General features: G+C 46.4%; 1 long non-coding RNA gene across 1 annotated transcript; it reads right to left on the bottom strand.

The window, feature by feature from the left end:
- Nucleotides 1–26593: 26593 nt before the first annotated feature.
- LOC309621901 lies at nt 26594–60708 on the bottom strand. Its single transcript, XR_014240324.1, has 4 exons — nt 60578–60708; nt 47897–48034; nt 35216–35353; nt 26594–26759 (listed from the first exon to the last, which is right to left on the bottom strand). It is a non-coding gene; the product is annotated as an uncharacterized lncRNA (long non-coding RNA).
- Between the last annotated feature and the right edge of the window lie 3664 nt (nt 60709–64372).

A 64372-nucleotide genomic window follows, 5' to 3' on the forward strand; every position in this document is an offset into this window, starting at 1 on the left:
TGGAAGTTGACAGGAAGTAACGTCCAATGCAAGATCAAGGCTTGTCCTCGAAGCAATGCCCATAATGGAAGAAAAAAAAAAAGAGGAAGCGGAAGAGAAACGTTAAGTCGCAAGTCCAACCTGGCCCCCAGCCTAGCCCAGCCCAAGGAAGGTAGGAGTCAAGGAGAAGAAACTAAAAGAGAAGAGCCTTGGACCACAACATTCTCCACAAGGTACACTCAACAAACTTCACCCTACTCTTGAACCAAGTTACAAAGAGAGCTTCTTAATCCCTACTTTGGCTCCTTAAAAGCTGCTATCAGTTCACTCATTAGACACATCTGATTTCAGAACAACTGTAATAGTTCAAACTAGATGGCTCTTTCCTTCCTAAGGATTATTAATTAAATAAGATCTATATAGCTCTAAGTATATGATACATAAAATAGAATACTCTGTAGAATATAAGTAACTCTTAGTTCAGTGTATTAATGAACGTCTGTAAGAAATGTGGCAATGATTTCCCTAATGGAAGAGCCTGGGGGAGGTAAATCTGTCTTCTAGGATTTCCTCCCCAGAGCTCAGAAACTCAGGTGTTGTTTTAGCTCTCCTACACTCTCTTCACCCAAGCCCGCCTTCCTGTTGGGGATCGGACCTCCCTATTGGCTCTCTCATACCTTTCAACTGCCTGCTTTGTGACATCACTCTCCTACCAAACCTACTACCACTTGGTAGAGCCTTGGGGTTTCCGTGGAGCTGTTTGGACCAGTAACCAGTGACCTCTGTACTGGACACGTGCGCCGTTCAGCTGCAGCCACTCAGACATCCTCTAGTGTTGTCTCCTCATCCCTTGTACCTGCAGTGGATGCTTCCTCTTCTCTGACCATGTCAGGTAAGAAAAGAAACTTTGGAAAGTTTTGCGTTCGATTTCTTTTGCCCCTAAATTGAGTAGGAGATTCAAAATAGCATGGAATAATGAGGGAAAGTATTGAACTACAAGTCTGGAGACCTAATTTCACTTTTGACTTTGACGTTTACTATCTGTGTGACTTTGGACAAATCACTGGCTGTCTCACAAAGCCTGTTGCTTTCCTTAACTGTTACGTTAGGATACCACGTTGGGTTGATCACTCTGATCCCCTTCTTTTCCAGTATTGAGCCTTAAAGGGTACCCATGTAGAAAACGAAATCAGACACTTCTCAAGAGTGTTTCAACAGAAACATAGAAAAGCCAGGGGACATAGAAAACTAGCAATATATACCAAGATGTTTCATCTCTAATGGTCTCCCTCCACTAGGATTTCGACTAGTTGAAAAGAGAGAATAGGGAGAGAGGATGGAGAGTACTGGGCTCTACAGGGAGGCACAGAGTCGAGCGTAAGGAAGTTTAGGATGGTTTTCATTAGCACAGGCCAACAGGCACCAAGAGATGGGAGAAAATGTAAGAATGAAGAGGGAAAGCATAGAGGAGCTCTCAAGAAAAACGGAGTTTGCAATGGAATGCTGATGGGAACCAAAGATTTTCAATTAAAGCAGAAACAGCACAGAGGGAAACCTGCTCAGAGCAGGGCAAAACCAAGTTGATGGTAGCAAACCCTTACATTAACAGACTAAGAAGGAAAGTAAGGCCAGAACAGGGGATCACCGGGAAAGGCAGCTTATCAGAAAAGTCATACTCCGTTTTCTTTCTTTTATTGCCTCTCTGAATACAGTTGGCCACTTGACAGTTTTGAATATAAACATTTTAGAAATACGTTTTAGAAATGATGCCTCCTATAAACAAGCAACCACAGTGGTTATCTAGGGGGCTGCTTTTCAGTGTTTTATTCTTTCTAATTTTTAAACTAGGTAGACATTTCACCAATTCAACATTTTAAGTGATATCTTCTAAATTGAATCAGAAGGACTATTTTCCTTGGTGTGATATGTAGGTTCTAAGGCAAGGCTGCTTTTCATTTTTACAGTTATTTCCTTCCTAACACAGAGAGCACATTGATCAACAGCCATCGTTCGCTTGCAGATCTTAGCTACCGAAGAAGAAGAAGAAGAAGAAAAAGTCAAGCCCCACATCTCTAATTCCCCCCACTTAGGGAATTCCCTGGCGGTCCAGTGCTTAGGACTCGGTGCTTTCACGGCCAGGGCCACGCGGCGCGGCCAAAGAAACAAAACAAACAAACATCCACGTTTATCGAAAACCATATTGTGGAGTCCTGTGGATTTTCTTACATTCGAAAATCTTTTTTAATTGGATTCTAGGCATGATGGTTTTTTGAGGTTTTGGGATGCCATCTTCTTGGATGCTGAAGATGATTCTAATCTAAGTTCTAGGATAAATCCAAAAACCTTCCTGATACATTTTAAGCTTCCTTTCTGCTTATTATATAAGCTATATTCATTGAAATATATATTTCTCCTAGGCTTAATACCTCTTACTTGCTGGGTAAAAATATGAAGGAGCACAATAATGAAACTCTTTTACACTTATTATTTTGCTGTCTGCTTCGTACCGGTTTTCATTGAAATACTTGTCTATATGTGTTGTGGCTACCTATACATGCACATTTATTGCATTCTGTTGCTTGTTATGCATTTTTTACTGACATACCTTCTCTGTCTGTATGCATTGGCTAGGAATTCATTCACCTCTATCACCTCCATCGTGTTTTCTGGTTAATAGTATTCACTAAACTAGAGTGGGCAAAATTCACTTTCATAATATTGCATGGATGGTACAGAATGCCATTTGTTAGTAAATTCATTAGGCTTCGATACTTGCCACATACCCCAGTTTTCATTAATATCTATGGATTTCTTTTTCGTTAACGTAATATGCTTGTCATGATTTTTCTTTGTCTTTCTAGAACTTATTGTATCTTCCTCCATATAAATCATACGCAACAGATCAGCTTATTCATCTATTAATTATTACTGCTATTATTATTGGTGGTGGTGTTATAACCACTTTATAGGTGAGTAATCTGAAGTAATCAGATAACTTTTCCCTTTCCAAAAGCACTTAAGAAATCCACTTTCGGGTAATCATTTTGAGGTAGGATGAGAAACCAGGCTTGAAGAGGGCAAAAATGACTCTTTCAATTCACCAGTTGGACTGAGCTGTACGTCACCTCTAGGTAATAGCGTGGGAACTGCACAAGCAAAGGGAGACACTGAAGACGACAATGGTAATAGCCGTACTGTTTTCTAATGGACAAAAAAAATGCCTATATTATAAGTTCTATTTCTCCTGCTTTCTGGCAGTATCATGCTCAGAGTGGAGTCCTGGCAAGGAAGTCAGGATACTTAGGTTCTGAAACCTGGTAATGATACTAACATAATGAGAGAACTTGAACAAGTCAACCCGACCTCTCTGAGCCTCAGTTTCCTTACTCACGAAATGAGACTGAGAACATCGAAGTTCTCTAAGGGCCTCCTAGTTCTAAAATGCTTCCAGTCTAGGAAATAGCATAGAAGTCAATACGAGTGCAGGCCGAAGGGAAAGACAGGGCAGGGAGAAGGTTGCTTCCAGCCTAGAGAACAATCTCTGAACCACACCACTTGGCTCTTCTGCCCGTCTGTGCCCAAGATGGGAGCACAGGCAGTTAATAGAGAAGAGTGGAAAACTGCTCAGTCCTTACAGCCATCATCAACTGTCTGATTTTGGGCTTCTCAGGAAGTAGTGATAGTAGAGGTGTCCTGATAGCAAGAACCTTCAGATGATGCCGTTCCTCAAACGTAGTGAGAATTTCTCAACCTCCCTGAGTTTTTCATGACCCTCTTGTTCTTACAGAAAATTTCCAACATCCATCTCTACTTGGAACTCTAAATTCTCTGCAGCATTCTCCTCCTGTGGTGAGCAATGCAACTTCCCTAACACGAAGTGTCTGCAACTTCTCCAGAGTCTCTGCCCCTGCCGTCAGTTCGGCATCGGCTACTGGTACCCCTTTCCAGACACTCATGGGTAGTGCCTACCTTTACCAACATTCTAGCACGACTATGTTATCTGGAGTTACTGACCACAGCCAGATCTCCACTTCAGCTGCTTCCTATCCAGGTGTTCTTGAGTGGGACATCACAGCAAGCACTGAAAAGAATTCTTCTTCACTCGGAGACTTTACTCTGGCACTCACTGACCGCCACACAGCTGCCTCCTCCATGTTTCTGGCAGCCCAGGATGATAAAACTTCAGACGCCAAGAACATGGTCCCTCTACATCCATCGCTTTCTGCCAGCCTTGCTCAGGGAACACCATCTCAGATTCCAAATCAGGGGCAGAGCCGCCTGTCACTTCCCTGCCAGGAAGGGAGCCAGGTATATTCCTATAACCAAGGCACACTGGGGTCTTTACTGTATGGAGAACTTGGCTCCTGCCCGCAATCCTACGGCTCGGCGTCATACACAGGAAGTCGGGCCTCTGGGCAACCAGAAATGGGAATGGGACTGAAGGAGATTCAGCCCACAAATATCCGACCACCAGCTTCCACCTCTGCAGTCTGCCACCCTGTGTCTGCTCAACGCATCACAGAAACAAGTTTTCAAGGTGAGTATAACAAACGCCAGAGAAAGTTGAAGAATGAGGTCGGCATTCAAAAATGGGGTCAAATCGACAGCTGGGAAGGGGTGTAGAGGCAGGTAGAATTTAGATCCTGAGCCTTTAATAACCACTACCTTCGCTCAGTGCCCTCTGTTTTTAGACTCTCTATGAGAACACCTAGGGCTTCCCTGGTGGCGCCGTGGTTAAGAATCCGCCTGCCAATGCAATGCGGGGGACACGGGTTCGAGCCCTGGTCTGCGAAGATCCCACATGCCGTGCAGCAACTAAGCGCATGTGCCACAACGACGGAGCCTGCATTCTAGAGCCCGTGAGCCTCAACTACCGAAGCCCACGTGCCTACAGCCCATGCTCCGCAACAAGAGAAGCCACCGCGATGAGAAGCCCGCACACCGCAACCAAGAGTAGCCCCCGCTAGCCGCCAACTAGAGAAAGCCCGTGCACAGCAATGAGAGACCCAGTGCAGCCAAAAAAATAAATACGTAGAATAAATAAGTTCAAACAGTAAATAAATACATAAACATAAATTACAAAAAAAAAGAACACCTAATGCAGGTGGGACGGTGGGAGGGCCACTGTAGAGGTCATCTATGCTACATGTACAAGAACCCCGAGAGCACACCAATCGGTACCACACTTTTCACTGCTGTAGCCGATCGTTCCCCCTGTACTGCCACACTGTAGCACTCCCTTCCCTCATCTACTGCTATAGTCTCTTCGGAAGGTGTTTCAGAACTCTTGTTATGAGAGTGCCAGTTGAACTGTCCTCACTTCCTTCATTTATACCAGGATTGAAGACCTTGTGGTCCGAGATCCTGTCCAGAGAGCAAGCAGGCTAAGACTCTGTCTTTGTTGATGTATTTCATCAGCAAGGGCTCTACCCCCTCTCCTAGTTCATGGTGTGACGTGTTCTTGGCCTCTCGGGAAAGTGGGGAGAATGGAAAGGACCCTATATGAGAATGCTAGGCTTTGTAAAACATTTCAGGTTTTTAAAAATAAGACTCATTTTGTATTGGACTTATAACAGTCCTATGAAATACAAAGCGAGCCGAGAATCAGCGACAGGAAAGGCTCACCAGTAAGAATTACAACAGTCACCGCTTACCTCGTAGCATAGGGCACCGTCCGTGATCCTTAAGAAGAGTTAGTAGAAATGCCTTGCCCATCTTGCCCCTGAACCCCTTGAAAGGTACACGACTGCTGTGTTGGTGTTTAGGGGGAGCATCTCACTTACCAGGGACTGACTTCTCCCTTGATCCCTTTGTAGGGATGGAGACCTCCCCCCTGGTGATGAAAAATTCCCTGGGATTGCAACCTCCAAGCCAGACGTTTTGTGTGACACAAAGTCAAGAACTCCCCAAGTCCTGCAGTAGCAGAAACAGCCACATACTTGAGAGTAACCCACCATCTGAACTTGGGGACATTTCAGTGACAGCTCCAGTCCAGAGTGCCAGGCGTCTCCTGGCCCTGCCTCCAGCTCCAAGCCAGGGACAAATAGAGAGTAAGCACGTGGATGATATCAAAACCAAGCTTTCAAAGCCTCTGGATGCCTACCAGATCCCAACAGAGAACCAAGATCCTCCACTACTCCCTTTAGGAATCCCTGATATTCACCAGCCGCTGGCCTGCACCGATCCCCTCAGCCAAGAGGAGCAGCCTGGTTCTGAAAATGCTGATCTGGGAGAGAACAGCCGGAGTCGTCAGGACCTAGGGACACTTGAAAATGGGATTGAACCTAGCAGTGGTCTTGCAGACATTACTACACTGGCGGAGGATATTCACCTTCCCCAGCTCTTTAATCCTTTGAAAGATCTTGATCAATCCCAAGGTCCCAACGTGATCAAAGCTAAAGACACCAGAGCCATTAAGGTGAATCCGGTGCAGGAAAAGCCAAGTGTCATAAAGGTTCCCTCTGATCAACCCAGGAAGAACAAACAGAAAGCCTCTGAGCCTATCAGTGGCGCTCCCAAGGCCAAAATCCAGCCAAAGAATCCAGAGTGCCTGTTAGGGGGAGAAGTGGTTATATGCCACGCTGCAGTCAGTGACAGGGCTCCTGTGAACACGGCCAAGCACTCTCAAGGCAAACCTCAGAAAGCTGCATCCAGAAAGATCAGCAAAACTAAGAGCCACGGGCAGGAAAAGACCAAAAGGACCAGAGGGAGAAACAAGGCTGAGGAGAACAAGCAGTCAGGGAACAAAGTCAAGGCAGAAGAGAAGCCAGCAATCCCCCACACGAAGCGAAAGGAACACCAAACTGAGCTTCTCCAACAGAGCTTTCAAAAGCCTCGAACCTCCCTTGGCGTGCGCATGCTGGAGTCTGTGAAGGTTCTTCATGCGCTGGGGAAGAAGAATGAGACGAAAACTGGGCTCTCTTCCTGTCGGCTCTTGGGAAAGTCAAGCAACCCCAAAGACCCCCAGCCACCCCCAGCTATCCAGCCATGGCGGCATACCCCACGTGAGGGGAAGGGTCCTGAGAAAACGCAAGTCCAAGCCCAGAAACCAGACAGCAGTGCTGAAACAGAGTGTCCGTCTCCAGCCCAGTATGAGCGGCCTCCTCCTGGGAAGGTCAAGTTGATACCTCTGCCTTTTTCTGCCTGGGACAAGCCTCAAGCTCGACCCGCTCCTCGGAGGCCACAGTCTCTGGCCTCACATCGGCCTGCTGGGGCTTACCGTGCCCAGCCTGGTTCTACTGACTCAGCTCAACCTGCTGCAGCCAATTCATCCCACCAGCCAGCTCCTGCCTCTTTGCCAGGCCCCGCCAAACCAGCTCAGCCAACTGTGACCAACCCAACCCAACCGGCTTGGACCAACCATACCCAGCCTCGTGTCCCTCAGTCTGCTGCTCCTAGGCCTGCACCCTCCAAAACTTCATCTGGCGCTCCTCTCCAGCGGGAGCCTGTTCCCCCTGCTGTGAATAAGCGCCAGTCCCCACCCAAGCTCCAAACCCAATTTCTACTCCAAGACTTCAGCAAGCAACGAGTTCCATGGAGGGAACCCAACGTGCCTGAGCCAGTCATGTCAAAGCCCATCGAACAAGAGCAGAGGCCAGAGCGAGAGGCCATGAAGAGGCGGGCTCAACAACAACGGGAGAATGCTGCCAGATACACCTCTTCGGGCAAGCTGCAATTTTTCACCGAGAGGGAAAACGAAATGGAAATTGCCGACTACTACGGATACGTCAAGTGAGAGCTGCTAGGATTCTTGGTGCCACCTTGGCTACCAGCTGTTCTTCCATACACAGGTAAGACAGGTATAGAACTGAATAAGTAAATGGAATACAATTAATAGACGAGTAACAAACCTTTCGAATTTTCAGATGCTGCTAACTGGGGCGTGAGAAAGGAAGGACTGAAAGTTGGATGGGAGAATGAAGGAAAGGGGTAAAAACTGAGCAAAGAGGAAGGAACTTGGCCCAGGGCTAGGAAGGCCAAAAGAGACGTATGGATTTAGGAAAGGAAGCAGGAGCGAGGATGAAACGGCAGAAGTAAAAAGCAGGGTCAGAGGTCTGGGTTGAAAGAACACAATTGGAGTAGAGTTGAAGGTGACAGAAGATGAGTCTAGGTTTACTAGGAGAAATAGAAAAAGTCTCTCGGGGACGCTGGCCTTAAGTCTCACAACCACCAGATAGGTATTTCAGAAAACAAGAGGTTCAGGACACATCTCTGAAAGGTCTGAGTTGCCTTATTCAGGTGTGACTGTAGTGGGGGAATAGGGAAATCTACCAGAGAAGTGGCTAGGGCTCAGAGTTATCCTAGGGGCAGCTGACGACAGGGGCAGAGCCAAGGGAACTGCTGGATCAGGAGGCCCACGAACAAATCAGGGGCATAGCCGCCTGCCACTTCCCTGCCAGGAAGGAAGCCAGGTATATTACTATAACCAAGGCACACTGGGGTCTTTACTGTATGGAGAACTTGGCTCCTGCCCGCAATCCTACGGCTCGGCGTCACACACAGGAAGTCGGGCCTCTGGGCAACCAGAAATGGGAATGGGACTGAAGGAGATTCAGCCCACAAATATCCGACCACCAGCTTCCACCTCTGCAATCTGCCACCCTGTGTCTGCTCAACGCATCACAGAAACAAGTTTTCAAGGTGAGTATACAGACGGCAGAGAAAAGTTGAACAATGAGGTCAGCATTCAAAAATGGGGTCAAATCGACAGCTGGGAAGGGGTGTAGAGACAGGTAGAATTTAGATCCTGAGCCTTTAATAACCACTACCTTCTCTCAGTGCTCTCTGTTTTTAGACTCTATATGAGAACACCTAGGGCTTCCCTGGTGGCGCCTGCCAATGCAGGGGACACGGGTTCGAGCCCTGGTCTGCGAAGATCCCACATGCCGTGCAGCAACTAAGCGCATGTGCCACAACGACGGAGCCTGCATTCTAGAGCCCGTAGGCCTCAACTACCGAAGCCCACGTGCCTACAGCCCATGCTCCGCAACAAGAGAAGCCACCGCGATGAGATGCCCGCACACCGCAACCGAGAGTAGCCCCCGCTAGCCGCCAACTAGAGAAAGCCCGTGCACAGCAATGAGAGACCCAGTGCGGCCAAAAAAATAAATACGTAGAATAAATAAGTACAAACAGTAAATAAATACATAAACATAAATTACAAAAAAAAAGAACACCTAATGCAGGTGGGAAGGTGGGAGGGCCACCGTAGAGGTCATCTATGCTACATGTACAAGAACCCCGAGAGCACACCAATCGGTACCACACTTTTCACTGCTGTAGCCGATCGTTCCCCCTGTACTGCCACACTGTAGCACTCCCTTCCCTCATCTACTGCTATAGTCTCTTTGGAAGGTGTTTCAGAACTCTTGTTATGAGAGTGCCAGTTGAACTGTCCTCACTTCCTTCATTTATACCAGGATTGAAGACCTTGTGGTCCGAGATCCTGTCCAGAGAGCAAGCAGGCTAAGGCTCTGTCTTTGTTGATGTATTTCATCAGAAAGGGCTCTACCCCCTCTCCTAGTTCATGGTGTGAAGTGTTCTTGGCCTCTCGGGAAAGTGGGGAGAATGGAAAGGACCCTATATGAGAATGCTAGGCTCTGTAAAACATTTCAGGTTTTTAAAAATAAGACTCATTTTGTATTGGACTGACAACAGTCCTATGAAATACAAAGAAAGCCGAGAATCAGTGACAGGAAAGGATCACCAGTAAGAACTACAGCAGTCACCGCTTACCTCGTAGCATAGGGCACTGTCCGTGATCCTTAAGAAGAGTTAGTAGAAATGCCTTGCCCATCTTGCCCCTGAACCCCTTGAAAGGTACACGACTGCTGTGTTGGTGTTTAGGGGGAGCATCTCACTTACCAGGGACTGACTTCTCCCTTGATTCCTCTGTAGTGATGGAGACTTCCCCGCTGATGAAAAATTCCCTGGGATTGCAACCTCCAAGCCAGACAGCTTTCCTATGGAATGACAGAGAACTTGTCAAGGTGAAACACCAGTCTGCGGGAGAAAGGGAGGAAGAGAATGATGGAAATCGTTTCTGGGAAACTATTCTTACATTATGTGTTGTTTGTTCCCGGTAAATAAACTGAAATCTTCTTAACAGTAAAACAAAATCTAAACCACTAAAGCCAACAATACAGGAGTATAACGTTCGAAAAAAATTTCTTTGGCTGCGCAGCATGTGGGATCTTAGCTCCCCAACCAGGGATTGAACCCACGCCTGCTGCATTGGAAGCGCAGAGTCTTCACCACGGGACCACCGGGGAAGTCCCAGGACTATCACTTTTAAAGGAGAAGGTACAAACCCCTCGGTTCTATGAACTGGAGATTTTTAGTAAGAAGTCAATATATTTGTTGTTAGGCACATTTTATGTTAGGCTGTCTCCCTGCACAGGATGCAGGCGCCTTGAGAATGGAAGTCATATCCCTCTATAGTACGTCCCTCTTCTTTCTGCTTTGCAGTTTGCTGCTCCACTTGTTCAACCCCACCTAGTAATAACCTATACTTCCCTTGTTCCTGTTTTCCCATCTGGAAAACAGACAAAAGGCAACCAAACAACGCAAAGGTCTCAACAAATAAGGGATATCCAAAACCAGAGATGGCCAGAACTTCTGTACCCCTGATGAAATAGTCCTCATACAAAACCTGATAATCAAATTCCTTAATGCTAGGAATCACAGTGAAAAATAGTATCTGAACTGACTTCTGTCAGATGAGTGAGAACTAAGGTTAATTCAGTGTATCTGAAGCATAGAAAGTGAGGGCAAAAGTGGCACAAGATGGGGCTAGAGAAGCAGAGAGGATTCTAGACCACGCAGAGTCTTAAAGGCCAACAGTGTGTTTTCTATTCTCAAAACAATGCTTGTGAGCGATGTTTATGAGCAACGTTCCAACTTGCTTTGAAGGTTTCTTGTGTGAAGAGTGGATTGGAAGGAAACAAGATATATGGACACTAGTTAGGACCTAATCGCAACAGACAGGCAAGTTCAGTATTAGGAAGTTGAGGAAGAGCTGGCTGACAGATTCCAAAGAAATTCAGGAGATGAACTGAAGCGGGCTTAATGGGGTAGGAGATGGAGGAAAGGAAGGTCTTAGGGAATTCAAGGGTTTACTGCACACATGAGCAAAGTCTCAAAATTAATCATTTGAACGTACAGAGGCGGATCTCCCAAATGACACCGGTTAGGAAGCAACGGTACGCCCTTTAGAATTCCTAGAGACAACACAAATCAACTGTTTCGATGGAAAATTCGGCGGGACCCTTGATTTCCATGGGAATACAGAGAAAAGAGACACTGATCTGGCTTGCAGGTATATTTAGGAAGTTGTTAGCCGGACATCACCTACTAGTATCATGTAAGTAGGCCGTCCGAAGTAGGAAGCTTAGGGGAAAAACCTGGAGGAAAACTTAAAAGCTTAAGCCACACCTCTACACTACACCACCTTTCACAATTTCTTCTCAGATAAGCATCATCCCCATCAGTGAAGAAACTCGTACCTCATAATAGGAAAAACAGGCCTAAAGATTCAATGTGTGTCTTGGGAGGTCCCATCTATGCGATATCTTCCTGGGACCAGAAAAGGCCCCAGGAAGATCAATCTCTGCACCCCTGAAAGCTTACCACCAAGGAAAATGACTAGGTCCATAGATTTCCTCCCTCAAACCAGCTTACCTCACACATAGATCATTAGCAACTCCGCCCTTACTCACATTATCACAGTCACAAGAGTGGTTAGGGAGAAAAGCACTAACCAGGGGAACTAAAACAGAGGCAATCCAGGCCAAGCTGGGCTGGTGGCAGATATCTTGCTCCTTACGCTCGGGTGCATAATGCGACTCACCACAGTGCCTTTTTCACAGACCCTTTTGAACGTTTCTCCACAGAATCCAACAGCTCAAGTCAGTTCATGACGCTTCAAGGTCAACAATCGTCAAGAGAAAAACATGCAATATGTCTTACAATGTTGGATTCCTTACAAACAGGACAAGGAGATAACCATGTAGACAAAACCAGAGCATTTGAAAACATCTGTATTCTACAAACACACCAGTGAATGCTATAAATAAGGTACTATGACATAAAACAAAATGAAAACTAGATGTGAGACTGTTCTCTTCAGTGTACAGACTTCATGGCAGTTGCTGCACACTATCTAGCTACTTAGATCTTTAACTCTCTGTTCTGTTAATACCAAATGAGGCCCAAGTGTGTCAACCTGTTTCCCACAGAAACCAAAAAGTCTACATGCATCTCTTTTCTCCTGTGCCCTTTCACCTTACCTGCTCCCAATTCTCCACCAACGTCCTCCTCTTTCTCTAATTATTCTCCTCTTCATTTTGCTTGGCCTTGCCCCCAAGCATGCAAGACAGAGAGTCCTAGAGGTCCAAGATTCTAGAGTGGCTGTTTGCAAGGCGGAGGAGATTACAGTAACTGCCACACTGTATATACTTCTGTGCAAAGAAAAAGGGACAGTGTTCAGAATGTCTCTCACATATAACAAGAGCTGGAGATGGCAGGATACCTGTGTGGCCCAAGGAACTAGAGCTAGCAAATTATGGGCCAAACAATTGCAACCAAAGGCTGGAAGAGGAAAGGTCTGCAACCAGCTCTGTCTCCTAGCTCTCTGGTATTTGCTGCCAACGGGCAGAGTCTATTTCGTGAAGCATCAAGCACTGAAAAGAAGACTCCTGCTGCTGGAAGTTGACAGGAAGTAACGTCCAATGCAAGATCAAGGCTTGTCCTCGAAGCAATGCCCATAATGGAAGAAAAAAAAAAAGAGGAAGCGGAAGAGAAACGTTAAGTCGCAAGTCCAACCTGGCCCCCAGCCTAGCCCAGCCCAAGGAAGGTAGGAGTCAAGGAGAAGAAACTAAAAGAGAAGAGCCTTGGACCACAACATTCTCCACAAGGTACACTCAACAAACTTCACCCTACTCTTGAACCAAGTTACAAAGAGAGCTTCTTAATCCCTACTTTGGCTCCTTAAAAGCTGCTATCAGTTCACTCATTAGACACATCTGATTTCAGAACAACTGTAATAGTTCAAACTAGATGGCTCTTTCCTTCCTAAGGATTATTAATTAAATAAGATCTATATAGCTCTAAGTATATGATACATAAAATAGAATACTCTGTAGAATATAAGTAACTCTTAGTTCAGTGTATTAATGAACGTCTGTAAGAAATGTGGCAATGATTTCCCTAATGGAAGAGCCTGGGGGAGGTAAATCTGTCTTCTAGGATTTCCTCCCCAGAGCTCAGAAACTCAGGTGTTGTTTTAGCTCTCCTACACTCTCTTCACCCAAGCCCGCCTTCCTGTTGGGGATCGGACCTCCCTATTGGCTCTCTCATACCTTTCAACTGCCTGCTTTGTGACATCACTCTCCTACCAAACCTACTACCACTTGGTAGAGCCTTGGGGTTTCCGTGGAGCTGTTTGGACCAGTAACCAGTGACCTCTGTACTGGACACGTGCGCCGTTCAGCTGCAGCCACTCAGACATCCTCTAGTGTTGTCTCCTCATCCCTTGTACCTGCAGTGGATGCTTCCTCTTCTCTGACCATGTCAGGTAAGAAAAGAAACTTTGGAAAGTTTTGCGTTCGATTTCTTTTGCCCCTAAATTGAGTAGGAGATTCAAAATAGCATGGAATAATGAGGGAAAGTATTGAACTACAAGTCTGGAGACCTAATTTCACTTTTGACTTTGACGTTTACTATCTGTGTGACTTTGGACAAATCACTGGCTGTCTCACAAAGCCTGTTGCTTTCCTTAACTGTTACGTTAGGATACCACGTTGGGTTGATCACTCTGATCCCCTTCTTTTCCAGTATTGAGCCTTAAAGGGTACCCATGTAGAAAACGAAATCAGACACTTCTCAAGAGTGTTTCAACAGAAACATAGAAAAGCCAGGGGACATAGAAAACTAGCAATATATACCAAGATGTTTCATCTCTAATGGTCTCCCTCCACTAGGATTTCGACTAGTTGAAAAGAGAGAATAGGGAGAGAGGATGGAGAGTACTGGGCTCTACAGGGAGGCACAGAGTCGAGCGTAAGGAAGTTTAGGATGGTTTTCATTAGCACAGGCCAACAGGCACCAAGAGATGGGAGAAAATGTAAGAATGAAGAGGGAAAGCATAGAGGAGCTCTCAAGAAAAACGGAGTTTGCAATGGAATGCTGATGGGAACCAAAGATTTTCAATTAAAGCAGAAACAGCACAGAGGGAAACCTGCTCAGAGCAGGGCAAAACCAAGTTGATGGTAGCAAACCCTTACATTAACAGACTAAGAAGGAAAGTAAGGCCAGAACAGGGGATCACCGGGAAAGGCAGCTTATCAGAAAAGTCATACTCCGTTTTCTTTCTTTTATTGCCTCTCTGAATACAGTTGGCCACTTGACAGTTTTGAATATAAACATTTTAGAAATACGTTTTAGAAATGATGCCTCCTATAAACAAGCAACCACAGTGGTTATCTAGGGGGCTGCTTTTCAGTGTTTTATTCTTTCTAATTTTTAAACTAGGTAGACATTTCACCAATTCAACATTTTAAGTGATATCTTCTAAATTGAATCAGAAGGACTATTTTCCTTGGTGTGATATGTAGGTTCTAAGGCAAGGCTGCTTTTCATTTTTACAGTTATTTCCTTCCTAACACAGAGAGCACATTGATCAACAGCCATCGTTCGCTTGTAGATCTTAGCTACCGAAGAAGAAGAAGAAAAAGTCAAGCCCCACATCTCTAATTCCCCCCACTTAGGGAATTCCCTGGCGGTCCAGTGCTTAGGACTCGGTGCTTTCACGGCCAGGGCCACGCGGCGCGGCCAAAGAAACAAAACAAACAAACATCCACGTTTATCGAAAACCATATTGTGGAGTCCTGTGGATTTTCTTACATTTGAAAATCTTTTTTAATTGGATTCTAGGCATGATGGTTTTTTGAGGTTTTGGGATGCCATCTTCCTGGATGCTGAAGATGATTCTAATCTAAGTTCTAGGATAAATCCAAAAACCTTCCTGATACATTTTAAGCTTCCTTTCTGCTTATTATATAAGCTATATTCATTGAAATATATATTTCTCCTAGGCTTAATACCTCTTACTTGCTGGGTAAAAATATGAAGGAGCACAATAATGAAACTCTTTTACACTTATTATTTTGCTGTCTGCTTCGTACCGGTTTTCATTGAAATACTTGTCTATATGTGTTGTGGCTACCTATACATGCACATTTATTGCATTCTGTTGCTTGTTATGCATTTTTTACTGACATACCTTCTCTGTCTGTATGCATTGGCTAGGAATTCATTCACCTCTATCACCTCCATCGTGTTTTCTGGTTAATAGTATTCACTAAAATAGAGTGGGCAAAATTCACTTTCATAATATTGCATGGATGGTACAGAATGCCATTTGTCAGTAAATTCATTAGGCTTCGATACTTGCCACATACCCCAGTTTTCATTAATATCTATGGATTTCTTTTTCGTTAACGTAATATGCTTGTCATGATTTTTCTTTGTCTTTCTAGAACTTATTGTATCTTCCTCCATATAAATCATACGCAACAGATCAGCTTATTCATCTATTAATTATTACTGCTATTATTATTGGTGGTGGTGTTATAACCACTTTATAGGTGAGTAATCTGAAGTAATCAGATAACTTTTCCCTTTCCAAAAGCACTTAAGAAATCCACTTTCGGGTAATCATTTTGAGGTAGGATGAGAAACCAGGCTTGAAGAGGGCAAAAATGACTCTTTCAATTCACCAGTTGGACTGAGCTGTACGTCACCTCTAGGTAATAGCGTGGGAACTGCACAAGCAAAGGGAGACACTGAAGACGACAATGGTAATAGCCGTACTGTTTTCTAATGGACAAAAAAAATGCCTATATTATAAGTTCTATTTCTCCTGCTTTCTGGCAGTATCATGCTCAGAGTGGAGTCCTGGCAAGGAAGTCAGGATACTTAGGTTCTGAAACCTGGTAATGATACTAACATAATGAGAGAACTTGAACAAGTCAACCCGACCTCTCTGAGCCTCAGTTTCCTTACTCACGAAATGAGACTGAGAACATCGAAGTTCTCTAAGGGCCTCCTAGTTCTAAAATGCTTCCAGTCTAGGAAATAGCATAGAAGTCAATACGAGTGCAGGCCGAAGGGAAAGACAGGGCAGGGAGAAGGTTGCTTCCAGCCTAGAGAACAATCTCTGAACCACACCACTTGGCTCTTCTGCCCGTCTGTGCCCAAGATGGGAGCACAGGCAGTTAATAGAGAAGAGTGGAAAACTGCTCAGTCCTTACAGCCATCATCAACTGTCTGATTTTGGGCTTCTCAGGAAGTAGTGATAGTAGAGGTGTCCTGATAGCAAGAACCTTCAGATGATGCCGTTCCTCAAACGTAGTGAGAATTTCTCAACCTCCCTGAGTTTTTCATGACCCTCTTGTTCTTACAGAAAATTTCCAACATCCATCTCTACTTGGAACTCTAAATTCTCTGCAGCATTCTCCTCCTGTGGTGAGCAATGCAACTTCCCTAACACGAAGTGTCTGCAACTTCTCCAGAGTCTCTGCCCCTGCCGTCAGTTCGGCATCGGCTACTGGTACCCCTTTCCAGACACTCATGGGTAGTGCCTACCTTTACCAACATTCTAGCACGACTATGTTATCTGGAGTTACTGACCACAGCCAGATCTCCACTTCAGCTGCTTCCTATCCAGGTGTTCTTGAGTGGGACATCACAGCAAGCACTGAAAAGAATTCTTCTTCACTCGGAGACTTTACTCTGGCACTCACTGACCGCCACACAGCTGCCTCCTCCATGTTTCTGGCAGCCCAGGATGATAAAACTTCAGACGCCAAGAACATGGTCCCTCTACATCCATCGCTTTCTGCCAGCCTTGCTCAGGGAACACCATCTCAGATTCCAAATCAGGGGCAGAGCCGCCTGCCACTTCCCTGCCAGGAAGGGAGCCAGGTATATTACTATAACCAAGGCACACTGGGGTCTTTACTGTATGGAGAACTTGGCTCCTGCCCGCAATCCTACGGCTCGGCGTCATACACAGGAAGTCGGGCCTCTGGGCAACCAGAAATGGGAATGGGACTGAAGGAGATTCAGCCCACAAATATCCGACCACCAGCTTCCACCTCTGCAGTCTGCCACCCTGTGTCTGCTCAACGCATCACAGAAACAAGTTTTCAAGGTGAGTATAACAAACGCCAGAGAAAGTTGAAGAATGAGGTCGGCATTCAAAAATGGGGTCAAATCGACAGCTGGGAAGGGGTGTAGAGGCAGGTAGAATTTAGATCCTGAGCCTTTAATAACCACTACCTTCGCTCAGTGCCCTCTGTTTTTAGACTCTCTATGAGAACACCTAGGGCTTCCCTGGTGGCGCCGTGGTTAAGAATCCGCCTGCCAATGCAATGCGGGGGACACGGGTTCGAGCCCTGGTCTGCGAAGATCCCACATGCCGTGCAGCAACTAAGCGCATGTGCCACAACGACGGAGCCTGCATTCTAGAGCCCGTGAGCCTCAACTACCGAAGCCCACGTGCCTACAGCCCATGCTCCGCAACAAGAGAAGCCACCGCGATGAGAAGCCCGCACACCGCAACCAAGAGTAGCCCCCGCTAGCCGCCAACTAGAGAAAGCCCGTGCACAGCAATGAGAGACCCAGTGCAGCCAAAAAAATAAATACGTAGAATAAATAAGTTCAAACAGTAAATAAATACATAAACATAAATTACAAAAAAAAAGAACACCTAATGCAGGTGGGACGGTGGGAGGGCCACTGTAGAGGTCATCTATGCTACATGTACAAGAACCCCGAGAGCACACCAATCGGTACCACACTTTTCACTGCTGTAGCCGATCGTTCCCCCTGTACTGCCACACTGTAGCACTCCCTTCCCTCATCTACTGCTATAGTCTCTTCGGAAGGTGTTTCAGAACTCTTGTTATGAGAGTGCCAGTTGAACTGTCCTCACTTCCTTCATTTATACCAGGATTGAAGACCTTGTGGTCCGAGATCCTGTCCAGAGAGCAAGCAGGCTAAGACTCTGTCTTTGTTGATGTATTTCATCAGCAAGGGCTCTACCCCCTCTCCTAGTTCATGGTGTGACGTGTTCTTGGCCTCTCGGGAAAGTGGGGAGAATGGAAAGGACCCTATATGAGAATGCTAGGCTTTGTAAAACATTTCAGGTTTTTAAAAATAAGACTCATTTTGTATTGGACTTATAACAGTCCTATGAAATACAAAGCGAGCCGAGAATCAGCGACAGGAAAGGCTCACCAGTAAGAATTACAACAGTCACCGCTTACCTCGTAGCATAGGGCACCGTCCGTGATCCTTAAGAAGAGTTAGTAGAAATGCCTTGCCCATCTTGCCCCTGAACCCCTTGAAAGGTACACGACTGCTGTGTTGGTGTTTAGGGGGAGCATCTCACTTACCAGGGACTGACTTCTCCCTTGATCCCTTTGTAGGGATGGAGACCTCCCCCCTGGTGATGAAAAATTCCCTGGGATTGCAACCTCCAAGCCAGACGTTTTGTGTGACACAAAGTCAAGAACTCCCCAAGTCCTGCAGTAGCAGAAACAGCCACATACTTGAGAGTAACCCACCATCTGAACTTGGGGACATTTCAGTGACAGCTCCAGTCCAGAGTGCCAGGCGTCTCCTGGCCCTGCCTCCAGCTCCAAGCCAGGGACAAATAGAGAGTAAGCACGTGGATGATATCAAAACCAAGCTTTCAAAGCCTCTGGATGCCTACCAGATCCCAACAGAGAACCAAGATCCTCCACTACTCCCTTTAGGAATCCCTGATATTCACCAGCCGCTGGCCTGCACCGATCCCCTCAGCCAAGAGGAGCAGCCTGGTTCTGAAAATGCTGATCTGGGAGAGAACAGCCGGAGTCGTCAGGACCTAGGGACACTTGAAAATGGGATTGAACCTAGCAGTGGTCTTGCAGACATTACTACACTGGCGGAGGATATTCACCTTCCCCAGCTCTTTAATCCTTTGAAAGATCTTGATCAATCCCAAGGTCCCAACGTGATCAAAGCTAAAGACACCAGAGCCATTAAGGTGAATCCGGTGCAGGAAAAGCCAAGTGTCATAAAGGTTCCCTCTGATCAACCCAGGAAGAACAAACAGAAAGCCTCTGAGCCTATCAGTGGCGCTCCCAAGGCCAAAATCCAGCCAAAGAATCCAGAGTGCCTGTTAGGGGGAGAAGTGGTTATATGCCACGCTGCAGTCAGTGACAGGGCTCCTGTGAACACGGCCAAGCACTCTCAAGGCAAACCTCAGAAAGCTGCATCCAGAAAGATCAGCAAAACTAAGAGCCACGGGCAGGAAAAGACCAAAAGGACCAGAGGGAGAAACAAGGCTGAGGAGAACAAGCAGTCAGGGAACAAAGTCAAGGCAGAAGAGAAGCCAGCAATCCCCCACACGAAGCGAAAGGAACACCAAACTGAGCTTCTCCAACAGAGCTTTCAAAAGCCTCGAACCTCCCTTGGCGTGCGCATGCTGGAGTCTGTGAAGGTTCTTCATGCGCTGGGGAAGAAGAATGAGACGAAAACTGGGCTCTCTTCCTGTCGGCTCTTGGGAAAGTCAAGCAACCCCAAAGACCCCCAGCCACCCCCAGCTATCCAGCCATGGCGGCATACCCCACGTGAGGGGAAGGGTCCTGAGAAAACGCAAGTCCAAGCCCAGAAACCAGACAGCAGTGCTGAAACAGAGTGTCCGTCTCCAGCCCAGTATGAGCGGCCTCCTCCTGGGAAGGTCAAGTTGATACCTCTGCCTTTTTCTGCCTGGGACAAGCCTCAAGCTCGACCCGCTCCTCGGAGGCCACAGTCTCTGGCCTCACATCGGCCTGCTGGGGCTTACCGTGCCCAGCCTGGTTCTACTGACTCAGCTCAACCTGCTGCAGCCAATTCATCCCACCAGCCAGCTCCTGCCTCTTTGCCAGGCCCCGCCAAACCAGCTCAGCCAACTGTGACCAACCCAACCCAACCGGCTTGGACCAACCATACCCAGCCTCGTGTCCCTCAGTCTGCTGCTCCTAGGCCTGCACCCTCCAAAACTTCATCTGGCGCTCCTCTCCAGCGGGAGCCTGTTCCCCCTGCTGTGAATAAGCGCCAGTCCCCACCCAAGCTCCAAACCCAATTTCTACTCCAAGACTTCAGCAAGCAACGAGTTCCATGGAGGGAACCCAACGTGCCTGAGCCAGTCATGTCAAAGCCCATCGAACAAGAGCAGAGGCCAGAGCGAGAGGCCATGAAGAGGCGGGCTCAACAACAACGGGAGAATGCTGCCAGATACACCTCTTCGGGCAAGCTGCAATTTTTCACCGAGAGGGAAAACGAAATGGAAATTGCCGACTACTACGGATACGTCAAGTGAGAGCTGCTAGGATTCTTGGTGCCACCTTGGCTACCAGCTGTTCTTCCATACACAGGTAAGACAGGTATAGAACTGAATAAGTAAATGGAATACAATTAATAGACGAGTAACAAACCTTTCGAATTTTCAGATGCTGCTAACTGGGGCGTGAGAAAGGAAGGACTGAAAGTTGGATGGGAGAATGAAGGAAAGGGGTAAAAACTGAGCAAAGAGGAAGGAACTTGGCCCAGGGCTAGGAAGGCCAAAAGAGACGTATGGATTTAGGAAAGGAAGCAGGAGCGAGGATGAAACGGCAGAAGTAAAAAGCAGGGTCAGAGGTCTGGGTTGAAAGAACACAATTGGAGTAGAGTTGAAGGTGACAGAAGATGAGTCTAGGTTTACTAGGAGAAATAGAAAAAGTCTCTCGGGGACGCTGGCCTTAAGTCTCACAACCACCAGATAGGTATTTCAGAAAACAAGAGGTTCAGGACACATCTCTGAAAGGTCTGAGTTGCCTTATTCAGGTGTGACTGTAGTGGGGGAATAGGGAAATCTACCAGAGAAGTGGCTAGGGCTCAGAGTTATCCTAGGGGCAGCTGACGACAGGGGCAGAGCCAAGGGAACTGCTGGATCAGGAGGCCCACGAACAAATCAGGGGCATAGCCGCCTGCCACTTCCCTGCCAGGAAGGAAGCCAGGTATATTACTATAACCAAGGCACACTGGGGTCTTTACTGTATGGAGAACTTGGCTCCTGCCCGCAATCCTACGGCTCGGCGTCATACACAGGAAGTCGGGCCTCTGGGCAACCAGAAATGGGAATGGGACTGAAGGAGATTCAGCCCACAAATATCCGACCACCAGCTTCCACCTCTGCAGTCTGCCACCCTGTGTCTGCTCAACGCATCACAGAAACAAGTTTTCAAGGTGAGTATAACAAACGCCAGAGAAAGTTGAAGAATGAGGTCGGCATTCAAAAATGGGGTCAAATCGACAGCTGGGAAGGGGTGTAGAGGCAGGTAGAATTTAGATCCTGAGCCTTTAATAACCACTACCTTCGCTCAGTGCCCTCTGTTTTTAGACTCTCTATGAGAACACCTAGGGCTTCCCTGGTGGCGCCGTGGTTAAGAATCCGCCTGCCAATGCAATGCGGGGGACACGGGTTCGAGCCCTGGTCTGCGAAGATCCCACATGCCGTGCAGCAACTAAGCGCATGTGCCACAACGACGGAGCCTGCATTCTAGAGCCCGTGAGCCTCAACTACCGAAGCCCACGTGCCTACAGCCCATGCTCCGCAACAAGAGAAGCCACCGCGATGAGAAGCCCGCACACCGCAACCAAGAGTAGCCCCCGCTAGCCGCCAACTAGAGAAAGCCCGTGCACAGCAATGAGAGACCCAGTGCAGCCAAAAAAATAAATACGTAGAATAAATAAGTTCAAACAGTAAATAAATACATAAACATAAATTACAAAAAAAAAGAACACCTAATGCAGGTGGGACGGTGGGAGGGCCACTGTAGAGGTCATCTATGCTACATGTACAAGAACCCCGAGAGCACACCAATCGGTACCACACTTTTCACTGCTGTAGCCGATCGTTCCCCCTGTACTGCCACACTGTAGCACTCCCTTCCCTCATCTACTGCTATAGTCTCTTCGGAAGGTGTTTCAGAACTCTTGTTATGAGAGTGCCAGTTGAACTGTCCTCACTTCCTTCATTTATACCAGGATTGAAGACCTTGTGGTCCGAGATCCTGTCCAGAGAGCAAGCAGGCTAAGACTCTGTCTTTGTTGATGTATTTCATCAGCAAGGGCTCTACCCCCTCTCCTAGTTCATGGTGTGACGTGTTCTTGGCCTCTCGGGAAAGTGGGGAGAATGGAAAGGACCCTATATGAGAATGCTAGGCTTTGTAAAACATTTCAGGTTTTTAAAAATAAGACTCATTTTGTATTGGACTTATAACAGTCCTATGAAATACAAAGCGAGCCGAGAATCAGCGACAGGAAAGGCTCACCAGTAAGAATTACAACAGTCACCGCTTACCTCGTAGCATAGGGCACCGTCCGTGATCCTTAAGAAGAGTTAGTAGAAATGCCTTGCCCATCTTGCCCCTGAACCCCTTGAAAGGTACACGACTGCTGTGTTGGTGTTTAGGGGGAGCATCTCACTTACCAGGGACTGACTTCTCCCTTGATCCCTTTGTAGGGATGGAGACCTCCCCCCTGGTGATGAAAAATTCCCTGGGATTGCAACCTCCAAGCCAGACGTTTTGTGTGACACAAAGTCAAGAACTCCCCAAGTCCTGCAGTAGCAGAAACAGCCACATACTTGAGAGTAACCCACCATCTGAACTTGGGGACATTTCAGTGACAGCTCCAGTCCAGAGTGCCAGGCGTCTCCTGGCCCTGCCTCCAGCTCCAAGCCAGGGACAAATAGAGAGTAAGCACGTGGATGATATCAAAACCAAGCTTTCAAAGCCTCTGGATGCCTACCAGATCCCAACAGAGAACCAAGATCCTCCACTACTCCCTTTAGGAATCCCTGATATTCACCAGCCGCTGGCCTGCACCGATCCCCTCAGCCAAGAGGAGCAGCCTGGTTCTGAAAATGCTGATCTGGGAGAGAACAGCCGGAGTCGTCAGGACCTAGGGACACTTGAAAATGGGATTGAACCTAGCAGTGGTCTTGCAGACATTACTACACTGGCGGAGGATATTCACCTTCCCCAGCTCTTTAATCCTTTGAAAGATCTTGATCAATCCCAAGGTCCCAACGTGATCAAAGCTAAAGACACCAGAGCCATTAAGGTGAATCCGGTGCAGGAAAAGCCAAGTGTCATAAAGGTTCCCTCTGATCAACCCAGGAAGAACAAACAGAAAGCCTCTGAGCCTATCAGTGGCGCTCCCAAGGCCAAAATCCAGCCAAAGAATCCAGAGTGCCTGTTAGGGGGAGAAGTGGTTATATGCCACGCTGCAGTCAGTGACAGGGCTCCTGTGAACACGGCCAAGCACTCTCAAGGCAAACCTCAGAAAGCTGCATCCAGAAAGATCAGCAAAACTAAGAGCCACGGGCAGGAAAAGACCAAAAGGACCAGAGGGAGAAACAAGGCTGAGGAGAACAAGCAGTCAGGGAACAAAGTCAAGGCAGAAGAGAAGCCAGCAATCCCCCACACGAAGCGAAAGGAACACCAAACTGAGCTTCTCCAACAGAGCTTTCAAAAGCCTCGAACCTCCCTTGGCGTGCGCATGCTGGAGTCTGTGAAGGTTCTTCATGCGCTGGGGAAGAAGAATGAGACGAAAACTGGGCTCTCTTCCTGTCGGCTCTTGGGAAAGTCAAGCAACCCCAAAGACCCCCAGCCACCCCCAGCTATCCAGCCATGGCGGCATACCCCACGTGAGGGGAAGGGTCCTGAGAAAACGCAAGTCCAAGCCCAGAAACCAGACAGCAGTGCTGAAACAGAGTGTCCGTCTCCAGCCCAGTATGAGCGGCCTCCTCCTGGGAAGGTCAAGTTGATACCTCTGCCTTTTTCTGCCTGGGACAAGCCTCAAGCTCGACCCGCTCCTCGGAGGCCACAGTCTCTGGCCTCACATCGGCCTGCTGGGGCTTACCGTGCCCAGCCTGGTTCTACTGACTCAGCTCAACCTGCTGCAGCCAATTCATCCCACCAGCCAGCTCCTGCCTCTTTGCCAGGCCCCGCCAAACCAGCTCAGCCAACTGTGACCAACCCAACCCAACCGGCTTGGACCAACCATACCCAGCCTCGTGTCCCTCAGTCTGCTGCTCCTAGGCCTGCACCCTCCAAAACTTCATCTGGCGCTCCTCTCCAGCGGGAGCCTGTTCCCCCTGCTGTGAATAAGCGCCAGTCCCCACCCAAGCTCCAAACCCAATTTCTACTCCAAGACTTCAGCAAGCAACGAGTTCCATGGAGGGAACCCAACGTGCCTGAGCCAGTCATGTCAAAGCCCATCGAACAAGAGCAGAGGCCAGAGCGAGAGGCCATGAAGAGGCGGGCTCAACAACAACGGGAGAATGCTGCCAGATACACCTCTTCGGGCAAGCTGCAATTTTTCACCGAGAGGGAAAACGAAATGGAAATTGCCGACTACTACGGATACGTCAAGTGAGAGCTGCTAGGATTCTTGGTGCCACCTTGGCTACCAGCTGTTCTTCCATACACAGGTAAGACAGGTATAGAACTGAATAAGTAAATGGAATACAATTAATAGACGAGTAACAAACCTTTCGAATTTTCAGATGCTGCTAACTGGGGCGTGAGAAAGGAAGGACTGAAAGTTGGATGGGAGAATGAAGGAAAGGGGTAAAAACTGAGCAAAGAGGAAGGAACTTGGCCCAGGGCTAGGAAGGCCAAAAGAGACGTATGGATTTAGGAAAGGAAGCAGGAGCGAGGATGAAACGGCAGAAGTAAAAAGCAGGGTCAGAGGTCTGGGTTGAAAGAACACAATTGGAGTAGAGTTGAAGGTGACAGAAGATGAGTCTAGGTTTACTAGGAGAAATAGAAAAAGTCTCTCGGGGACGCTGGCCTTAAGTCTCACAACCACCAGATAGGTATTTCAGAAAACAAGAGGTTCAGGACACATCTCTGAAAGGTCTGAGTTGCCTTATTCAGGTGTGACTGTAGTGGGGGAATAGGGAAATCTACCAGAGAAGTGGCTAGGGCTCAGAGTTATCCTAGGGGCAGCTGACGACAGGGGCAGAGCCAAGGGAACTGCTGGATCAGGAGGCCCACGAACAAATCAGGGGCATAGCCGCCTGTCACTTCCCTGCCAGGAAGGAAGCCAGGTATATTACTATAACCAAGGCACACTGGGGTCTTTACTGTATGGAGAACTTGGCTCCTGCCCGCAATCCTACGGCTCTGCGTCACACACAGGAAGTAGGGCCTCTGGGCAACCAGAAATGGGAATGGGACTGAAGGAGATTCAGCCCACAAATATCCGACCACCAGCTTCCACCTCTGCAATCTGCCACCCTGTGTCTGCTCAACGCATCACAGAAACAAGTTTTCAAGGTGAGTATACAGACGGCAGAGAAAAGTTGAACAATGAGGTCAGCATTCAAAAATGGGGTCAAATCGACAGCTGGGAAGGGGTGTAGAGACAGGTAGAATTTAGATCCTGAGCCTTTAATAACCACTACCTTCTCTCAGTGCTCTCTGTTTTTAGACTCTATATGAGAACACCTAGGGCTTCCCTGGTGGCGCCTGCCAATGCAGGGGACACGGGTTCGAGCCCTGGTCTGCGAAGATCCCACATGCCGTGCAGCAACTAAGCGCATGTGCCACAACGACGGAGCCTGCATTCTAGAGCCCGTAGGCCTCAACTACCGAAGCCCACGTGCCTACAGCCCATGCTCCGCAACAAGAGAAGCCACCGCGATGAGATGCCTGCACACCGCAACCGAGAGTAGCCCCCGCTAGCCGCCAACTAGAGAAAGCCCGTGCACAGCAATGAGAGACCCAGTGCGGCCAAAAAAATAAATACGTAGAATAAATAAGTACAAACAGTAAATAAATACATAAACATAAATTACAAAAAAAAAGAACACCTAATGCAGGTGGGAAGGTGGGAGGGCCACCGTAGAGGTCATCTATGCTACATGTACAAGAACCCCGAGAGCACACCAATCGGTACCACACTTTTCACTGCTGTAGCCGATCGTTCCCCCTGTACTGCCACACTGTAGCACTCCCTTCCCTCATCTACTGCTATAGTCTCTTTGGAAGGTGTTTCAGAACTCTTGTTATGAGAGTGCCAGTTGAACTGTCCTCACTTCCTTCATTTATACCAGGATTGAAGACCTTGTGGTCCGAGATCCTGTCCAGAGAGCAAGCAGGCTAAGGCTCTGTCTTTGTTGATGTATTTCATCAGAAAGGGCTCTACCCCCTCTCCTAGTTCATGGTGTGAAGTGTTCTTGGCCTCTCGGGAAAGTGGGGAGAATGGAAAGGACCCTATATGAGAATGCTAGGCTCTGTAAAACATTTCAGGTTTTTAAAAATAAGACTCATTTTGTATTGGACTGACAACAGTCCTATGAAATACAAAGAAAGCCGAGAATCAGTGACAGGAAAGGATCACCAGTAAGAACTACAGCAGTCACCGCTTACCTCGTAGCATAGGGCACTGTCCGTGATCCTTAAGAAGAGTTAGTAGAAATGCCTTGCCCATCTTGCCCCTGAACCCCTTGAAAGGTACACGACTGCTGTGTTGGTGTTTAGGGGGAGCATCTCACTTACCAGGGACTGACTTCTCCCTTGATTCCTCTGTAGTGATGGAGACTTCCCCGCTGATGAAAAATTCCCTGGGATTGCAACCTCCAAGCCAGACAGCTTTCCTATGGAATGACAGAGAACTTGTCAAGGTGAAACACCAGTCTGCGGGAGAAAGGGAGGAAGAGAATGATGGAAATCGTTTCTGGGAAACTATTCTTACATTATGTGTTGTTTGTTCCCGGTAAATAAACTGAAATCTTCTTAACAGTAAAACAAAATCTAAACCACTAAAGCCAACAATACAGGAGTATAACGTTCGAAAAAAATTTCTTTGGCTGCGCAGCATGTGGGATCTTAGCTCCCCAACCAGGGATTGAACCCACGCCTGCTGCATTGGAAGCGCAGAGTCTTCACCACGGGACCACCGGGGAAGTCCCAGGACTATCACTTTTAAAGGAGAAGGTACAAACCCCTCGGTTCTATGAACTGGAGATTTTTAGTAAGAAGTCAATATATTTGTTGTTAGGCACATTTTATGTTAGGCTGTCTCCCTGCACAGGATGCAGGCGCCTTGAGAATGGAAGTCATATCCCTCTATAGTACGTCCCTCTTCTTTCTGCTTTGCAGTTTGCTGCTCCACTTGTTCAACCCCACCTAGTAATAACCTATACTTCCCTTGTTCCTGTTTTCCCATCTGGAAAACAGACAAAAGGCAACCAAACAACGCAAAGGTCTCAACAAATAAGGGATATCCAAAACCAGAGATGGCCAGAACTTCTGTACCCCTGATGAAATAGTCCTCATACAAAACCTGATAATCAAATTCCTTAATGCTAGGAATCACAGTGAAAAATAGTATCTGAACTGACTTCTGTCAGATGAGTGAGAACTAAGGTTAATTCAGTGTATCTGAAGCATAGAAAGTGAGGGCAAAAGTGGCACAAGATGGGGCTAGAGAAGCAGAGAGGATTCTAGACCACGCAGAGTCTTAAAGGCCAACAGTGTGTTTTCTATTCTCAAAACAATGCTTGTGAGCGATGTTTATGAGCAACGTTCCAACTTGCTTTGAAGGTTTCTTGTGTGAAGAGTGGATTGGAAGGAAACAAGATATATGGACACTAGTTAGGACCTAATCGCAACAGACAGGCAAGTTCAGTATTAGGAAGTTGAGGAAGAGCTGGCTGACAGATTCCAAAGAAATTCAGGAGATGAACTGAAGCGGGCTTAATGGGGTAGGAGATGGAGGAAAGGAAGGTCTTAGGGAATTCAAGGGTTTACTGCACACATGAGCAAAGTCTCAAAATTAATCATTTGAACGTACAGAGGCGGATCTCCCAAATGACACCGGTTAGGAAGCAACGGTACGCCCTTTAGAATTCCTAGAGACAACACAAATCAACTGTTTCGATGGAAAATTCGGCGGGACCCTTGATTTCCATGGGAATACAGAGAAAAGAGACACTGATCTGGCTTGCAGGTATATTTAGGAAGTTGTTAGCCGGACATCACCTACTAGTATCATGTAAGTAGGCCGTCCGAAGTAGGAAGCTTAGGGGAAAAACCTGGAGGAAAACTTAAAAGCTTAAGCCACACCTCTACACTACACCACCTTTCACAATTTCTTCTCAGATAAGCATCATCCCCATCAGTGAAGAAACTCGTACCTCATAATAGGAAAAACAGGCCTAAAGATTCAATGTGTGTCTTGGGAGGTCCCATCTATGCGATATCTTCCTGGGACCAGAAAAGGCCCCAGGAAGATCAATCTCTGCACCCCTGAAAGCTTACCACCAAGGAAAATGACTAGGTCCATAGATTTCCTCCCTCAAACCAGCTTACCTCACACATAGATCATTAGCAACTCCGCCCTTACTCACATTATCACAGTCACAAGAGTGGTTAGGGAGAAAAGCACTAACCAGGGGAACTAAAACAGAGGCAATCCAGGCCAAGCTGGGCTGGTGGCAGATATCTTGCTCCTTACGCTCGGGTGCATAATGCGACTCACCACAGTGCCTTTTTCACAGACCCTTTTGAACGTTTCTCCACAGAATCCAACAGCTCAAGTCAGTTCATGACGCTTCAAGGTCAACAATCGTCAAGAGAAAAACATGCAATATGTCTTACAATGTTGGATTCCTTACAAACAGGACAAGGAGATAACCATGTAGACAAAACCAGAGCATTTGAAAACATCTGTATTCTACAAACACACCAGTGAATGCTATAAATAAGGTACTATGACATAAAACAAAATGAAAACTAGATGTGAGACTGTTCTCTTCAGTGTACAGACTTCATGGCAGTTGCTGCACACTATCTAGCTACTTAGATCTTTAACTCTCTGTTCTGTTAATACCAAATGAGGCCCAAGTGTGTCAACCTGTTTCCCACAGAAACCAAAAAGTCTACATGCATCTCTTTTCTCCTGTGCCCTTTCACCTTACCTGCTCCCAATTCTCCACCAACGTCCTCCTCTTTCTCTAATTATTCTCCTCTTCATTTTGCTTGGCCTTGCCCCCAAGCATGCAAGACAGAGAGTCCTAGAGGTCCAAGATTCTAGAGTGGCTGTTTGCAAGGCGGAGGAGATTACAGTAACTGCCACACTGTATATACTTCTGTGCAAAGAAAAAGGGACAGTGTTCAGAATGTCTCTCACATATAACAAGAGCTGGAGATGGCAGGATACCTGTGTGGCCCAAGGAACTAGAGCTAGCAAATTATGGGCCAAACAATTGCAACCAAAGGCTGGAAGAGGAAAGGTCTGCAACCAGCTCTGTCTCCTAGCTCTCTGGTATTTGCTGCCAACGGGCAGAGTCTATTTCGTGAAGCATCAAGCACTGAAAAGAAGACTCCTGCTGCTGGAAGTTGACAGGAAGTAACGTCCAATGCAAGATCAAGGCTTGTCCTCGAAGCAATGCCCATAATGGAAGAAAAAAAAAAAGAGGAAGCGGAAGAGAAACGTTAAGTCGCAAGTCCAACCTGGCCCCCAGCCTAGCCCAGCCCAAGGAAGGTAGGAGTCAAGGAGAAGAAACTAAAAGAGAAGAGCCTTGGACCACAACATTCTCCACAAGGTACACTCAACAAACTTCACCCTACTCTTGAACCAAGTTACAAAGAGAGCTTCTTAATCCCTACTTTGGCTCCTTAAAAGCTGCTATCAGTTCACTCATTAGACACATCTGATTTCAGAACAACTGTAATAGTTCAAACTAGATGGCTCTTTCCTTCCTAAGGATTATTAATTAAATAAGATCTATATAGCTCTAAGTATATGATACATAAAATAGAATACTCTGTAGAATATAAGTAACTCTTAGTTCAGTGTATTAATGAACGTCTGTAAGAAATGTGGCAATGATTTCCCTAATGGAAGAGCCTGGGGGAGGTAAATCTGTCTTCTAGGATTTCCTCCCCAGAGCTCAGAAACTCAGGTGTTGTTTTAGCTCTCCTACACTCTCTTCACCCAAGCCCGCCTTCCTGTTGGGGATCGGACCTCCCTATTGGCTCTCTCATACCTTTCAACTGCCTGCTTTGTGACATCACTCTCCTACCAAACCTACTACCACTTGGTAGAGCCTTGGGGTTTCCGTGGAGCTGTTTGGACCAGTAACCAGTGACCTCTGTACTGGACACGTGCGCCGTTCAGCTGCAGCCACTCAGACATCCTCTAGTGTTGTCTCCTCATCCCTTGTACCTGCAGTGGATGCTTCCTCTTCTCTGACCATGTCAGGTAAGAAAAGAAACTTTGGAAAGTTTTGCGTTCGATTTCTTTTGCCCCTAAATTGAGTAGGAGATTCAAAATAGCATGGAATAATGAGGGAAAGTATTGAACTACAAGTCTGGAGACCTAATTTCACTTTTGACTTTGACGTTTACTATCTGTGTGACTTTGGACAAATCACTGGCTGTCTCACAAAGCCTGTTGCTTTCCTTAACTGTTACGTTAGGATACCACATTGGGTTGATCACTCTGATCCCCTTCTTTTCCAGTATTGAGCCTTAAAGGGTACCCATGTAGAAAACGAAATCAGACACTTCTCAAGAGTGTTTCAACAGAAACATAGAAAAGCCAGGGGACATAGAAAACTAGCAATATATACCAAGATGTTTCATCTCTAATGGTCTCCCTCCACTAGGATTTCGACTAGTTGAAAAGAGAGAATAGGGAGAGAGGATGGAGAGTACTGGGCTCTACAGGGAGGCACAGAGTCGAGCGTAAGGAAGTTTAGGATGGTTTTCATTAGCACAGGCCAACAGGCACCAAGAGATGGGAGAAAATGTAAGAATGAAGAGGGAAAGCATAGAGGAGCTCTCAAGAAAAACGGAGTTTGCAATGGAATGCTGATGGGAACCAAAGATTTTCAATTAAAGCAGAAACAGCACAGAGGGAAACCTGCTCAGAGCAGGGCAAAACCAAGTTGATGGTAGCAAACCCTTACATTAACAGACTAAGAAGGAAAGTAAGGCCAGAACAGGGGATCACCGGGAAAGGCAGCTTATCAGAAAAGTCATACTCCGTTTTCTTTCTTTTATTGCCTCTCTGAATACAGTTGGCCACTTGACAGTTTTGAATATAAACATTTTAGAAATACGTTTTAGAAATGATGCCTCCTATAAACAAGCAACCACAGTGGTTATCTAGGGGGCTGCTTTTCAGTGTTTTATTCTTTCTAATTTTTAAACTAGGTAGACATTTCACCAATTCAACATTTTAAGTGATATCTTCTAAATTGAATCAGAAGGACTATTTTCCTTGGTGTGATATGTAGGTTCTAAGGCAAGGCTGCTTTTCATTTTTACAGTTATTTCCTTCCTAACACAGAGAGCACATTGATCAACAGCCATCGTTCGCTTGTAGATCTTAGCTACCGAAGAAGAAGAAGAAAAAGTCAAGCCCCACATCTCTAATTCCCCCCACTTAGGGAATTCCCTGGCGGTCCAGTGCTTAGGACTCGGTGCTTTCACGGCCAGGGCCACGCGGCGCGGCCAAAGAAACAAAACAAACAAACATCCACGTTTATCGAAAACCATATTGTGGAGTCCTGTGGATTTTCTTACATTTGAAAATCTTTTTTAATTGGATTCTAGGCATGATGGTTTTTTGAGGTTTTGGGATGCCATCTTCCTGGATGCTGAAGATGATTCTAATCTAAGTTCTAGGATAAATCCAAAAACCTTCCTGATACATTTTAAGCTTCCTTTCTGCTTATTATATAAGCTATATTCATTGAAATATATATTTCTCCTAGGCTTAATACCTCTTACTTGCTGGGTAAAAATATGAAGGAGCACAATAATGAAACTCTTTTACACTTATTATTTTGCTGTCTGCTTCGTACCGGTTTTCATTGAAATACTTGTCTATATGTGTTGTGGCTACCTATACATGCACATTTATTGCATTCTGTTGCTTGTTATGCATTTTTTACTGACATACCTTCTCTGTCTGTATGCATTGGCTAGGAATTCATTCACCTCTATCACCTCCATCGTGTTTTCTGGTTAATAGTATTCACTAAAATAGAGTGGGCAAAATTCACTTTCATAATATTGCATGGATGGTACAGAATGCCATTTGTCAGTAAATTCATTAGGCTTCGATACTTGCCACATACCCCAGTTTTCATTAATATCTATGGATTTCTTTTTCGTTAACGTAATATGCTTGTCATGATTTTTCTTTGTCTTTCTAGAACTTATTGTATCTTCCTCCATATAAATCATACGCAACAGATCAGCTTATTCATCTATTAATTATTACTGCTATTATTATTGGTGGTGGTGTTATAACCACTTTATAGGTGAGTAATCTGAAGTAATCAGATAACTTTTCCCTTTCCAAAAGCACTTAAGAAATCCACTTTCGGGTAATCATTTTGAGGTAGGATGAGAAACCAGGCTTGAAGAGGGCAAAAATGACTCTTTCAATTCACCAGTTGGACTGAGCTGTACGTCACCTCTAGGTAATAGCGTGGGAACTGCACAAGCAAAGGGAGACACTGAAGACGACAATGGTAATAGCCGTACTGTTTTCTAATGGACAAAAAAAATGCCTATATTATAAGTTCTATTTCTCCTGCTTTCTGGCAGTATCATGCTCAGAGTGGAGTCCTGGCAAGGAAGTCAGGATACTTAGGTTCTGAAACCTGGTAATGATACTAACATAATGAGAGAACTTGAACAAGTCAACCCGACCTCTCTGAGCCTCAGTTTCCTTACTCACGAAATGAGACTGAGAACATCGAAGTTCTCTAAGGGCCTCCTAGTTCTAAAATGCTTCCAGTCTAGGAAATAGCATAGAAGTCAATACGAGTGCAGGCCGAAGGGAAAGACAGGGCAGGGAGAAGGTTGCTTCCAGCCTAGAGAACAATCTCTGAACCACACCACTTGGCTCTTCTGCCCGTCTGTGCCCAAGATGGGAGCACAGGCAGTTAATAGAGAAGAGTGGAAAACTGCTCAGTCCTTACAGCCATCATCAACTGTCTGATTTTGGGCTTCTCAGGAAGTAGTGATAGTAGAGGTGTCCTGATAGCAAGAACCTTCAGATGATGCCGTTCCTCAAACGTAGTGAGAATTTCTCAACCTCCCTGAGTTTTTCATGACCCTCTTGTTCTTACAGAAAATTTCCAACATCCATCTCTACTTGGAACTCTAAATTCTCTGCAGCATTCTCCTCCTGTGGTGAGCAATGCAACTTCCCTAACACGAAGTGTCTGCAACTTCTCCAGAGTCTCTGCCCCTGCCGTCAGTTCGGCATCGGCTACTGGTACCCCTTTCCAGACACTCATGGGTAGTGCCTACCTTTACCAACATTCTAGCACGACTATGTTATCTGGAGTTACTGACCACAGCCAGATCTCCACTTCAGCTGCTTCCTATCCAGGTGTTCTTGAGTGGGACATCACAGCAAGCACTGAAAAGAATTCTTCTTCACTCGGAGACTTTACTCTGGCACTCACTGACCGCCACACAGCTGCCTCCTCCATGTTTCTGGCAGCCCAGGATGATAAAACTTCAGACGCCAAGAACATGGTCCCTCTACATCCATCGCTTTCTGCCAGCCTTGCTCAGGGAACACCATCTCAGATTCCAAATCAGGGGCAGAGCCGCCTGCCACTTCCCTGCCAGGAAGGGAGCCAGGTATATTACTATAACCAAGGCACACTGGGGTCTTTACTGTATGGAGAACTTGGCTCCTGCCCGCAATCCTACGGCTCGGCGTCATACACAGGAAGTCGGGCCTCTGGGCAACCAGAAATGGGAATGGGACTGAAGGAGATTCAGCCCACAAATATCCGACCACCAGCTTCCACCTCTGCAGTCTGCCACCCTGTGTCTGCTCAACGCATCACAGAAACAAGTTTTCAAGGTGAGTATAACAAACGCCAGAGAAAGTTGAAGAATGAGGTCGGCATTCAAAAATGGGGTCAAATCGACAGCTGGGAAGGGGTGTAGAGGCAGGTAGAATTTAGATCCTGAGCCTTTAATAACCACTACCTTCGCTCAGTGCCCTCTGTTTTTAGACTCTCTATGAGAACACCTAGGGCTTCCCTGGTGGCGCCGTGGTTAAGAATCCGCCTGCCAATGCAATGCGGGGGACACGGGTTCGAGCCCTGGTCTGCGAAGATCCCACATGCCGTGCAGCAACTAAGCGCATGTGCCACAACGACGGAGCCTGCATTCTAGAGCCCGTAGGCCTCAACTACCGAAGCCCACGTGCCTACAGCCCATGCTCCGCAACAAGAGAAGCCACCGCGATGAGATGCCCGCACACCGCAACCGAGAGTAGCCCCCGCTAGCCGCCAACTAGAGAAAGCCCGTGCACAGCAATGAGAGACCCAGTGCGGCCAAAAAAATAAATACGTAGAATAAATAAGTACAAACAGTAAATAAATACATAAACATAAATTACAAAAAAAAAGAACACCTAATGCAGGTGGGAAGGTGGGAGGGCCACCGTAGAGGTCATCTATGCTACATGTACAAGAACCCCGAGAGCACACCAATCGGTACCACACTTTTCACTGCTGTAGCCGATCGTTCCCCCTGTACTGCCACACTGTAGCACTCCCTTCCCTCATCTACTGCTATAGTCTCTTTGGAAGGTGTTTCAGAACTCTTGTTATGAGAGTGCCAGTTGAACTGTCCTCACTTCCTTCATTTATACCAGGATTGAAGACCTTGTGGTCCGAGATCCTGTCCAGAGAGCAAGCAGGCTAAGGCTCTGTCTTTGTTGATGTATTTCATCAGAAAGGGCTCTACCCCCTCTCCTAGTTCATGGTGTGAAGTGTTCTTGGCCTCTCGGGAAAGTGGGGAGAATGGAAAGGACCCTATATGAGAATGCTAGGCTCTGTAAAACATTTCAGGTTTTTAAAAATAAGACTCATTTTGTATTGGACTGACAACAGTCCTATGAAATACAAAGAAAGCCGAGAATCAGTGACAGGAAAGGATCACCAGTAAGAACTACAGCAGTCACCGCTTACCTCGTAGCATAGGGCACTGTCCGTGATCCTTAAGAAGAGTTAGTAGAAATGCCTTGCCCATCTTGCCCCTGAACCCCTTGAAAGGTACACGACTGCTGTGTTGGTGTTTAGGGGGAGCATCTCACTTACCAGGGACTGACTTCTCCCTTGATTCCTCTGTAGTGATGGAGACTTCCCCGCTGATGAAAAATTCCCTGGGATTGCAACCTCCAAGCCAGACAGCTTTCCTATGGAATGACAGAGAACTTGTCAAGGTGAAACACCAGTCTGCGGGAGAAAGGGAGGAAGAGAATGATGGAAATCGTTTCTGGGAAACTATTCTTACATTATGTGTTGTTTGTTCCCGGTAAATAAACTGAAATCTTCTTAACAGTAAAACAAAATCTAAACCACTAAAGCCAACAATACAGGAGTATAACGTTCGAAAAAAATTTCTTTGGCTGCGCAGCATGTGGGATCTTAGCTCCCCAACCAGGGATTGAACCCACGCCTGCTGCATTGGAAGCGCAGAGTCTTCACCACGGGACCACCGGGGAAGTCCCAGGACTATCACTTTTAAAGGAGAAGGTACAAACCCCTCGGTTCTATGAACTGGAGATTTTTAGTAAGAAGTCAATATATTTGTTGTTAGGCACATTTTATGTTAGGCTGTCTCCCTGCACAGGATGCAGGCGCCTTGAGAATGGAAGTCATATCCCTCTATAGTACGTCCCTCTTCTTTCTGCTTTGCAGTTTGCTGCTCCACTTGTTCAACCCCACCTAGTAATAACCTATACTTCCCTTGTTCCTGTTTTCCCATCTGGAAAACAGACAAAAGGCAACCAAACAACGCAAAGGTCTCAACAAATAAGGGATATCCAAAACCAGAGATGGCCAGAACTTCTGTACCCCTGATGAAATAGTCCTCATACAAAACCTGATAATCAAATTCCTTAATGCTAGGAATCACAGTGAAAAATAGTATCTGAACTGACTTCTGTCAGATGAGTGAGAACTAAGGTTAATTCAGTGTATCTGAAGCATAGAAAGTGAGGGCAAAAGTGGCACAAGATGGGGCTAGAGAAGCAGAGAGGATTCTAGACCACGCAGAGTCTTAAAGGCCAACAGTGTGTTTTCTATTCTCAAAACAATGCTTGTGAGCGATGTTTATGAGCAACGTTCCAACTTGCTTTGAAGGTTTCTTGTGTGAAGAGTGGATTGGAAGGAAACAAGATATATGGACACTAGTTAGGACCTAATCGCAACAGACAGGCAAGTTCAGTATTAGGAAGTTGAGGAAGAGCTGGCTGACAGATTCCAAAGAAATTCAGGAGATGAACTGAAGCGGGCTTAATGGGGTAGGAGATGGAGGAAAGGAAGGTCTTAGGGAATTCAAGGGTTTACTGCACACATGAGCAAAGTCTCAAAATTAATCATTTGAACGTACAGAGGCGGATCTCCCAAATGACACCGGTTAGGAAGCAACGGTACGCCCTTTAGAATTCCTAGAGACAACACAAATCAACTGTTTCGATGGAAAATTCGGCGGGACCCTTGATTTCCATGGGAATACAGAGAAAAGAGACACTGATCTGGCTTGCAGGTATATTTAGGAAGTTGTTAGCCGGACATCACCTACTAGTATCATGTAAGTAGGCCGTCCGAAGTAGGAAGCTTAGGGGAAAAACCTGGAGGAAAACTTAAAAGCTTAAGCCACACCTCTACACTACACCACCTTTCACAATTTCTTCTCAGATAAGCATCATCCCCATCAGTGAAGAAACTCGTACCTCATAATAGGAAAAACAGGCCTAAAGATTCAATGTGTGTCTTGGGAGGTCCCATCTATGCGATATCTTCCTGGGACCAGAAAAGGCCCCAGGAAGATCAATCTCTGCACCCCTGAAAGCTTACCACCAAGGAAAATGACTAGGTCCATAGATTTCCTCCCTCAAACCAGCTTACCTCACACATAGATCATTAGCAACTCCGCCCTTACTCACATTATCACAGTCACAAGAGTGGTTAGGGAGAAAAGCACTAACCAGGGGAACTAAAACAGAGGCAATCCAGGCCAAGCTGGGCTGGTGGCAGATATCTTGCTCCTTACGCTCGGGTGCATAATGCGACTCACCACAGTGCCTTTTTCACAGACCCTTTTGAACGTTTCTCCACAGAATCCAACAGCTCAAGTCAGTTCATGACGCTTCAAGGTCAACAATCGTCAAGAGAAAAACATGCAATATGTCTTACAATGTTGGATTCCTTACAAACAGGACAAGGAGATAACCATGTAGACAAAACCAGAGCATTTGAAAACATCTGTATTCTACAAACACACCAGTGAATGCTATAAATAAGGTACTATGACATAAAACAAAATGAAAACTAGATGTGAGACTGTTCTCTTCAGTGTACAGACTTCATGGCAGTTGCTGCACACTATCTAGCTACTTAGATCTTTAACTCTCTGTTCTGTTAATACCAAATGAGGCCCAAGTGTGTCAACCTGTTTCCCACAGAAACCAAAAAGTCTACATGCATCTCTTTTCTCCTGTGCCCTTTCACCTTACCTGCTCCCAATTCTCCACCAACGTCCTCCTCTTTCTCTAATTATTCTCCTCTTCATTTTGCTTGGCCTTGCCCCCAAGCATGCAAGACAGAGAGTCCTAGAGGTCCAAGATTCTAGAGTGGCTGTTTGCAAGGCGGAGGAGATTACAGTAACTGCCACACTGTATATACTTCTGTGCAAAGAAAAAGGGACAGTGTTCAGAATGTCTCTCACATATAACAAGAGCTGGAGATGGCAGGATACCTGTGTGGCCCAAGGAACTAGAGCTAGCAAATTATGGGCCAAACAATTGCAACCAAAGGCTGGAAGAGGAAAGGTCTGCAACCAGCTCTGTCTCCTAGCTCTCTGGTATTTGCTGCCAACGGGCAGAGTCTATTTCGTGAAGCATCAAGCACTGAAAAGAAGACTCCTGCTGCTGGAAGTTGACAGGAAGTAACGTCCAATGCAAGATCAAGGCTTGTCCTCGAAGCAATGCCCATAATGGAAGAAAAAAAAAAAGAGGAAGCGGAAGAGAAACGTTAAGTCGCAAGTCCAACCTGGCCCCCAGCCTAGCCCAGCCCAAGGAAGGTAGGAGTCAAGGAGAAGAAACTAAAAGAGAAGAGCCTTGGACCACAACATTCTCCACAAGGTACACTCAACAAACTTCACCCTACTCTTGAACCAAGTTACAAAGAGAGCTTCTTAATCCCTACTTTGGCTCCTTAAAAGCTGCTATCAGTTCACTCATTAGACACATCTGATTTCAGAACAACTGTAATAGTTCAAACTAGATGGCTCTTTCCTTCCTAAGGATTATTAATTAAATAAGATCTATATAGCTCTAAGTATATGATACATAAAATAGAATACTCTGTAGAATATAAGTAACTCTTAGTTCAGTGTATTAATGAACGTCTGTAAGAAATGTGGCAATGATTTCCCTAATGGAAGAGCCTGGGGGAGGTAAATCTGTCTTCTAGGATTTCCTCCCCAGAGCTCAGAAACTCAGGTGTTGTTTTAGCTCTCCTACACTCTCTTCACCCAAGCCCGCCTTCCTGTTGGGGATCGGACCTCCCTATTGGCTCTCTCATACCTTTCAACTGCCTGCTTTGTGACATCACTCTCCTACCAAACCTACTACCACTTGGTAGAGCCTTGGGGTTTCCGTGGAGCTGTTTGGACCAGTAACCAGTGACCTCTGTACTGGACACGTGCGCCGTTCAGCTGCAGCCACTCAGACATCCTCTAGTGTTGTCTCCTCATCCCTTGTACCTGCAGTGGATGCTTCCTCTTCTCTGACCATGTCAGGTAAGAAAAGAAACTTTGGAAAGTTTTGCGTTCGATTTCTTTTGCCCCTAAATTGAGTAGGAGATTCAAAATAGCATGGAATAATGAGGGAAAGTATTGAACTACAAGTCTGGAGACCTAATTTCACTTTTGACTTTGACGTTTACTATCTGTGTGACTTTGGACAAATCACTGGCTGTCTCACAAAGCCTGTTGCTTTCCTTAACTGTTACGTTAGGATACCACGTTGGGTTGATCACTCTGATCCCCTTCTTTTCCAGTATTGAGCCTTAAAGGGTACCCATGTAGAAAACGAAATCAGACACTTCTCAAGAGTGTTTCAACAGAAACATAGAAAAGCCAGGGGACATAGAAAACTAGCAATATATACCAAGATGTTTCATCTCTAATGGTCTCCCTCCACTAGGATTTCGACTAGTTGAAAAGAGAGAATAGGGAGAGAGGATGGAGAGTACTGGGCTCTACAGGGAGGCACAGAGTCGAGCGTAAGGAAGTTTAGGATGGTTTTCATTAGCACAGGCCAACAGGCACCAAGAGATGGGAGAAAATGTAAGAATGAAGAGGGAAAGCATAGAGGAGCTCTCAAGAAAAACGGAGTTTGCAATGGAATGCTGATGGGAACCAAAGATTTTCAATTAAAGCAGAAACAGCACAGAGGGAAACCTGCTCAGAGCAGGGCAAAACCAAGTTGATGGTAGCAAACCCTTACATTAACAGACTAAGAAGGAAAGTAAGGCCAGAACAGGGGATCACCGGGAAAGGCAGCTTATCAGAAAAGTCATACTCCGTTTTCTTTCTTTTATTGCCTCTCTGAATACAGTTGGCCACTTGACAGTTTTGAATATAAACATTTTAGAAATACGTTTTAGAAATGATGCCTCCTATAAACAAGCAACCACAGTGGTTATCTAGGGGGCTGCTTTTCAGTGTTTTATTCTTTCTAATTTTTAAACTAGGTAGACATTTCACCAATTCAACATTTTAAGTGATATCTTCTAAATTGAATCAGAAGGACTATTTTCCTTGGTGTGATATGTAGGTTCTAAGGCAAGGCTGCTTTTCATTTTTACAGTTATTTCCTTCCTAACACAGAGAGCACATTGATCAACAGCCATCGTTCGCTTGCAGATCTTAGCTACCGAAGAAGAAGAAGAAGAAGAAAAAGTCAAGCCCCACATCTCTAATTCCCCCCACTTAGGGAATTCCCTGGCGGTCCAGTGCTTAGGACTCGGTGCTTTCACGGCCAGGGCCACGCGGCGCGGCCAAAGAAACAAAACAAACAAACATCCACGTTTATCGAAAACCATATTGTGGAGTCCTGTGGATTTTCTTACATTCGAAAATCTTTTTTAATTGGATTCTAGGCATGATGGTTTTTTGAGGTTTTGGGATGCCATCTTCTTGGATGCTGAAGATGATTCTAATCTAAGTTCTAGGATAAATCCAAAAACCTTCCTGATACATTTTAAGCTTCCTTTCTGCTTATTATATAAGCTATATTCATTGAAATATATATTTCTCCTAGGCTTAATACCTCTTACTTGCTGGGTAAAAATATGAAGGAGCACAATAATGAAACTCTTTTACACTTATTATTTTGCTGTCTGCTTCGTACCGGTTTTCATTGAAATACTTGTCTATATGTGTTGTGGCTACCTATACATGCACATTTATTGCATTCTGTTGCTTGTTATGCATTTTTTACTGACATACCTTCTCTGTCTGTATGCATTGGCTAGGAATTCATTCACCTCTATCACCTCCATCGTGTTTTCTGGTTAATAGTATTCACTAAACTAGAGTGGGCAAAATTCACTTTCATAATATTGCATGGATGGTACAGAATGCCATTTGTTAGTAAATTCATTAGGCTTCGATACTTGCCACATACCCCAGTTTTCATTAATATCTATGGATTTCTTTTTCGTTAACGTAATATGCTTGTCATGATTTTTCTTTGTCTTTCTAGAACTTATTGTATCTTCCTCCATATAAATCATACGCAACAGATCAGCTTATTCATCTATTAATTATTACTGCTATTATTATTGGTGGTGGTGTTATAACCACTTTATAGGTGAGTAATCTGAAGTAATCAGATAACTTTTCCCTTTCCAAAAGCACTTAAGAAATCCACTTTCGGGTAATCATTTTGAGGTAGGATGAGAAACCAGGCTTGAAGAGGGCAAAAATGACTCTTTCAATTCACCAGTTGGACTGAGCTGTACGTCACCTCTAGGTAATAGCGTGGGAACTGCACAAGCAAAGGGAGACACTGAAGACGACAATGGTAATAGCCGTACTGTTTTCTAATGGACAAAAAAAATGCCTATATTATAAGTTCTATTTCTCCTGCTTTCTGGCAGTATCATGCTCAGAGTGGAGTCCTGGCAAGGAAGTCAGGATACTTAGGTTCTGAAACCTGGTAATGATACTAACATAATGAGAGAACTTGAACAAGTCAACCCGACCTCTCTGAGCCTCAGTTTCCTTACTCACGAAATGAGACTGAGAACATCGAAGTTCTCTAAGGGCCTCCTAGTTCTAAAATGCTTCCAGTCTAGGAAATAGCATAGAAGTCAATACGAGTGCAGGCCGAAGGGAAAGACAGGGCAGGGAGAAGGTTGCTTCCAGCCTAGAGAACAATCTCTGAACCACACCACTTGGCTCTTCTGCCCGTCTGTGCCCAAGATGGGAGCACAGGCAGTTAATAGAGAAGAGTGGAAAACTGCTCAGTCCTTACAGCCATCATCAACTGTCTGATTTTGGGCTTCTCAGGAAGTAGTGATAGTAGAGGTGTCCTGATAGCAAGAACCTTCAGATGATGCCGTTCCTCAAACGTAGTGAGAATTTCTCAACCTCCCTGAGTTTTTCATGACCCTCTTGTTCTTACAGAAAATTTCCAACATCCATCTCTACTTGGAACTCTAAATTCTCTGCAGCATTCTCCTCCTGTGGTGAGCAATGCAACTTCCCTAACACGAAGTGTCTGCAACTTCTCCAGAGTCTCTGCCCCTGCCGTCAGTTCGGCATCGGCTACTGGTACCCCTTTCCAGACACTCATGGGTAGTGCCTACCTTTACCAACATTCTAGCACGACTATGTTATCTGGAGTTACTGACCACAGCCAGATCTCCACTTCAGCTGCTTCCTATCCAGGTGTTCTTGAGTGGGACATCACAGCAAGCACTGAAAAGAATTCTTCTTCACTCGGAGACTTTACTCTGGCACTCACTGACCGCCACACAGCTGCCTCCTCCATGTTTCTGGCAGCCCAGGATGATAAAACTTCAGACGCCAAGAACATGGTCCCTCTACATCCATCGCTTTCTGCCAGCCTTGCTCAGGGAACACCATCTCAGATTCCAAATCAGGGGCAGAGCCGCCTGTCACTTCCCTGCCAGGAAGGGAGCCAGGTATATTCCTATAACCAAGGCACACTGGGGTCTTTACTGTATGGAGAACTTGGCTCCTGCCCGCAATCCTACGGCTCGGCGTCATACACAGGAAGTCGGGCCTCTGGGCAACCAGAAATGGGAATGGGACTGAAGGAGATTCAGCCCACAAATATCCGACCACCAGCTTCCACCTCTGCAGTCTGCCACCCTGTGTCTGCTCAACGCATCACAGAAACAAGTTTTCAAGGTGAGTATAACAAACGCCAGAGAAAGTTGAAGAATGAGGTCGGCATTCAAAAATGGGGTCAAATCGACAGCTGGGAAGGGGTGTAGAGGCAGGTAGAATTTAGATCCTGAGCCTTTAATAACCACTACCTTCGCTCAGTGCCCTCTGTTTTTAGACTCTCTATGAGAACACCTAGGGCTTCCCTGGTGGCGCCGTGGTTAAGAATCCGCCTGCCAATGCAATGCGGGGGACACGGGTTCGAGCCCTGGTCTGCGAAGATCCCACATGCCGTGCAGCAACTAAGCGCATGTGCCACAACGACGGAGCCTGCATTCTAGAGCCCGTGAGCCTCAACTACCGAAGCCCACGTGCCTACAGCCCATGCTCCGCAACAAGAGAAGCCACCGCGATGAGAAGCCCGCACACCGCAACCAAGAGTAGCCCCCGCTAGCCGCCAACTAGAGAAAGCCCGTGCACAGCAATGAGAGACCCAGTGCAGCCAAAAAAATAAATACGTAGAATAAATAAGTTCAAACAGTAAATAAATACATAAACATAAATTACAAAAAAAAAGAACACCTAATGCAGGTGGGACGGTGGGAGGGCCACTGTAGAGGTCATCTATGCTACATGTACAAGAACCCCGAGAGCACACCAATCGGTACCACACTTTTCACTGCTGTAGCCGATCGTTCCCCCTGTACTGCCACACTGTAGCACTCCCTTCCCTCATCTACTGCTATAGTCTCTTCGGAAGGTGTTTCAGAACTCTTGTTATGAGAGTGCCAGTTGAACTGTCCTCACTTCCTTCATTTATACCAGGATTGAAGACCTTGTGGTCCGAGATCCTGTCCAGAGAGCAAGCAGGCTAAGACTCTGTCTTTGTTGATGTATTTCATCAGCAAGGGCTCTACCCCCTCTCCTAGTTCATGGTGTGACGTGTTCTTGGCCTCTCGGGAAAGTGGGGAGAATGGAAAGGACCCTATATGAGAATGCTAGGCTTTGTAAAACATTTCAGGTTTTTAAAAATAAGACTCATTTTGTATTGGACTTATAACAGTCCTATGAAATACAAAGCGAGCCGAGAATCAGCGACAGGAAAGGCTCACCAGTAAGAATTACAACAGTCACCGCTTACCTCGTAGCATAGGGCACCGTCCGTGATCCTTAAGAAGAGTTAGTAGAAATGCCTTGCCCATCTTGCCCCTGAACCCCTTGAAAGGTACACGACTGCTGTGTTGGTGTTTAGGGGGAGCATCTCACTTACCAGGGACTGACTTCTCCCTTGATCCCTTTGTAGGGATGGAGACCTCCCCCCTGGTGATGAAAAATTCCCTGGGATTGCAACCTCCAAGCCAGACGTTTTGTGTGACACAAAGTCAAGAACTCCCCAAGTCCTGCAGTAGCAGAAACAGCCACATACTTGAGAGTAACCCACCATCTGAACTTGGGGACATTTCAGTGACAGCTCCAGTCCAGAGTGCCAGGCGTCTCCTGGCCCTGCCTCCAGCTCCAAGCCAGGGACAAATAGAGAGTAAGCACGTGGATGATATCAAAACCAAGCTTTCAAAGCCTCTGGATGCCTACCAGATCCCAACAGAGAACCAAGATCCTCCACTACTCCCTTTAGGAATCCCTGATATTCACCAGCCGCTGGCCTGCACCGATCCCCTCAGCCAAGAGGAGCAGCCTGGTTCTGAAAATGCTGATCTGGGAGAGAACAGCCGGAGTCGTCAGGACCTAGGGACACTTGAAAATGGGATTGAACCTAGCAGTGGTCTTGCAGACATTACTACACTGGCGGAGGATATTCACCTTCCCCAGCTCTTTAATCCTTTGAAAGATCTTGATCAATCCCAAGGTCCCAACGTGATCAAAGCTAAAGACACCAGAGCCATTAAGGTGAATCCGGTGCAGGAAAAGCCAAGTGTCATAAAGGTTCCCTCTGATCAACCCAGGAAGAACAAACAGAAAGCCTCTGAGCCTATCAGTGGCGCTCCCAAGGCCAAAATCCAGCCAAAGAATCCAGAGTGCCTGTTAGGGGGAGAAGTGGTTATATGCCACGCTGCAGTCAGTGACAGGGCTCCTGTGAACACGGCCAAGCACTCTCAAGGCAAACCTCAGAAAGCTGCATCCAGAAAGATCAGCAAAACTAAGAGCCACGGGCAGGAAAAGACCAAAAGGACCAGAGGGAGAAACAAGGCTGAGGAGAACAAGCAGTCAGGGAACAAAGTCAAGGCAGAAGAGAAGCCAGCAATCCCCCACACGAAGCGAAAGGAACACCAAACTGAGCTTCTCCAACAGAGCTTTCAAAAGCCTCGAACCTCCCTTGGCGTGCGCATGCTGGAGTCTGTGAAGGTTCTTCATGCGCTGGGGAAGAAGAATGAGACGAAAACTGGGCTCTCTTCCTGTCGGCTCTTGGGAAAGTCAAGCAACCCCAAAGACCCCCAGCCACCCCCAGCTATCCAGCCATGGCGGCATACCCCACGTGAGGGGAAGGGTCCTGAGAAAACGCAAGTCCAAGCCCAGAAACCAGACAGCAGTGCTGAAACAGAGTGTCCGTCTCCAGCCCAGTATGAGCGGCCTCCTCCTGGGAAGGTCAAGTTGATACCTCTGCCTTTTTCTGCCTGGGACAAGCCTCAAGCTCGACCCGCTCCTCGGAGGCCACAGTCTCTGGCCTCACATCGGCCTGCTGGGGCTTACCGTGCCCAGCCTGGTTCTACTGACTCAGCTCAACCTGCTGCAGCCAATTCATCCCACCAGCCAGCTCCTGCCTCTTTGCCAGGCCCCGCCAAACCAGCTCAGCCAACTGTGACCAACCCAACCCAACCGGCTTGGACCAACCATACCCAGCCTCGTGTCCCTCAGTCTGCTGCTCCTAGGCCTGCACCCTCCAAAACTTCATCTGGCGCTCCTCTCCAGCGGGAGCCTGTTCCCCCTGCTGTGAATAAGCGCCAGTCCCCACCCAAGCTCCAAACCCAATTTCTACTCCAAGACTTCAGCAAGCAACGAGTTCCATGGAGGGAACCCAACGTGCCTGAGCCAGTCATGTCAAAGCCCATCGAACAAGAGCAGAGGCCAGAGCGAGAGGCCATGAAGAGGCGGGCTCAACAACAACGGGAGAATGCTGCCAGATACACCTCTTCGGGCAAGCTGCAATTTTTCACCGAGAGGGAAAACGAAATGGAAATTGCCGACTACTACGGATACGTCAAGTGAGAGCTGCTAGGATTCTTGGTGCCACCTTGGCTACCAGCTGTTCTTCCATACACAGGTAAGACAGGTATAGAACTGAATAAGTAAATGGAATACAATTAATAGACGAGTAACAAACCTTTCGAATTTTCAGATGCTGCTAACTGGGGCGTGAGAAAGGAAGGACTGAAAGTTGGATGGGAGAATGAAGGAAAGGGGTAAAAACTGAGCAAAGAGGAAGGAACTTGGCCCAGGGCTAGGAAGGCCAAAAGAGACGTATGGATTTAGGAAAGGAAGCAGGAGCGAGGATGAAACGGCAGAAGTAAAAAGCAGGGTCAGAGGTCTGGGTTGAAAGAACACAATTGGAGTAGAGTTGAAGGTGACAGAAGATGAGTCTAGGTTTACTAGGAGAAATAGAAAAAGTCTCTCGGGGACGCTGGCCTTAAGTCTCACAACCACCAGATAGGTATTTCAGAAAACAAGAGGTTCAGGACACATCTCTGAAAGGTCTGAGTTGCCTTATTCAGGTGTGACTGTAGTGGGGGAATAGGGAAATCTACCAGAGAAGTGGCTAGGGCTCAGAGTTATCCTAGGGGCAGCTGACGACAGGGGCAGAGCCAAGGGAACTGCTGGATCAGGAGGCCCACGAACAAATCAGGGGCATAGCCGCCTGTCACTTCCCTGCCAGGAAGGAAGCCAGGTATATTACTATAACCAAGGCACACTGGGGTCTTTACTGTATGGAGAACTTGGCTCCTGCCCGCAATCCTACGGCTCTGCGTCACACACAGGAAGTAGGGCCTCTGGGCAACCAGAAATGGGAATGGGACTGAAGGAGATTCAGCCCACAAATATCCGACCACCAGCTTCCACCTCTGCAATCTGCCACCCTGTGTCTGCTCAACGCATCACAGAAACAAGTTTTCAAGGTGAGTATACAGACGGCAGAGAAAAGTTGAACAATGAGGTCAGCATTCAAAAATGGGGTCAAATCGACAGCTGGGAAGGGGTGTAGAGACAGGTAGAATTTAGATCCTGAGCCTTTAATAACCACTACCTTCTCTCAGTGCTCTCTGTTTTTAGACTCTATATGAGAACACCTAGGGCTTCCCTGGTGGCGCCTGCCAATGCAGGGGACACGGGTTCGAGCCCTGGTCTGCGAAGATCCCACATGCCGTGCAGCAACTAAGCGCATGTGCCACAACGACGGAGCCTGCATTCTAGAGCCCGTAGGCCTCAACTACCGAAGCCCACGTGCCTACAGCCCATGCTCCGCAACAAGAGAAGCCACCGCGATGAGATGCCCGCACACCGCAACCGAGAGTAGCCCCCGCTAGCCGCCAACTAGAGAAAGCCCGTGCACAGCAATGAGAGACCCAGTGCGGCCAAAAAAATAAATACGTAGAATAAATAAGTACAAACAGTAAATAAATACATAAACATAAATTACAAAAAAAAAGAACACCTAATGCAGGTGGGAAGGTGGGAGGGCCACCGTAGAGGTCATCTATGCTACATGTACAAGAACCCCGAGAGCACACCAATCGGTACCACACTTTTCACTGCTGTAGCCGATCGTTCCCCCTGTACTGCCACACTGTAGCACTCCCTTCCCTCATCTACTGCTATAGTCTCTTTGGAAGGTGTTTCAGAACTCTTGTTATGAGAGTGCCAGTTGAACTGTCCTCACTTCCTTCATTTATACCAGGATTGAAGACCTTGTGGTCCGAGATCCTGTCCAGAGAGCAAGCAGGCTAAGGCTCTGTCTTTGTTGATGTATTTCATCAGAAAGGGCTCTACCCCCTCTCCTAGTTCATGGTGTGAAGTGTTCTTGGCCTCTCGGGAAAGTGGGGAGAATGGAAAGGACCCTATATGAGAATGCTAGGCTCTGTAAAACATTTCAGGTTTTTAAAAATAAGACTCATTTTGTATTGGACTGACAACAGTCCTATGAAATACAAAGAAAGCCGAGAATCAGTGACAGGAAAGGATCACCAGTAAGAACTACAGCAGTCACCGCTTACCTCGTAGCATAGGGCACTGTCCGTGATCCTTAAGAAGAGTTAGTAGAAATGCCTTGCCCATCTTGCCCCTGAACCCCTTGAAAGGTACACGACTGCTGTGTTGGTGTTTAGGGGGAGCATCTCACTTACCAGGGACTGACTTCTCCCTTGATTCCTCTGTAGTGATGGAGACTTCCCCGCTGATGAAAAATTCCCTGGGATTGCAACCTCCAAGCCAGACAGCTTTCCTATGGAATGACAGAGAACTTGTCAAGGTGAAACACCAGTCTGCGGGAGAAAGGGAGGAAGAGAATGATGGAAATCGTTTCTGGGAAACTATTCTTACATTATGTGTTGTTTGTTCCCGGTAAATAAACTGAAATCTTCTTAACAGTAAAACAAAATCTAAACCACTAAAGCCAACAATACAGGAGTATAACGTTCGAAAAAAATTTCTTTGGCTGCGCAGCATGTGGGATCTTAGCTCCCCAACCAGGGATTGAACCCACGCCTGCTGCATTGGAAGCGCAGAGTCTTCACCACGGGACCACCGGGGAAGTCCCAGGACTATCACTTTTAAAGGAGAAGGTACAAACCCCTCGGTTCTATGAACTGGAGATTTTTAGTAAGAAGTCAATATATTTGTTGTTAGGCACATTTTATGTTAGGCTGTCTCCCTGCACAGGATGCAGGCGCCTTGAGAATGGAAGTCATATCCCTCTATAGTACGTCCCTCTTCTTTCTGCTTTGCAGTTTGCTGCTCCACTTGTTCAACCCCACCTAGTAATAACCTATACTTCCCTTGTTCCTGTTTTCCCATCTGGAAAACAGACAAAAGGCAACCAAACAACGCAAAGGTCTCAACAAATAAGGGATATCCAAAACCAGAGATGGCCAGAACTTCTGTACCCCTGATGAAATAGTCCTCATACAAAACCTGATAATCAAATTCCTTAATGCTAGGAATCACAGTGAAAAATAGTATCTGAACTGACTTCTGTCAGATGAGTGAGAACTAAGGTTAATTCAGTGTATCTGAAGCATAGAAAGTGAGGGCAAAAGTGGCACAAGATGGGGCTAGAGAAGCAGAGAGGATTCTAGACCACGCAGAGTCTTAAAGGCCAACAGTGTGTTTTCTATTCTCAAAACAATGCTTGTGAGCGATGTTTATGAGCAACGTTCCAACTTGCTTTGAAGGTTTCTTGTGTGAAGAGTGGATTGGAAGGAAACAAGATATATGGACACTAGTTAGGACCTAATCGCAACAGACAGGCAAGTTCAGTATTAGGAAGTTGAGGAAGAGCTGGCTGACAGATTCCAAAGAAATTCAGGAGATGAACTGAAGCGGGCTTAATGGGGTAGGAGATGGAGGAAAGGAAGGTCTTAGGGAATTCAAGGGTTTACTGCACACATGAGCAAAGTCTCAAAATTAATCATTTGAACGTACAGAGGCGGATCTCCCAAATGACACCGGTTAGGAAGCAACGGTACGCCCTTTAGAATTCCTAGAGACAACACAAATCAACTGTTTCGATGGAAAATTCGGCGGGACCCTTGATTTCCATGGGAATACAGAGAAAAGAGACACTGATCTGGCTTGCAGGTATATTTAGGAAGTTGTTAGCCGGACATCACCTACTAGTATCATGTAAGTAGGCCGTCCGAAGTAGGAAGCTTAGGGGAAAAACCTGGAGGAAAACTTAAAAGCTTAAGCCACACCTCTACACTACACCACCTTTCACAATTTCTTCTCAGATAAGCATCATCCCCATCAGTGAAGAAACTCGTACCTCATAATAGGAAAAACAGGCCTAAAGATTCAATGTGTGTCTTGGGAGGTCCCATCTATGCGATATCTTCCTGGGACCAGAAAAGGCCCCAGGAAGATCAATCTCTGCACCCCTGAAAGCTTACCACCAAGGAAAATGACTAGGTCCATAGATTTCCTCCCTCAAACCAGCTTACCTCACACATAGATCATTAGCAACTCCGCCCTTACTCACATTATCACAGTCACAAGAGTGGTTAGGGAGAAAAGCACTAACCAGGGGAACTAAAACAGAGGCAATCCAGGCCAAGCTGGGCTGGTGGCAGATATCTTGCTCCTTACGCTCGGGTGCATAATGCGACTCACCACAGTGCCTTTTTCACAGACCCTTTTGAACGTTTCTCCACAGAATCCAACAGCTCAAGTCAGTTCATGACGCTTCAAGGTCAACAATCGTCAAGAGAAAAACATGCAATATGTCTTACAATGTTGGATTCCTTACAAACAGGACAAGGAGATAACCATGTAGACAAAACCAGAGCATTTGAAAACATCTGTATTCTACAAACACACCAGTGAATGCTATAAATAAGGTACTATGACATAAAACAAAATGAAAACTAGATGTGAGACTGTTCTCTTCAGTGTACAGACTTCATGGCAGTTGCTGCACACTATCTAGCTACTTAGATCTTTAACTCTCTGTTCTGTTAATACCAAATGAGGCCCAAGTGTGTCAACCTGTTTCCCACAGAAACCAAAAAGTCTACATGCATCTCTTTTCTCCTGTGCCCTTTCACCTTACCTGCTCCCAATTCTCCACCAACGTCCTCCTCTTTCTCTAATTATTCTCCTCTTCATTTTGCTTGGCCTTGCCCCCAAGCATGCAAGACAGAGAGTCCTAGAGGTCCAAGATTCTAGAGTGGCTGTTTGCAAGGCGGAGGAGATTACAGTAACTGCCACACTGTATATACTTCTGTGCAAAGAAAAAGGGACAGTGTTCAGAATGTCTCTCACATATAACAAGAGCTGGAGATGGCAGGATACCTGTGTGGCCCAAGGAACTAGAGCTAGCAAATTATGGGCCAAACAATTGCAACCAAAGGCTGGAAGAGGAAAGGTCTGCAACCAGCTCTGTCTCCTAGCTCTCTGGTATTTGCTGCCAACGGGCAGAGTCTATTTCGTGAAGCATCAAGCACTGAAAAGAAGACTCCTGCTGCTGGAAGTTGACAGGAAGTAACGTCCAATGCAAGATCAAGGCTTGTCCTCGAAGCAATGCCCATAATGGAAGAAAAAAAAAAAGAGGAAGCGGAAGAGAAACGTTAAGTCGCAAGTCCAACCTGGCCCCCAGCCTAGCCCAGCCCAAGGAAGGTAGGAGTCAAGGAGAAGAAACTAAAAGAGAAGAGCCTTGGACCACAACATTCTCCACAAGGTACACTCAACAAACTTCACCCTACTCTTGAACCAAGTTACAAAGAGAGCTTCTTAATCCCTACTTTGGCTCCTTAAAAGCTGCTATCAGTTCACTCATTAGACACATCTGATTTCAGAACAACTGTAATAGTTCAAACTAGATGGCTCTTTCCTTCCTAAGGATTATTAATTAAATAAGATCTATATAGCTCTAAGTATATGATACATAAAATAGAATACTCTGTAGAATATAAGTAACTCTTAGTTCAGTGTATTAATGAACGTCTGTAAGAAATGTGGCAATGATTTCCCTAATGGAAGAGCCTGGGGGAGGTAAATCTGTCTTCTAGGATTTCCTCCCCAGAGCTCAGAAACTCAGGTGTTGTTTTAGCTCTCCTACACTCTCTTCACCCAAGCCCGCCTTCCTGTTGGGGATCGGACCTCCCTATTGGCTCTCTCATACCTTTCAACTGCCTGCTTTGTGACATCACTCTCCTACCAAACCTACTACCACTTGGTAGAGCCTTGGGGTTTCCGTGGAGCTGTTTGGACCAGTAACCAGTGACCTCTGTACTGGACACGTGCGCCGTTCAGCTGCAGCCACTCAGACATCCTCTAGTGTTGTCTCCTCATCCCTTGTACCTGCAGTGGATGCTTCCTCTTCTCTGACCATGTCAGGTAAGAAAAGAAACTTTGGAAAGTTTTGCGTTCGATTTCTTTTGCCCCTAAATTGAGTAGGAGATTCAAAATAGCATGGAATAATGAGGGAAAGTATTGAACTACAAGTCTGGAGACCTAATTTCACTTTTGACTTTGACGTTTACTATCTGTGTGACTTTGGACAAATCACTGGCTGTCTCACAAAGCCTGTTGCTTTCCTTAACTGTTACGTTAGGATACCACGTTGGGTTGATCACTCTGATCCCCTTCTTTTCCAGTATTGAGCCTTAAAGGGTACCCATGTAGAAAACGAAATCAGACACTTCTCAAGAGTGTTTCAACAGAAACATAGAAAAGCCAGGGGACATAGAAAACTAGCAATATATACCAAGATGTTTCATCTCTAATGGTCTCCCTCCACTAGGATTTCGACTAGTTGAAAAGAGAGAATAGGGAGAGAGGATGGAGAGTACTGGGCTCTACAGGGAGGCACAGAGTCGAGCGTAAGGAAGTTTAGGATGGTTTTCATTAGCACAGGCCAACAGGCACCAAGAGATGGGAGAAAATGTAAGAATGAAGAGGGAAAGCATAGAGGAGCTCTCAAGAAAAACGGAGTTTGCAATGGAATGCTGATGGGAACCAAAGATTTTCAATTAAAGCAGAAACAGCACAGAGGGAAACCTGCTCAGAGCAGGGCAAAACCAAGTTGATGGTAGCAAACCCTTACATTAACAGACTAAGAAGGAAAGTAAGGCCAGAACAGGGGATCACCGGGAAAGGCAGCTTATCAGAAAAGTCATACTCCGTTTTCTTTCTTTTATTGCCTCTCTGAATACAGTTGGCCACTTGACAGTTTTGAATATAAACATTTTAGAAATACGTTTTAGAAATGATGCCTCCTATAAACAAGCAACCACAGTGGTTATCTAGGGGGCTGCTTTTCAGTGTTTTATTCTTTCTAATTTTTAAACTAGGTAGACATTTCACCAATTCAACATTTTAAGTGATATCTTCTAAATTGAATCAGAAGGACTATTTTCCTTGGTGTGATATGTAGGTTCTAAGGCAAGGCTGCTTTTCATTTTTACAGTTATTTCCTTCCTAACACAGAGAGCACATTGATCAACAGCCATCGTTCGCTTGCAGATCTTAGCTACCGAAGAAGAAGAAGAAGAAGAAAAAGTCAAGCCCCACATCTCTAATTCCCCCCACTTAGGGAATTCCCTGGCGGTCCAGTGCTTAGGACTCGGTGCTTTCACGGCCAGGGCCACGCGGCGCGGCCAAAGAAACAAAACAAACAAACATCCACGTTTATCGAAAACCATATTGTGGAGTCCTGTGGATTTTCTTACATTCGAAAATCTTTTTTAATTGGATTCTAGGCATGATGGTTTTTTGAGGTTTTGGGATGCCATCTTCTTGGATGCTGAAGATGATTCTAATCTAAGTTCTAGGATAAATCCAAAAACCTTCCTGATACATTTTAAGCTTCCTTTCTGCTTATTATATAAGCTATATTCATTGAAATATATATTTCTCCTAGGCTTAATACCTCTTACTTGCTGGGTAAAAATATGAAGGAGCACAATAATGAAACTCTTTTACACTTATTATTTTGCTGTCTGCTTCGTACCGGTTTTCATTGAAATACTTGTCTATATGTGTTGTGGCTACCTATACATGCACATTTATTGCATTCTGTTGCTTGTTATGCATTTTTTACTGACATACCTTCTCTGTCTGTATGCATTGGCTAGGAATTCATTCACCTCTATCACCTCCATCGTGTTTTCTGGTTAATAGTATTCACTAAACTAGAGTGGGCAAAATTCACTTTCATAATATTGCATGGATGGTACAGAATGCCATTTGTTAGTAAATTCATTAGGCTTCGATACTTGCCACATACCCCAGTTTTCATTAATATCTATGGATTTCTTTTTCGTTAACGTAATATGCTTGTCATGATTTTTCTTTGTCTTTCTAGAACTTATTGTATCTTCCTCCATATAAATCATACGCAACAGATCAGCTTATTCATCTATTAATTATTACTGCTATTATTATTGGTGGTGGTGTTATAACCACTTTATAGGTGAGTAATCTGAAGTAATCAGATAACTTTTCCCTTTCCAAAAGCACTTAAGAAATCCACTTTCGGGTAATCATTTTGAGGTAGGATGAGAAACCAGGCTTGAAGAGGGCAAAAATGACTCTTTCAATTCACCAGTTGGACTGAGCTGTACGTCACCTCTAGGTAATAGCGTGGGAACTGCACAAGCAAAGGGAGACACTGAAGACGACAATGGTAATAGCCGTACTGTTTTCTAATGGACAAAAAAAATGCCTATATTATAAGTTCTATTTCTCCTGCTTTCTGGCAGTATCATGCTCAGAGTGGAGTCCTGGCAAGGAAGTCAGGATACTTAGGTTCTGAAACCTGGTAATGATACTAACATAATGAGAGAACTTGAACAAGTCAACCCGACCTCTCTGAGCCTCAGTTTCCTTACTCACGAAATGAGACTGAGAACATCGAAGTTCTCTAAGGGCCTCCTAGTTCTAAAATGCTTCCAGTCTAGGAAATAGCATAGAAGTCAATACGAGTGCAGGCCGAAGGGAAAGACAGGGCAGGGAGAAGGTTGCTTCCAGCCTAGAGAACAATCTCTGAACCACACCACTTGGCTCTTCTGCCCGTCTGTGCCCAAGATGGGAGCACAGGCAGTTAATAGAGAAGAGTGGAAAACTGCTCAGTCCTTACAGCCATCATCAACTGTCTGATTTTGGGCTTCTCAGGAAGTAGTGATAGTAGAGGTGTCCTGATAGCAAGAACCTTCAGATGATGCCGTTCCTCAAACGTAGTGAGAATTTCTCAACCTCCCTGAGTTTTTCATGACCCTCTTGTTCTTACAGAAAATTTCCAACATCCATCTCTACTTGGAACTCTAAATTCTCTGCAGCATTCTCCTCCTGTGGTGAGCAATGCAACTTCCCTAACACGAAGTGTCTGCAACTTCTCCAGAGTCTCTGCCCCTGCCGTCAGTTCGGCATCGGCTACTGGTACCCCTTTCCAGACACTCATGGGTAGTGCCTACCTTTACCAACATTCTAGCACGACTATGTTATCTGGAGTTACTGACCACAGCCAGATCTCCACTTCAGCTGCTTCCTATCCAGGTGTTCTTGAGTGGGACATCACAGCAAGCACTGAAAAGAATTCTTCTTCACTCGGAGACTTTACTCTGGCACTCACTGACCGCCACACAGCTGCCTCCTCCATGTTTCTGGCAGCCCAGGATGATAAAACTTCAGACGCCAAGAACATGGTCCCTCTACATCCATCGCTTTCTGCCAGCCTTGCTCAGGGAACACCATCTCAGATTCCAAATCAGGGGCAGAGCCGCCTGTCACTTCCCTGCCAGGAAGGGAGCCAGGTATATTCCTATAACCAAGGCACACTGGGGTCTTTACTGTATGGAGAACTTGGCTCCTGCCCGCAATCCTACGGCTCGGCGTCATACACAGGAAGTCGGGCCTCTGGGCAACCAGAAATGGGAATGGGACTGAAGGAGATTCAGCCCACAAATATCCGACCACCAGCTTCCACCTCTGCAGTCTGCCACCCTGTGTCTGCTCAACGCATCACAGAAACAAGTTTTCAAGGTGAGTATAACAAACGCCAGAGAAAGTTGAAGAATGAGGTCGGCATTCAAAAATGGGGTCAAATCGACAGCTGGGAAGGGGTGTAGAGGCAGGTAGAATTTAGATCCTGAGCCTTTAATAACCACTACCTTCGCTCAGTGCCCTCTGTTTTTAGACTCTCTATGAGAACACCTAGGGCTTCCCTGGTGGCGCCGTGGTTAAGAATCCGCCTGCCAATGCAATGCGGGGGACACGGGTTCGAGCCCTGGTCTGCGAAGATCCCACATACCGTGCAGCAACTAAGCGCATGTGCCACAACGACGGAGCCTGCATTCTAGAGCCCGTGAGCCTCAACTACCGAAGCCCACGTGCCTACAGCCCATGCTCCGCAACAAGAGAAGCCACCGCGATGAGAAGCCCGCACACCGCAACCAAGAGTAGCCCCCGCTAGCCGCCAACTAGAGAAAGCCCGTGCACAGCAATGAGAGACCCAGTGCAGCCAAAAAAATAAATACGTAGAATAAATAAGTTCAAACAGTAAATAAATACATAAACATAAATTACAAAAAAAAAGAACACCTAATGCAGGTGGGACGGTGGGAGGGCCACTGTAGAGGTCATCTATGCTACATGTACAAGAACCCCGAGAGCACACCAATCGGTACCACACTTTTCACTGCTGTAGCCGATCGTTCCCCCTGTACTGCCACACTGTAGCACTCCCTTCCCTCATCTACTGCTATAGTCTCTTCGGAAGGTGTTTCAGAACTCTTGTTATGAGAGTGCCAGTTGAACTGTCCTCACTTCCTTCATTTATACCAGGATTGAAGACCTTGTGGTCCGAGATCCTGTCCAGAGAGCAAGCAGGCTAAGACTCTGTCTTTGTTGATGTATTTCATCAGCAAGGGCTCTACCCCCTCTCCTAGTTCATGGTGTGACGTGTTCTTGGCCTCTCGGGAAAGTGGGGAGAATGGAAAGGACCCTATATGAGAATGCTAGGCTTTGTAAAACATTTCAGGTTTTTAAAAATAAGACTCATTTTGTATTGGACTTATAACAGTCCTATGAAATACAAAGCGAGCCGAGAATCAGCGACAGGAAAGGCTCACCAGTAAGAATTACAACAGTCACCGCTTACCTCGTAGCATAGGGCACCGTCCGTGATCCTTAAGAAGAGTTAGTAGAAATGCCTTGCCCATCTTGCCCCTGAACCCCTTGAAAGGTACACGACTGCTGTGTTGGTGTTTAGGGGGAGCATCTCACTTACCAGGGACTGACTTCTCCCTTGATCCCTTTGTAGGGATGGAGACCTCCCCCCTGGTGATGAAAAATTCCCTGGGATTGCAACCTCCAAGCCAGACGTTTTGTGTGACACAAAGTCAAGAACTCCCCAAGTCCTGCAGTAGCAGAAACAGCCACATACTTGAGAGTAACCCACCATCTGAACTTGGGGACATTTCAGTGACAGCTCCAGTCCAGAGTGCCAGGCGTCTCCTGGCCCTGCCTCCAGCTCCAAGCCAGGGACAAATAGAGAGTAAGCACGTGGATGATATCAAAACCAAGCTTTCAAAGCCTCTGGATGCCTACCAGATCCCAACAGAGAACCAAGATCCTCCACTACTCCCTTTAGGAATCCCTGATATTCACCAGCCGCTGGCCTGCACCGATCCCCTCAGCCAAGAGGAGCAGCCTGGTTCTGAAAATGCTGATCTGGGAGAGAACAGCCGGAGTCGTCAGGACCTAGGGACACTTGAAAATGGGATTGAACCTAGCAGTGGTCTTGCAGACATTACTACACTGGCGGAGGATATTCACCTTCCCCAGCTCTTTAATCCTTTGAAAGATCTTGATCAATCCCAAGGTCCCAACGTGATCAAAGCTAAAGACACCAGAGCCATTAAGGTGAATCCGGTGCAGGAAAAGCCAAGTGTCATAAAGGTTCCCTCTGATCAACCCAGGAAGAACAAACAGAAAGCCTCTGAGCCTATCAGTGGCGCTCCCAAGGCCAAAATCCAGCCAAAGAATCCAGAGTGCCTGTTAGGGGGAGAAGTGGTTATATGCCACGCTGCAGTCAGTGACAGGGCTCCTGTGAACACGGCCAAGCACTCTCAAGGCAAACCTCAGAAAGCTGCATCCAGAAAGATCAGCAAAACTAAGAGCCACGGGCAGGAAAAGACCAAAAGGACCAGAGGGAGAAACAAGGCTGAGGAGAACAAGCAGTCAGGGAACAAAGTCAAGGCAGAAGAGAAGCCAGCAATCCCCCACACGAAGCGAAAGGAACACCAAACTGAGCTTCTCCAACAGAGCTTTCAAAAGCCTCGAACCTCCCTTGGCGTGCGCATGCTGGAGTCTGTGAAGGTTCTTCATGCGCTGGGGAAGAAGAATGAGACGAAAACTGGGCTCTCTTCCTGTCGGCTCTTGGGAAAGTCAAGCAACCCCAAAGACCCCCAGCCACCCCCAGCTATCCAGCCATGGCGGCATACCCCACGTGAGGGGAAGGGTCCTGAGAAAACGCAAGTCCAAGCCCAGAAACCAGACAGCAGTGCTGAAACAGAGTGTCCGTCTCCAGCCCAGTATGAGCGGCCTCCTCCTGGGAAGGTCAAGTTGATACCTCTGCCTTTTTCTGCCTGGGACAAGCCTCAAGCTCGACCCGCTCCTCGGAGGCCACAGTCTCTGGCCTCACATCGGCCTGCTGGGGCTTACCGTGCCCAGCCTGGTTCTACTGACTCAGCTCAACCTGCTGCAGCCAATTCATCCCACCAGCCAGCTCCTGCCTCTTTGCCAGGCCCCGCCAAACCAGCTCAGCCAACTGTGACCAACCCAACCCAACCGGCTTGGACCAACCATACCCAGCCTCGTGTCCCTCAGTCTGCTGCTCCTAGGCCTGCACCCTCCAAAACTTCATCTGGCGCTCCTCTCCAGCGGGAGCCTGTTCCCCCTGCTGTGAATAAGCGCCAGTCCCCACCCAAGCTCCAAACCCAATTTCTACTCCAAGACTTCAGCAAGCAACGAGTTCCATGGAGGGAACCCAACGTGCCTGAGCCAGTCATGTCAAAGCCCATCGAACAAGAGCAGAGGCCAGAGCGAGAGGCCATGAAGAGGCGGGCTCAACAACAACGGGAGAATGCTGCCAGATACACCTCTTCGGGCAAGCTGCAATTTTTCACCGAGAGGGAAAACGAAATGGAAATTGCCGACTACTACGGATACGTCAAGTGAGAGCTGCTAGGATTCTTGGTGCCACCTTGGCTACCAGCTGTTCTTCCATACACAGGTAAGACAGGTATAGAACTGAATAAGTAAATGGAATACAATTAATAGACGAGTAACAAACCTTTCGAATTTTCAGATGCTGCTAACTGGGGCGTGAGAAAGGAAGGACTGAAAGTTGGATGGGAGAATGAAGGAAAGGGGTAAAAACTGAGCAAAGAGGAAGGAACTTGGCCCAGGGCTAGGAAGGCCAAAAGAGACGTATGGATTTAGGAAAGGAAGCAGGAGCGAGGATGAAACGGCAGAAGTAAAAAGCAGGGTCAGAGGTCTGGGTTGAAAGAACACAATTGGAGTAGAGTTGAAGGTGACAGAAGATGAGTCTAGGTTTACTAGGAGAAATAGAAAAAGTCTCTCGGGGACGCTGGCCTTAAGTCTCACAACCACCAGATAGGTATTTCAGAAAACAAGAGGTTCAGGACACATCTCTGAAAGGTCTGAGTTGCCTTATTCAGGTGTGACTGTAGTGGGGGAATAGGGAAATCTACCAGAGAAGTGGCTAGGGCTCAGAGTTATCCTAGGGGCAGCTGACGACAGGGGCAGAGCCAAGGGAACTGCTGGATCAGGAGGCCCACGAACAAATCAGGGGCATAGCCGCCTGCCACTTCCCTGCCAGGAAGGAAGCCAGGTATATTACTATAACCAAGGCACACTGGGGTCTTTACTGTATGGAGAACTTGGCTCCTGCCCGCAATCCTACGGCTCGGCGTCACACACAGGAAGTCGGGCCTCTGGGCAACCAGAAATGGGAATGGGACTGAAGGAGATTCAGCCCACAAATATCCGACCACCAGCTTCCACCTCTGCAATCTGCCACCCTGTGTCTGCTCAACGCATCACAGAAACAAGTTTTCAAGGTGAGTATACAGACGGCAGAGAAAAGTTGAACAATGAGGTCAGCATTCAAAAATGGGGTCAAATCGACAGCTGGGAAGGGGTGTAGAGACAGGTAGAATTTAGATCCTGAGCCTTTAATAACCACTACCTTCTCTCAGTGCTCTCTGTTTTTAGACTCTATATGAGAACACCTAGGGCTTCCCTGGTGGCGCCTGCCAATGCAGGGGACACGGGTTCGAGCCCTGGTCTGCGAAGATCCCACATGCCGTGCAGCAACTAAGCGCATGTGCCACAACGACGGAGCCTGCATTCTAGAGCCCGTAGGCCTCAACTACCGAAGCCCACGTGCCTACAGCCCATGCTCCGCAACAAGAGAAGCCACCGCGATGAGATGCCCGCACACCGCAACCGAGAGTAGCCCCCGCTAGCCGCCAACTAGAGAAAGCCCGTGCACAGCAATGAGAGACCCAGTGCGGCCAAAAAAATAAATACGTAGAATAAATAAGTACAAACAGTAAATAAATACATAAACATAAATTACAAAAAAAAAGAACACCTAATGCAGGTGGGAAGGTGGGAGGGCCACCGTAGAGGTCATCTATGCTACATGTACAAGAACCCCGAGAGCACACCAATCGGTACCACACTTTTCACTGCTGTAGCCGATCGTTCCCCCTGTACTGCCACACTGTAGCACTCCCTTCCCTCATCTACTGCTATAGTCTCTTTGGAAGGTGTTTCAGAACTCTTGTTATGAGAGTGCCAGTTGAACTGTCCTCACTTCCTTCATTTATACCAGGATTGAAGACCTTGTGGTCCGAGATCCTGTCCAGAGAGCAAGCAGGCTAAGGCTCTGTCTTTGTTGATGTATTTCATCAGAAAGGGCTCTACCCCCTCTCCTAGTTCATGGTGTGAAGTGTTCTTGGCCTCTCGGGAAAGTGGGGAGAATGGAAAGGACCCTATATGAGAATGCTAGGCTCTGTAAAACATTTCAGGTTTTTAAAAATAAGACTCATTTTGTATTGGACTGACAACAGTCCTATGAAATACAAAGAAAGCCGAGAATCAGTGACAGGAAAGGATCACCAGTAAGAACTACAGCAGTCACCGCTTACCTCGTAGCATAGGGCACTGTCCGTGATCCTTAAGAAGAGTTAGTAGAAATGCCTTGCCCATCTTGCCCCTGAACCCCTTGAAAGGTACACGACTGCTGTGTTGGTGTTTAGGGGGAGCATCTCACTTACCAGGGACTGACTTCTCCCTTGATTCCTCTGTAGTGATGGAGACTTCCCCGCTGATGAAAAATTCCCTGGGATTGCAACCTCCAAGCCAGACAGCTTTCCTATGGAATGACAGAGAACTTGTCAAGGTGAAACACCAGTCTGCGGGAGAAAGGGAGGAAGAGAATGATGGAAATCGTTTCTGGGAAACTATTCTTACATTATGTGTTGTTTGTTCCCGGTAAATAAACTGAAATCTTCTTAACAGTAAAACAAAATCTAAACCACTAAAGCCAACAATACAGGAGTATAACGTTCGAAAAAAATTTCTTTGGCTGCGCAGCATGTGGGATCTTAGCTCCCCAACCAGGGATTGAACCCACGCCTGCTGCATTGGAAGCGCAGAGTCTTCACCACGGGACCACCGGGGAAGTCCCAGGACTATCACTTTTAAAGGAGAAGGTACAAACCCCTCGGTTCTATGAACTGGAGATTTTTAGTAAGAAGTCAATATATTTGTTGTTAGGCACATTTTATGTTAGGCTGTCTCCCTGCACAGGATGCAGGCGCCTTGAGAATGGAAGTCATATCCCTCTATAGTACGTCCCTCTTCTTTCTGCTTTGCAGTTTGCTGCTCCACTTGTTCAACCCCACCTAGTAATAACCTATACTTCCCTTGTTCCTGTTTTCCCATCTGGAAAACAGACAAAAGGCAACCAAACAACGCAAAGGTCTCAACAAATAAGGGATATCCAAAACCAGAGATGGCCAGAACTTCTGTACCCCTGATGAAATAGTCCTCATACAAAACCTGATAATCAAATTCCTTAATGCTAGGAATCACAGTGAAAAATAGTATCTGAACTGACTTCTGTCAGATGAGTGAGAACTAAGGTTAATTCAGTGTATCTGAAGCATAGAAAGTGAGGGCAAAAGTGGCACAAGATGGGGCTAGAGAAGCAGAGAGGATTCTAGACCACGCAGAGTCTTAAAGGCCAACAGTGTGTTTTCTATTCTCAAAACAATGCTTGTGAGCGATGTTTATGAGCAACGTTCCAACTTGCTTTGAAGGTTTCTTGTGTGAAGAGTGGATTGGAAGGAAACAAGATATATGGACACTAGTTAGGACCTAATCGCAACAGACAGGCAAGTTCAGTATTAGGAAGTTGAGGAAGAGCTGGCTGACAGATTCCAAAGAAATTCAGGAGATGAACTGAAGCGGGCTTAATGGGGTAGGAGATGGAGGAAAGGAAGGTCTTAGGGAATTCAAGGGTTTACTGCACACATGAGCAAAGTCTCAAAATTAATCATTTGAACGTACAGAGGCGGATCTCCCAAATGACACCGGTTAGGAAGCAACGGTACGCCCTTTAGAATTCCTAGAGACAACACAAATCAACTGTTTCGATGGAAAATTCGGCGGGACCCTTGATTTCCATGGGAATACAGAGAAAAGAGACACTGATCTGGCTTGCAGGTATATTTAGGAAGTTGTTAGCCGGACATCACCTACTAGTATCATGTAAGTAGGCCGTCCGAAGTAGGAAGCTTAGGGGAAAAACCTGGAGGAAAACTTAAAAGCTTAAGCCACACCTCTACACTACACCACCTTTCACAATTTCTTCTCAGATAAGCATCATCCCCATCAGTGAAGAAACTCGTACCTCATAATAGGAAAAACAGGCCTAAAGATTCAATGTGTGTCTTGGGAGGTCCCATCTATGCGATATCTTCCTGGGACCAGAAAAGGCCCCAGGAAGATCAATCTCTGCACCCCTGAAAGCTTACCACCAAGGAAAATGACTAGGTCCATAGATTTCCTCCCTCAAACCAGCTTACCTCACACATAGATCATTAGCAACTCCGCCCTTACTCACATTATCACAGTCACAAGAGTGGTTAGGGAGAAAAGCACTAACCAGGGGAACTAAAACAGAGGCAATCCAGGCCAAGCTGGGCTGGTGGCAGATATCTTGCTCCTTACGCTCGGGTGCATAATGCGACTCACCACAGTGCCTTTTTCACAGACCCTTTTGAACGTTTCTCCACAGAATCCAACAGCTCAAGTCAGTTCATGACGCTTCAAGGTCAACAATCGTCAAGAGAAAAACATGCAATATGTCTTACAATGTTGGATTCCTTACAAACAGGACAAGGAGATAACCATGTAGACAAAACCAGAGCATTTGAAAACATCTGTATTCTACAAACACACCAGTGAATGCTATAAATAAGGTACTATGACATAAAACAAAATGAAAACTAGATGTGAGACTGTTCTCTTCAGTGTACAGACTTCATGGCAGTTGCTGCACACTATCTAGCTACTTAGATCTTTAACTCTCTGTTCTGTTAATACCAAATGAGGCCCAAGTGTGTCAACCTGTTTCCCACAGAAACCAAAAAGTCTACATGCATCTCTTTTCTCCTGTGCCCTTTCACCTTACCTGCTCCCAATTCTCCACCAACGTCCTCCTCTTTCTCTAATTATTCTCCTCTTCATTTTGCTTGGCCTTGCCCCCAAGCATGCAAGACAGAGAGTCCTAGAGGTCCAAGATTCTAGAGTGGCTGTTTGCAAGGCGGAGGAGATTACAGTAACTGCCACACTGTATATACTTCTGTGCAAAGAAAAAGGGACAGTGTTCAGAATGTCTCTCACATATAACAAGAGCTGGAGATGGCAGGATACCTGTGTGGCCCAAGGAACTAGAGCTAGCAAATTATGGGCCAAACAATTGCAACCAAAGGCTGGAAGAGGAAAGGTCTGCAACCAGCTCTGTCTCCTAGCTCTCTGGTATTTGCTGCCAACGGGCAGAGTCTATTTCGTGAAGCATCAAGCACTGAAAAGAAGACTCCTGCTGCTGGAAGTTGACAGGAAGTAACGTCCAATGCAAGATCAAGGCTTGTCCTCGAAGCAATGCCCATAATGGAAGAAAAAAAAAAAGAGGAAGCGGAAGAGAAACGTTAAGTCGCAAGTCCAACCTGGCCCCCAGCCTAGCCCAGCCCAAGGAAGGTAGGAGTCAAGGAGAAGAAACTAAAAGAGAAGAGCCTTGGACCACAACATTCTCCACAAGGTACACTCAACAAACTTCACCCTACTCTTGAACCAAGTTACAAAGAGAGCTTCTTAATCCCTACTTTGGCTCCTTAAAAGCTGCTATCAGTTCACTCATTAGACACATCTGATTTCAGAACAACTGTAATAGTTCAAACTAGATGGCTCTTTCCTTCCTAAGGATTATTAATTAAATAAGATCTATATAGCTCTAAGTATATGATACATAAAATAGAATACTCTGTAGAATATAAGTAACTCTTAGTTCAGTGTATTAATGAACGTCTGTAAGAAATGTGGCAATGATTTCCCTAATGGAAGAGCCTGGGGGAGGTAAATCTGTCTTCTAGGATTTCCTCCCCAGAGCTCAGAAACTCAGGTGTTGTTTTAGCTCTCCTACACTCTCTTCACCCAAGCCCGCCTTCCTGTTGGGGATCGGACCTCCCTATTGGCTCTCTCATACCTTTCAACTGCCTGCTTTGTGACATCACTCTCCTACCAAACCTACTACCACTTGGTAGAGCCTTGGGGTTTCCGTGGAGCTGTTTGGACCAGTAACCAGTGACCTCTGTACTGGACACGTGCGCCGTTCAGCTGCAGCCACTCAGACATCCTCTAGTGTTGTCTCCTCATCCCTTGTACCTGCAGTGGATGCTTCCTCTTCTCTGACCATGTCAGGTAAGAAAAGAAACTTTGGAAAGTTTTGCGTTCGATTTCTTTTGCCCCTAAATTGAGTAGGAGATTCAAAATAGCATGGAATAATG

The sequence above is a fragment of the Balaenoptera borealis genome, assembly GCF_965194805.1.
Source record: "Balaenoptera borealis genome assembly, contig: HAP1_SCAFFOLD_1135, whole genome shotgun sequence".
NCBI lineage: Eukaryota > Metazoa > Chordata > Mammalia > Artiodactyla > Balaenopteridae > Balaenoptera > Balaenoptera borealis.